Here is a 72,089-nt window from a genome sequence, read left to right as displayed (position 1 = left end):
TTTCGAAGGAAAAGTTAAAGATAGAGAAAAATATATAGTGCATGCTTATTTCTAGGCCTTTTTGTTTATCGTACTTATTTCTAGACCTTTTCTGAACTCGCTAGATTCACTGCGCAAGGTTGTTCACTGCGTACTCGAATCAGCTCTTGTTCTAATTAGAATCGTCTGCTACCCGTATCCTCGGTTACCCGTATCCTTGCCGTTACGAACTTACGGGCAATATCATTTATTCATTTCGAAGCAGGGCTGCCAGTTGGGCGGTTTTCCGAAACAATACTTAGTTCCAAAACTAGTGAGATTCTTTTCGTGCTTGCCTTATTCTAATGCAGTAACAGAGTGGCTGTTTACTAGTTTAAAATCTATTAAATTTAAAAACGGAACTGATAAAGGAATTATATCATTTGTGGCCTCCTTAAACTTAAATATGGAATGAAAATCGTCATCATTTAGTCCACATTTGGGAAAAATCATAATTTCTGCGGCGCACGCGATTTTAACATAAGTGCCGTCGGTTAGAATTTAGCGGGAAAAATTGCGGGAAAAACGGTTTTCGAAAACGGGAAAAATTAATTTATCCGCTCCAAAAAAAGGGAAAAATAAAGTCACCCGTGTGGAAACACTGCCTCGGAGAGGTAAAAATCGGAAACAATTATCAAAATTTCTTATGATTACCAATCTTACGTCCGGTCGGGATCCAATGAGATTTGGATACCGACTAGGACCAGCATTATTAGTACAGAATCTAGGTGGTATAAATACTTTGATAAAGAGAATTTTAGTGGCATGAATTGTATTTATATACCATAAACAGCAGATACTACACTTAACTTAGCCGTGAGAGTGACTCACAATGAAGCACCTTCGACAATTAATCATAAGCAAAAAGACGAGAACGACGCCAAACTCTGTCGAAAAATTTATTACATACATAACAAATCATGCCAAGAAACGATAAGGTACTATAATGAAAAGCTAATTTTTAGGCCAAAAACCTAGGAAACCTACGATATCTGGAAAACGTAGTCTACTTTGGCCTAAAATAAAGAAACGATAAAAAAACAGCACATGCATCACGTGCTCCAAGTGCTCAAAACGCGGTAAACGAAAATAATTGAGGTAAATATAACATAAAAATTAACAAAAACAATGAATTATATCCCCACCCAAATCCCTTGTTTTCACCCCTGATTCCGCTTAGATGGTAGATTAAATAAAAAAACCAATGTAATTGGCCAGAACCGAGTGACGTCACTGCAACTTTGAGAAGGATAACTATTAGAGAACCGACTAGAGTGTAGTGGAGCAGACTTAAAATACGACGACGCGTAAACCAAAACCACCCAAACGAGGCTACCTTTTATAGCATTTTTTACTAACCTTGGGCGAAATATCAATTGGATCCAAATTTGATACAATTTTATTTGATCAAATTAATTTGATCAAATTAATTTGGATCCAAATTATATCCAATGCTATTTGATCAAAACAATTTAGATCAAACTTGGATACAATTCTTAGTTAAAAGATTTTTGGATCTAAATTTGATAGAATTTTATTTGATCAAACCTATTTGGATAAAACTTGGATCCAATTCTAAGTAAAAGATTTTTTGTATCCAAATTTGATACAATTTTATTTGATCAAATTAATTTGGAACAAACTTGGATTCAATTCTTAGTTAAAAGATTTTTTGGATCCAAATTTGATACAATTTTATTTTATCAAATTAATTTGGAACCTATTTGGATCCTACTTGGATCCAATTCTTAGTTAAGGTTTTTTTGGATATGAAATTGATACAATTTTATTTGAACAAATTAATTTGATCAAATTAATTTGGATCCAAATTTTATCCAATGCTATTTGATCAAAACAATTTAGATCAAACTTGGATCCAATTCTTAGTTAAAAGATTTTTTGGATCCAAATTTGATGCAGTTTTATTTGATAAAATTAATTTGGATCAAACTTGGATTCAATTTTTATTTAAAATATTTTTTGGATCTAAATTTGATAGAATTTTATTTGATCAAATTATTTTGGATCCAAATTTGGATCCTATGCTATTGGATCAAACCAATTTTGATCAAACTTGGATCCAGTTCTTAGTTAAAAGATATTTTTGGATCCAAATTTGATAAAGATTATTTGATCAAGAAATAGTTGATCCTTAGTTGATCCCTTCAGGACATAGATTGATACAAATTGGATCCAATGTCCAAAATTGGATCAAGTCATTTTCGTAAGGGCTAGCAATAGCCAAGATACCATAACGGAGCATCGCCAATTCCTCATCTAGCGATAGCCAAGATACCATAACGGAGCATCGCCAACACCTCATCTAGCAATAGCCAAAATACCATAACGGAGCATCGCCAACACCTCATCTAGCAATAGCCAAGATACCATAACGGAGAATCGCCAACACCTCATCTAGCAATAGCCAAGATACCATAACGGAGCATCGCCAACACCTCAACTAGGAATAGCCAAGATACCATAACGGAGCATCGCCAACACCTCATCTAGCAATATCCAAGATACCATAACGGTGAATCGCCAACATCTCAACTAGGAATAGCCAAGATACCATAACGGAGAATCGCCAACACCTCATCTAGCAATAGCCAAGATACCATAACGGAGCATCGCCAACACCTCAACTAGGAATAGCCAAGATACCATAACGGAGCATCGCCAACACCTCAACTAGGAATAGCCAAGATACCATAACGGAGAATCGCCAACATCTCAACTAGGAATAGCCAAGATACCATAACAGAGAATCGCCAACACCTCAACTAGGAATAGCCAAGATACCATAATGGAGCATCGCCAACACCTCATCTAGCAATAGCCAAGATACCATAACGGAGCATCGCCAACACCTCATCTAGCAATAGCCAAGATACCATAACGGAGAATCGCCAACATATCAACTAGGAATAGCCAAGATACCATAACGGAGCATCGCCAACACCTCATCTAGCAATAGCCAAGATACCATAACGGAGAATCGCCAACATCTCAACTAGGAATAGCCAAGATACCATAACGGAGAATCGCCAACATCTCAACTAGGAATAGCCAAGATACCATAACGTTTCAATAGGTAATATGAAAGTATACATCAAAATAATCGACCTCCTCGATGCCAACAATTATGCTCTGGGGATGTTTCTAGACCATGTGTTTGTTGCTGTTAGATGCCAGCTAGTATGATCCCCACCTAAGCACCTCCCCAAAACAGAAACACTCCTTTTTTACTAGTATCAATCATAATAAAGATTTTTTAATATTCGATACTTAAGCTACGGTCACACTTAACTTCGAAATCCAGTTTAAGTCCGTTTGAATGCCAGTTTCGTCTAATAAAATTGAAATAAACTAGTCATGATAAACAATCAGCCATAGTGTTAACTGATTTCCATTCGCTAAAAAGTTTAATTTGACTGCTAATTTATTTCGCGAGTCTTGTATTAAACTCTCGGTAATCCTATTTAAGTCCTTGGTTTGAACATGGACTAAATGAATGTAAAGAATTTCAAAATATAGATTTTATCTGTCCCACCTAGCAGCGCCCATGTAAACAGAGATTTTAAGAAGATGGTTATTTTACAGACCAAGGGAACGCGAGCTTAAGATTTATTCAGTTGTCAATTAATCTATGGCAATGAAACCTCTAGCAGCTTGCTCACCTTTTCCGTGTTTACTTATAACATAATATTGTAATTATACTATTCTTCACATGCAAACGTTTTACTGAGAGCTATTCAAAAGACAGACTGCATTACGGGCTTCAACGCTGCTTTAGGTTCGCTTGCTAACGCGTCACATTTGGAGTAGAAATTGTCAGAATTCGGTTTTCACGTGAAAATACCCGCTCATGTTAGAGTCAGTTAGTTCAACCTACTAAACACCAATACTTTACTACCAATTTAGATGGATTAGTAGGAGGTTTGACATTGTGCTTTCAATTTGCTTTTAATTTCGGCTTCGTGTCATGTAAGTAAAAATAGCTCCATATTTGTTGCGTTAGTGATGCTCAGTTATTGATATGGTACTTACGAGTTAGTTTAACACTCGTAGCTCTTGTTATAAAATATCTAAGCAAAGACCAGAGACCTCGCCAGAGACGATATTTTTGGACAAATTAAAAGAAAATTTGCGAGATGATCTACACTGTTGTCTAGAAAACTATCAATTCAATCGCAAAATTATCGGATATTTCAGAAATTGAGAAACTTGAAAAATTTATTCGATGACACTGGGAACTCTATCAAGACGAAAAGAACAAAGAGCAAAATGGAATGTTCGGTATGTTTTTTTAAAATTCCACAGAAGTTCCAGTTTTTACCGGGTCATATACACACTTTAAAAGATTTTGGAGAAGAAGCCCAGAATATAATAGCTGCTAAAGAGAAAAACCTTTCATTTACTCGAACACTGACCGAGGCAACTGGTATAAAGCGCAAACTTAAATCTTCATCGAAATCTTACGATAAATCTACTAAGGCACATACACGAAAAATATACAAATACCTGTTGGAATTGTTGATGATGACGCTGATTTCATAGGCGAACCCTCGCACGAACCAATTGTCTTAACATAAATGACTGTAACAAAAATCGCTGTAAATGGTCGAAATTGAATATTCGTTTTTTTTCCGTAAGGCTTAATCAAATTTCTTTATTTCGGTTACGAAGAACCAATTGGGACTTTTCTTCGTTGGAGCTCATTGTCAGAAGTGGTTTCATGTCAAGTGCGTTAATGTGGAGCGTCATGAATATCAGCGTATATGTTCCACTAACGAAGAATTTGTCTGTCCGACATGTGCCTTACCCGCGTTCAGTGATTCGTTTTTCACTGTTACTGACTCTCCGCTTTCGTCTTCGGTGCGTGAGGATGGTTCCCCGTCGCTTATTAAACCGAAACGATCTCGAAATGTTAAATTCTTGCTTTCCAACGTTCAAAGTTTACTCAACAAGATCAAGGACTTGACAGTTTTTAACGAAGAACATTTCGAAAATTTTTGGATTCACTGAGACATGGCTTGACTCCTCTGTACTTGACTCGGAAATCTTCCCTCAAGATTATATTACCTTTCGAAATGACCGCCCTACGCGTGGTGGTGGTGTTCTGATCGACATTCATGACTCTCCGCACCCTCTTCCGGTTGAAATTCCCGAAGAGCTTATAACGACTGATGATGGCATTTCTATAGAGGCGTTTTTCTCGACGTTTAAGTGTAGTACTCGAACTGCCGTCCCCGGCTGCGTTTATTGCCCACTTCTCTCTTCCGTCGCTTACATGGTCGTGCTATGTGACCTTCTGGGCTACCTGCACGAGACAATCCCTCCACAAGATGTGTTCTTCATAATGGGAGATTTCAATTTACATATTAACTGGTCGAATCTGAATCCTCGCACTGCCCAAGACCAACTTTTTAACGATACTGTGTTGGGCCTCGGTCTACAACAAACAGTGACTTAGCCGACACGAGGAGACAATTTACTTGACCTGGTTTTTATAAATGACCACCGTTTTCTTAATGAAGTTTGCACCAGAGATAACCTACCTGGCTGTGATCACTTTGCAGTTTCTGGCATCCTCAATTGCCCACTGCCATTTGTTCAGAGGATAAATCGAACTATTCTCAAGTACAAGGATCTAACTCCGGGAAACCTAGTAGCGACCGCACACTACGCTCCTTGGGACATTGCGTTTTCTTCAAGTACTATTGAAGAAACTTGGGAGCTTTGGCTCGATATCTTTTGGGCGTGCGGTAAAGACAATATTCCTTCTGTTGCCATTCGAGGGAAGAAGCGTGCGCCCTGCATTACGGGCGAGCTCGTTCACGACAGCCACGTTAAGAATTCGCTGTTCACGAAAGCTAAGAAAACCCGGAAAAATTCTGACTGGAAACGTTATAAGGACTTTAACAACGTCCTACGAAGAAAGAATAGAGAAGCTTATGATCGGTGTGTGCCACATTTACACGATGCCATAGTTACATATCCCAAGCGGTTTTGGAGTTTCATTCGGTCGAAGTCCCATCTTCCACCTTCGTCGTCTTTCAAAGTCCAGGACAGACAACTATCGTGTCCTTTGGCCATAGCGACGGCTTTTGGCGATTTCTTCTACAGAAGCTTTACCAAACCTGACCCTGATTTAACTCTTCCTAGTCTTGGACCAAAGGCAAATACATCCCAACGTCCCTCCCATTTGTCTAAGCGTTTTTGGAACGAACAACAAATTTACTAGTACGGAAGTACTTAAACGTTGGAAATGCATATCAGACACTTGCTCCTCCAATGGAATTAGTGTTATTGGCTATTCGAGTGATGGTGATCCGAGGCTGTTAAAAGCCATGATATGTCAAAAACCTATTAGGACAAATTCAAAAGCTTCGGAAATCGGATTCTAGTCTAATTGCCGTACCATGGTTCGCTAGTCCACTTTCTTTTCAAGACGCAGTTCATGTCGGTACGAAGTTAAGATGTCGTCTATTAAATCCTTCTATAGTTTTACCGAAGGGAGACTTCATTTGTAATATGGCCCACTTGACGTTCCTGAAAGAATAGTTACCAAAAGCGGTTCATGGCTTAAAAGAATCCGACCTCAACAACAAACTTTTCCGCTCTTAAATCAAACTCGTCTTTGACCGTTGAAAACTTACTGAAACAAAATGTACCCGATAGCGATGCCACCTTAGTTTATCTAAAAGTTATGAGGAATACAACGGGCCCTTTTTTGTCAAAAACAATGACAATTTTGGAAAGAATCAAGTCTTTGTGGTTTTCAGGGTTTTTTTTTACGTTTTTGGAGGTTATGGATAAACCGAAGTGGGACCTACACTGTATCTGATAATTTCCTATAAAAAAATTGTTACCAGTACATAGAAATAAATGTCCATGGGCTAATCGCGCTTTGTGTGCTACAGCGTAGTCACCATCACGAGCAAATTTGTTATCCCGATTTGTTAGGATCTCAGGCTTGCGAAAAGATTTTTCGAGCTGCTAGAAGCATGACCCCAATATTCCAACGTTCACCAACTTTTCTTGAGAAGAATACATAGGCTAGATATACAATTACAGCTTGCCGAAGAAGCTTTTTTACATTCGAGTCAGAAAAAGGAAGGAAGGCTTTTTCAAACTGAAAATGCCCGAGCACTACCAGTTACTGAGTAGAAAGAAATTGTCGAAGTCCTTGAAAACGCGAAAATCGAAGCTAAAAATACGTAGTAAAATTAGGAATGGCGTCCGTTACAAGCGCATCAGATAATTATCTTTTAGGAGAAACCTTTCCATGTTCTACCAGTCCTATCGATTATCAAGCGCTTACTAGAGAGGAAAGTTATACCGAAGATGAAAATACGGAAATTTTGGAAGACGCCTACACTGTTAAATATAAAGGTTTTAATTTAGACCTCTAAAGTGGTTAAAACTTTTTCCAATATTTAAGACCGTTGATCAAGGTTTAATCATAAAACATATTTAAACCTTCTGCTCCCCAAATTCAGTCCTTTCGTGGAGTGTTTAAGTACTTATTTTACACTCTTTTATCCATTTTTCTTCATAAACAGTATGAAGTTAATATTCAATATTTTAACCATTAACATAGCCAGATTAGGCTGGTTTTCGCTCGGGGGAATAGCCGAATGAGCGTCCCTGAACGAAGGGAGTTGATCACGTAAAGTATCATTTAATACTTTCAGTTTTTGATATACACATAGCAAAAATTCTTTAGTGCCGATACTTGGGTTATCATAGTTTGACGCCTTAATAAATATCGCCTATATTTAAAATCTGTTATCAAATTTTTAAAGACTTAATCTTAGTTAAATATTCCTGGTGATTGGAATTTCTTCGCATTAAGTTATTTTAAAGAAAATATTAAAAAACGAAATAACGTAGTATTCAAATACTAGTCTCGAAATTGGTCCATATAATCTTTTTCTTCGTTTAGAGGAATTAAATGGGTATTCAAAAGGACTAAATGTTAGAACATAACTTTTTTATACCTTTACCACCAGGACTTGAAACGGTTTATTCTAAGGGCTCGTTCCCTTTCAATACCCCAAAAGGTATTGTATTAACATGAAAGAGTAAAATGGGTCTAAAATAATTGATTAGACCCTTTTTAGTTACCAAATGGTTTGAAATAAATGAAAAGTCCAATTTTGGTCGTTTTATAAACCTTTATTTTTTACAGTGTAAATTACAGTATTCTAATGTGATTGTGATAAACATTGAAGTACAAAAGTGTTACTAGTTTTTGATGAATAAAAGTTTGAAAAAAGATTGATGTATTTTTAAATTTGAATAATAATTGTAAAGAATCTGAGAGAGATTCACGCACGGAAATTCATTGCAGAAATAATGTTTCTAATTGTAAATACAGGATTCAACGACAGGATTCAGTTAAGTGACTTTAGGCAGAAGATTCACAGAAGGCTCTTTCGTAAATTCTTAGCTTTAATACAGATGATCAAAATGGTCTTCGGAAATGATTTCTAAATAAGTAAATTACGAACAAAGTAAAGTTATAATACTTTTGAAACTAGAGAACGTTTCATCTCGGCTTTCATAAACCCAGAAAAGCTTTAGATATAAAGCCCAAAATAGCTCTAATATTCAAAAAGCTTCGTGGACTTAAATTCAATAACAAACTTTATAAATCTTTAAATCACTCTTGAAATCGCGAAATCATTCCCGAAATCGCGAAATCACTTTCAAGAACTCTAGCGATTTCAAGAATTCCGAAATCAGTTCAAAATCGCGAAATCAATTCGAAATCACGAAATCTCTCCGAGATTTCGAAATCCCCTACATAATTTTTGGTAAGTGTCTGACCCCTCGGGTAGCCAAATGGACGATCTTTAGCAAATGGCGATCATGACCTTGAAAATGGCTATCTTGACCTTCAAAGTGCTTATCTCCAAACATTATTAGTATTAAAAAATTAATAAACTATATGATCTTTACCTAGAGAATGGTGATCTTTATGACCTTAAACTTGGTCACATAAGCAAATATTATTTAGCAGTTAATACCTTTTACATTGATAGGAAGAACAATACGAATTTGGGCGAAATCTGCTTGGAACTCATGAAAGTTCAATGTTTAAGGGCATGATGCAAAGAGTATAATATTTGCGCCCTGGCCAAAACCCAAAATTATGCCCTTGGGGTCAATCCATGTCAAATCACCCAAGGTCCCCACGCTACCCCCTCCGATTTTAGTAAAACTCTCACCAAATTTAATTCCCGCCTGTTTAGTATGAAATCCAAAATTTCAGCTCTGTATTCAATACTGGTTTTGAAATTTACCCTTTCAAACCTTTCAAAAATCCCATTTTTAACGAATTATATTTCAGGAACGGCTTTGCTTTCCAGAATGATTTTATTTTGATAAAACAGTTGCCAGAGTCCACAAATAAGGTGTCATAATTGAAAATAAATGAGTAATATATTTTATAAAAATTTCAAAGATGCTTGATAAATCACGGTTTTTGTTCGACAGATTTATTTAAACAATTTCCCAATTCCGAACAGTAGATATTATATTGTTAATTATGACTTGTAGTAGATAAAAAGGGTCGGGAAACACGAAAATAGAACTAAAATTAAAAAATGACGTCACGGTGTGAAGATACGAAACTTTAATTATTGGCTTTTTTTTTGAAAATTGCAAAATCGAAGCCGTCTTTGGTGGCGATTTCGGGTTGGTGAGAAACTAAAATTGCAAAAAAATGTAATACCACTGGAAAGATAAGGGTTTCATATAAAACATATCAAAAATTCATTTTGTGTTTACAACTCCTTGATACTTTAAATAACTTCTAAAATAGCGGTAAAAATCTCTATATTTATGTGATACGTGTCAGCCCTAGAACCGCTTTGGAAACAAGCTACTCAATTCGCAACTAAAATCAGACACCCTCGTTACTGATTTGCTTTTGGTTATTGTGGCGTTAACGTAAATTACAGTTACTTTTAATCAGTATGTTCATAAGTTACATAATAAGCATAAGTATGACACTGAATGATATCGGTTAATGACAGTCTCTCACAAAGTGGTTGCGTATATAAGCAGCGTAACCTGAGGACTTGTAAAACGAAATTCGACACTGCCTAATAAAAAATAATAATATCAGCTAGGCTAATACCCAAGGCACCACCTTAGGCCTAAGTCATCAAGCGACCTTTGAAGCCATTAATTCAGGTTACAATGCGTAGGAGGCTGGTGGCAAGCCCTGCAAGCCACGCGATCGAGTCAACAGCTCCCTACACTAACTATTACCTATCCTTTTGTGGCATTATATATCAGCCAAAAAATATTCGAATATAAGTTCCGTCATAAACAAAATGAATGCATATAATGCTATTGAAAAGTTCAGTCCTTACCCTGTAATGATATATATGGTCATAGACAAATCAGATTTATCAATAAATAATTAATAGTTAGGAGAACAGGTTGTTTTGTACTTGTGTATTTGATGTTACTTATGTTATTTATATATATTAAGTATAATTTAGGTTAAAGTTGATTTAGAATAGTGCCATTCTATTCTACAACACATTCAGATCATTAAGTACACATTGCCAGCAGTAGATGGTTGTTAATTCGCCTTTCGTTTCAAGTCGCTGGAAGGTGTTTCCACCCAAAAGAGCCTTCTGATAGTTTTTTTTTTAATTTGATAGAGCCGGTACTCGCTTTAACATTGCTAAAGCACTCTTATTCAATCTGAACTATCCTACTAGCACCCGCTAACGGTTCTGCGATTAGCAGCAGTAGAATCTGATTAAATTTCAACTATAGCGCGTAGCCCATTTTTATTTTGTGTATTCTGTTCCTTTAATTTAATTTCTTGTACATTTTGGTCATTTATTTATACCCTTGAAAGTAATATTATTTTGTCATCTTCTGTCAATGAATAATAATATTGAATAAATCTTGTCGTTTTACTTAGTAGTATCAGATGGCAGTCTTCTTCCAAGTTAGTTCAGGGTCTTTAACAACGCCGGCGGTTATATCATTGCCACCTGTATTATGAAAAGGCCCCTGTTATTAGAGATGGCCAGGAATCTTAGCCAATTCTTTGAAAAACGTGACTTTACTGGAGAGCGTGGTGCCATCTATTTATGGCAAAGTAAGCTCAAATTCGAAATAGCCAAAAGATACCGTCGTCAGAAAGTCATTGTAGAGTATTATAGTTATACAACTTATCTCTATTTTGTGAACTTTAATCTAAATTATATATCCCATCTAACAATTTTGTTTATAATTGCTATAATTTATGTTATTGACCAATTTACAAGCAATCCAATCATCGAGAGGGGTACTTATCAGTACCGCCTTTTTAATTTCGACGCTAGCGACATCTATTGAGAAAAGAGCTACTTCACGTCAAGCCGCCACTTGCTTTAAATATAATCTACTTGTGCTAATCGCAGAATCGTTTGCATATGCTAGTAGGGTAGTTCAGATTGAATAAGAGTGCATAACATAAACTTAAGCCATGTTAGTAGGATAGTTAAGATTGAAAAAGAGTGCGTAACATAAACGTAAGCCATGCTAATTAAGCGAGTTTGGACTCTATCTAATTAAAAAAGAAATAGAAAGTACTTCTAGATGGCAGCACCTTCCAGCGACCTGAAACGAAAAGCGAATTAACAGCCATCAATTGCTGGCAATGTGTACTAAAGGAACGGAATACACAAATTTAAAAATTGGCCAGAAATGTGTTGTAGAATAGAAGGGCACTATTCTAAATCAACTTTAACCTAAATTATACTATTATATAAAAATACCATAAGTAACATCATATAAACAAGTACGAAACCACCTGTTCTCCTACTCTTAATTATTTAAGGATAAATCTGATTTTTCTATGACCATATACATCATTACCGGGTAAGGACTGAATTTTTCAATAGCATTATATGCATTAATTTTGTTTATGACGGAACTTACATTCGAATTTGAGATCTAAATATGTTTTGGCTGATATATAATGCCACAAAAGGATAGGCAGTGTCGAATTTCGTTTTACAAATCCTCAGGTTACGCTGATTATATACGCAACCACTTTGTGAGAGACTGTCATTAACCGATATCATTCTATGTCATACTTATGCTTATTATGTAACTTATGAACATACTGATTAAAAGTAACTGTAATTTACGTTAACGCCACAATAACCAAAAGCAAATCAGTAACGAGGGTGCCTGATTTTAGTTGCGAATTGAGTAGCTTGTTTCCAAAGCGGTTCTAGGGCTGACACTTATCACATAAAAATAGAGATTTTTACCGCTATTTTAGAAGTTATTTAAAGTATCAAGGAGTTGTAAACACAAAATGAATTTTTGATATGTTTTATATGAAACCCTTATCTTACCAGTGGTATTACAGTTTTTTGCAATTTTAGTTTCTCACCAACCCGAAATCGCCACCAAAGACGGCTTCGATTTTGCAATTTTAAAAAAAAGCCAATAATTAAAGTTTCGTATTTTCACACCGTGACGTCATTTTTTAATTTTAGTTCTATTTTCGTGTTTCCCGACCCTTTTTTACCTACTACAAGTCATAATTAACAATATAATATCTACTGTTCGGAATTGGGAAATTGTTTAAATAAATCTGTCGAACAAAAACCGTGATTTATCAAGCATCTTTGAAAATTTTTATAAAATAAATTACTCATTTATTTTCAATTATGACACCTTATTTGTGGACTCTGGCAACTGTTTTATCAAAATAAAAAAAATCATTCTGGAAAGCGAAGCCGTTCCTGAAATATAATTCGTCAAAAATGGGATTTTTGAAAGGTTTGAAATTTCGACCGCGTCCAGGGGAAAAATTTCAAAACCAGTATCTCCAGGGCTATATTGAATACAGAGCAAAAATTTTGGATTTCGTACTAAACAGGCGGGAATTAAATTTGGTGAGAGTTTCACTAAAATCGGAGGGGGTAGCGTGGGGACCTTGGGTGATTTGACATGGATTGACCCCCTTATGTATTTTTTAAATACTTAGAATTAATAATAATTTGTTAAGGGAATACTCAGAACACCACCACCCATGTCTTCTAAGGACCTCCAATGCCTTAATTCGGGTTAAAGGTTACAACGCGAAGGAAGGTGGCGGTAAACCCTTCATGACACGCTAGCTTACAGCTCCCTACACTTACTATTAAAGGTTACCTTAAAAAAGTTCTATGGAACCCGAAGAACTAATCGTGAGTCCCCATTAGCACCAGTAGGTAGAGAAATTGCAAATTCAACGACAAAGGAATTGTTCAAAGTCAGCACCCAGTGCTTAAAGCTGGGAGGTAATAATAATAATAATTATCATATAGGCTAACACCCAAGGCACCACCCTAGGCGCAAGTCATCTAGCGACTTTAATTACCGTTAATTCAGGTAGCTGCCCTTACGAAAATGACTTGATCCAATTTTGGACATTGGATCCAATTTGTATCAAGCTATATCCTTAAGGGATCAAATAAGGATCAACTATTTCTTGATCAAATAATCTTTATCAAATTTGGATCCAAAACATCTTTTAACTAAGAACTGGATCCAAGTTTGATCAAATTGGTTGGATCCAATAGCATTGAATCCAAATTTGGATCCAAATTAATTTGATCAAATAAAATTGTATCAAATTTAGATCCAAAAAATCTTTTAAATAAAAATTGAATCCAAGTTTGATCGAAATTTATTTTATCAAATAAAACTGCATCAAATTTGGATCAAAAAAATCTTTTAACTAGGAACTGGATCCAAGTTTGATCTAAATTGTTTTGATCAAATAGCATTAGATAAAATTTGGATCAAAATTAATTTGATCAAATTAATTTGTTCAAAAAAAAATTGTATAAATTTTAGATCCAAACAAATCTTAACTAAACATTGGATCCAAGTAGGATCCAAATTAATTTGATCAAATAAGATTGTATCAAATTTGGATCAAAAAATCTTTTAACTAAGAATTGGATCCAAGTAGGATCTAAATTAATTTGATCAAATAAAATTGTATCAAATTTGGATCCAAAAAATCTTTTAACTAAGAATTGGATCCAAGTAGGATCTAAATTAATTTGATCAAATAAAATTGTATCAAATTTGGATTCAAAAAAATCTTTTAACTAAGTATTGAATCCAAGTTTTATCCAAATAGGTTTGATCAAATAACCCTTACGAAATTGACTTGATCCAATTTTGGACATTGGATCTAATTTGTATCATGCTATATCCTGAAGGGATCAAATAAGGATCAACTATTTCTTGATCAAATAATCTTTATCAAATTTGGATCCAAAAAAATCTTTTAACTAAGAACTGGATCCAAGTTTGATTAAAATTGGTTTGATCCCATAGCATTGGATCCAAATTTGGATCCAAATTAATTTGATCAGATAAAATTGTATCAAATTTGGATCGAAAAAATCTTTTAACTAAGAATTGGATCCAAGTTTCATTCAAATTAATTTGATCAAATGAAATTGTATCATATTTGGATCCAATTGATATTTCGCCGGGATACTTTCTTGGAATCGTGTATGGAATTTTGTACGGTGTCGTCATCTACCGCCAGCGGTTAGAAACACTGAGAATAACTTAAGACGTTGGCTTAAATATATTATTTCTAAAATAGATGACGGCACCGTATAATGATAAATGACAGCCGCCGTAAGTGTTTCTAGAAAGTGGTCCCAACCGAGACACCATAGCGGATATCAATTGATTTTTCAAGAATCTAGAGTATATATTGCTAACTCAATCGTATAAACATAATTATAGAAGGCGATAGGAGATTAGATGACTACTTTTTATGTCTGGCGAGACCGCCAGAACAATATCGATCTCAGTAAATATATTTTTATTTCAATGGCTAAATTTATTGAACAACTGGCAACATTTTGATAAAACTCTACAGCATAGAAATTATAATTTAACTAGAACGATTTTTGCAATGGACCACGCGCCGATTTGAAACTGGCGGATTAGTCAGTAACACCCAAGGTTAGTACAAATTTCTATAAAAGGTAGCCTCGTTTGGGTGGTTTTGGTTTACGCGTCGTCTTATTTTAAGTATGTTCCCTGCCTTCTACACTCTAGTCGGTTCTCTGATAGTTAGCCTTCTCAAAGTTGCAGTGACGTCACTCGGTTCTGGCCAATTACATTTCTTTGTTTTATTTAATCTACCATCTAAGCGGAACCAGGAGTAAAAACAAGGGATTTGGGTGGGGATATAATTCGTTGTTTAAAATTGTTAATTTTTATGTTATATTTACCTCAATTATTTTCGTTTACCGCGTTTTGAGCACTTGGAGCACGTGATGCATGTGCCGTTTTTTGATTAGTTTCTTTATATTAGGCCAAAGTAGACGACTTTCGGCAGATATCGTAGGTTTCCTAGGTTTTTGGTCTAAAAATTAGCTTTTCGTTATAGTACTTTATCGTTTCTTGGCATGATTTTTTATGTATGTAAAGAATTTATCCGCAAAGTTTGACGTTGTTCTCGTCCATTATTTCACTGTGAGTTACTCTCACGGTTAAGTGAAAAGTGTAGTATCAGCTGTCAAGGTTATTTAAATATAATCCATGCCACCAAAATTACCTCTTTTTCAAAGTATTGCTTACCGCCCAGATTCCGTAAACTCTGTGAATGCCAACTGGACCCAAATCTCATTGGATCCCAACTGGATCCAATTCTCATTGAATTAAGAGCTGATCCAAATTTAATTGGATCAAGACCGGATCCAGATATCATTATATCCAGTCAGGTTCCAAATCTCATTGGATCCAGTCAGGTTCCAAATCTCATTGGATCCCAATTTGATCCAATCTCATTGGATCCCAATTTGATCCAATCTCATTGGATCCCAATTTGATCCAATCTCATGGGATCCCACTTTGATCCAATCTCATTGTATCACAATATGTATAAAATTGTGATATATATTGGATCCCAACTTAGGAAATTGGATCAAATTGTGATATAAATTGGATCCTAAATTTTATCGAGAGGTCTTAAAGTAAAAACACAATTGGATGCAACTGTAATTGGATCCCCGTTTGATCTGTCCAATTTTTGATAACATTTGGATCCACTAAATTAAATCAAATTTGGATCAAATTCTGATCCTCCATTTTCGTAAGGGTGGGTTTAGTTGCGTAGGTGAATGTGCTCACCGCTCTTCCACTCCACTATTTATTATATTAATAATAAATATACTAGGTCGTCGCAAAAACCGAAAACGGCATTTTCAATAAAAAAACGAAAATATCTTTACACAGCTATTTTTTTCTTATTTCAAGTTCTGTGTTTTTTTTGGCAGATAATCCACTCTTATTATTCATTTTTAAAAGGCGCGCAATATTAAAACCCGGGTCAAATATTAAACCATCCAATGATTTAACTCGCGACACGGCAGCATACATCATTCCGAAGCTCCCCTTTTCCCCCAACTCCTTTGGGTTCCGACGGACAGCAATCTGTTCCCTAGAGTCACTTTCCTAAGCTCCCCTTTTCCCCCAACTCCTTTGGGTTCCGACGGACAGCAATCTGTTCCCTAGAGTCACTTTTATAAGCTCCCCTTTTCCCCAAACTCCTTTGGGTTCCGACGGACAGCAATCTGTTCCCTAGAGTCACTTTCCTAAGCTCCCCTTTTCCCCCAACTCCTTTGGGTTCCGACGGACAGCAATCTGTTCCCTAGAGTCACTTTCCTAAGCTCCCCTTTTCCCCCAACTCCTTTGGGTTCCGACGGACAGCAATCTGTTCCCTAGAGTCACTTTTATAAGCTCCCCTTTTCCCCAAACTCCTTTGGGTTCCGACGGACAGCAATCTGTTCCCTAGAGTCACTTTCCTAAGCTCCCCTTTTCCCCCAACTCCTTTGGGTTCCGACGGACAGCAATCTGTTCCCTAGAGTCACTTTCCTAAGCTCCCCTTTTCCCCCAACTCCTTTGGGTTCCGACGGACAGCAATCTGTTCCCTAGAGTCACTTTCCTAAGCTCCCCCTTTCCCCAAACTCCTTTGGGTTCCGACGGACAGCAATCTGTTCCCTAGAGTCACTTTCCGAAGCTCCCCTTTTCCCCCAACTCCTTTGGGTTCCGACGGACAGCAATCTGTTCCCTAGTGTGACTTTCCTAAGCTCCCCTTTTCCCCAAACTCCTTTGGCTTCCGACGGACAGCAATCTTTTCTCTAGAGTCGCTTTTCGAAGCTCCCCTTTTCCTTTCCCCCAACGCGTGACGGACAGCCAACTTTCCTGGCAAGTTTCCACAGTGAGAGCAAGGACAGTAGATACATTGACGAGAAAGTGTAGGCGGCCTCTGTTGGAATATATCACCTAAAACCACCTAAACGCAAGGAGAGTTAGTTGTAAACAAAAAAAATGGCGGTCACCTAATTTTAGCGGTTCTTGACGAGGCTTACGTGTTCAAAACAAATGGGCATTTTTTTATTTACGCTCGTAGTTTTATTTTTAAATTAACATCAAAATGGTAAAAACTAACTACAATAATACGGTCCACGTCTTAACAATGGCCGCGGTTTGTTTACATCTAACTCCCCGTGAATATGAAGTTTAAAATCGAATTTTTTCCCCTGCTTTCTCGTCCCTGTATCTACTGTCCTTGGTGAGAGCTACGCTCGATAAAGAAAATTATAGTGATTGTCTGAAAAAGGTTTTTTCCCCAAAAATTATCTCACTTAAAACTTAATAATTTTCAAGGGATTCGTGTTAAGATTCACTTTGTAAAAAATTTAATATAAATTTGAAAAGTTAAATAAATTCAATTAAATTTGTAAAGTATAGTAAATTCCATTTAATTTGTAATTAAAGGAAAGTAAATTTGTACAGTAAAGTAAAGTAAATTTGTCACGTGGATGGTACACTTTATTTGACAGTCTAGATAATTGGAAGAAACCACGCCCAAAGTTCCTCACGAGTTCGATTCTGGAAGGAATGCAATAATTTAAGTATATTAATTATCCACCCAAAAACCATCGGTTAAAAATTGCAAGGTCCTTTTAAACAAAAACGTCACGTCCTATATTACTTTAGGCCATAAAAGTAGTGAAATCAAATAACGGGCAAGATCTGTAATTATATTCCCATAAACGTCATAAACTGGACTTATTTATCGACAAGTGATGTGCTCTGAAGTATTATGCTAAGTGTTTTACTGAGTTAAAATCCTTTGTACAACCATAAAACATTTCAAAGAGAATGGCTAATATTAGAAGAGACAAGTTTTCTAAGCTTAGCTGTAACGATTCTAATGATACAATATCAGTTAAATAATTTACCAAGTTAATTAAAGAAAAAGGTCAATATAAGAAAAAACGTTTTCTTAAGAATGTATAAAGAGTGAACAAATCATAAAATTTACAACGTAGCGGACGAAAGGCAAGCATAAATATCAAGAATTAGTTTCTGAAAACGATGTAGAGGGCAGCATTACCTAATCACGGGACCATTTCAACCTCCCGACTTTAAAGTTTTCTTTCGTTCTCGAAAAGCGTGGCCCGGCTTGTTTATTTTATTTATAGGGGCATATATTGTTTAGATCGAAATATATTATCTACTCTGTTTAGATTTACTCTTTTACCTTAAAAGCATAGTAAATGAGTTTCAATAATCAGAGTCAACATAACTTGGCAGTGAAATAAACGTTCGCACGGGTTTAATTCTTGTCTCGCTCAAAGTAGGACCTTGGCCAACCGAGTCAAAATAAAAACACTCGATAAAATTACTGAAACTGTCCGTACTAGTGGTACTCGAACATTTCTGAACATTATCTATAGGTGGCGGTGCGACTATTGAAACTGGCCAATTACTGAAAGCAGACAATTTGTTGACTGCAGTGACGTAATTAATGCAGTCAACAACTTGTCTTCTTTATTTAATTATGGTTTTAAGGTAAAAGAGTAAATTTAAACAAAGTAGATAATGTATTTCGATCTAAACAATATATTTGATACACTGCGATTCTAATATTAGCCATTCTCTTTGAAATGTTTTATGGTTGTACAAAGGATTTTAACTCAGTAAAACACTTAGGACGCGCAAGGTCTAGCATATTACTTCAGAGCACATCACTTGTCGATAAATAAGTCCTGTTTATGACGTTTATGGGAATATAATTACAGATCTTGCCCGTTATTTGATTTCACTACTTTTATGGCCTAAAGTAATATAGGACGTGACGTTTTTGTTTAAAAGGACCTTGCAATTTTAACCGAATGGTTTTTGGGTGGATTTTACGCCTTTTTGTTTATAACAATAGTAGTAAAGTTATTATAATACCTTCAAATGTAACAAAGCGGAAATAATATTTATAAAAAAAATTGGAAAGTGAACTTTCACCTATTTGGAATATTGAGAACTGCCTAGCTCTTTCGCCAACATTGTGTACGTTTAGATATTGTTTACGTTAATTTTTTGAAAACGTGACGTCATTTTGCTCTTTAATTCATTTTTTAATGTTAATAAATAAGCTTGTACGATTGTTATTAAACTTTACACGTTTTGAACTGTGTTTATTACTCATTGGCATCGTTTACCGCCCTCTGGTGGCTCACTGCCCACCCTGACACTGGCGAAACACTTCGAACTCACTGCACCTCTTTCACTTAGAAACAACCTATAAATCAGTAGCTTTCGAATGTTTAATCTATTTCCCTAGGACAAGATCTGTAATTATATTCCCATAAACGTCATAAACTGGACTTATTTATCGACAAGCCCTATGGTGGACAACCCCCACCCTGACACTCGCAAGACTATTGTTAACGAACTCAGCGCCCCTTTTTACCTACAATCCACCTATAAATATGTTGCATACATAGTTTCCAAGTATATCCGTCATAGCGGGTATTTTAACCTTTAAGACTATTTTTTCGCCACTTTTTCACCTAGAATCAACCATCAAACCTTTTGCATTATTTTTTAAATCGCTGGTCGCTCCGGTTTAGTACTTCTTATGTGTTTATTACTCCATGGTTTCGTTACCGACTCGCTGAACTGTACATTTGTCACCATAGCTCAAGAACTATACTAGATATGAACTTCTCCTTTGGCAGGACACAATGGGAGCTTAATTTGAAAACGTATACCAAATTTCATTTAAATCGGTTCAGTAGTTTTTGCTGTAAAGCGGTCTGCGAGGAGAAGATGGAAGAAGAAGAAGAAGAAAAATTAAGCCTTACTTTGCCCCATCACTACGAAACGTCGCCTCAACCCTGTTCGATGGAATTCGTATATGTTTGTCGCGTGCCTGTAACCTTTCAAACGATACATCACTTGTTTTGATACGACCTATAGTTTTTGAGATACGAGGGGGTAAAATCGGCTTCATTCTGACTCGAGATAATATAGCAAGTGCCCGGGTAGGTGCTCTACTCTATCGGACCTTGCATAGGGACTACCGTCCCTTTTGATGTATGATCCGTGTATGTTATCATTGAAATTTTTTCTATGGAAATTTTATACAGAGGCAGCGTTGCCAGACGTACGATAATTTTCGTACTCGCCGGTAATTTCGAGTAAATTTTTGGGCGTACTATATATTTCAGTTTCCACGCATGCAAATATTATAATTAAACCGGTTCAAACTGCAGCTTTTTAATATTGTTTTTCGGTTTTCCAATTAGAGCACTGCGTAACAGATAAATTAACTGACAAATTTCGATTAATCGTAAATATTTTGGTTAACTGTTTATTTATGGATAAGATCCATGGATAAACAACGATTTAACATATAATAATTATATTTTATAAATAAATAATTTATATTTTCGGATAATTGTAGGTTATGGATAAAAATAAAAGTGGTTAATTTTTATCCAAACGCCGAGCTCTATTTCTAATAGGCTAAACTTGATTTAAAAGTTAATAAAATTTGATTTATTCTTAACATACCTACGATAACGTTTAATATAAATATTCCCACAAAATTTACCGTCTATTTTAAGGCGTACGATAATTTCTTTTTTCGGAAATTGATAAAGTTTTGGCCATGATACAATAGATTTAATTTCAGGAACGCTGTAAAGACGCATACTGTTGTGGGCATCGCTAGGATTTATTGGGTCCAGTTGTTTCTTTAGTCTAAGCAGTGTTTTGCGTCGTCGTGTACTCTGTTTCATTAAAAAAAACTGTCAACTAAAGGGCTGGTAAAAGTTACGCTATAGGCCAGTGACTAATGTTAAAGATAGGAAATTATATAAACAAGTTGGTAAAAACGTATGATTTTCGGAGTTAGTTAGGCCCTTTTTGAGACTGTTGGGGGCCCCTTACTTAAAATTATGTAGGCCCCCTCTTAAAGCAAGTGTCGGCTCAACGTGAAGTAGCTCTTTTTTCAACAGATATCGCTATCGTTGAAATCAAAACAAGATGCTCACGCTACATTTTGACCCAAAAGTCGTTGATTGGCTCGTTTGTAAATTCTTATAGATGAATTCCCATCTCTTATAACAAAGGCCTTATCATAATACAGGTGGCAAAGATTGAGCCGAATGTTGCTTTAACCCAAGGAGCCACTGTGGCAGGCGGCCAGGCTGTCTATTTTTGGCGACTCCGTTGCTGCAAGAACGCATAGAGGTACTAAGAACTATGAACATGGCGCCATGAAGTTATACTTTGCCCATGGCTTAAGTCTAACTTGGGTCTTGGTGTAATGGATTTCTACATAGAGGGAGAACCATCGACTGCTTAGACTGCTTCTGGAAGTATAACAACAAGGAAGCATGGGCGAATGTTACGGTTCATAGTTCTTAGTACGCTATGCTTTCTTGGTTGCTGATATTTTCCGAACTCGTTCGCGCTTACTTATTTATTTGGAGTTTGCAGCTCGACCATCAGTATCAAAATTAATTTCGTGAACTCTCTTATTTATATGGTAGTAAATATTGAGTACACAGCGTTAATCGGTAATTTAAAATACAAATGTATATACACATCGATCACTATTCACTTAATCATTGCAAGAAACTTCAATTCTCTTTGATGACATTCTTATCCACGGACAATACTTGAACTTGGTAAAACACTTTTTTACACTTGTACAGGCTGTGAGTGTTGTCGAAGACCAATTTATCTAAAATAGAATGATACAAACATACCAATAAATTAACGATTCATTATGGCTTATAAATTGCTATCCAAAGTTTGAAATAAGGATTTTATAGTACGTTATAACCTAATAAAAAGCAGTTTATCTAATTACAAGGTTATTTTAACATAACTCTCTTTATTAACATAATTAAGTATAAGTATTTTGCGATTAAACGTTAGATTTCCACAGTGATGAAACAATATCGCCGTGGCTATTTCTTGAACTGAACTATTTATAAGCGTCTTCTATTTTAAATGGAATCTGATTGGAATTTTTCCCCATTCTAACTGTCAAGAAGAAAATCACATAGACATCAATAAATTGGTTGTGAAACTAGGTGCAGAACCGGAACAAATGTGGTAATTCCCAACTGTGATTATGTCTTTGGTGTATTTTTCATTTGTTTTCAGTGGCGTAGCTAGAGGGCAGCCCACCCCGGGTTACACCCGCTTGGGCGTGATTGGGGGGTGACACCCTACCTCGAAAAAAATAAAAATTTACACAAACTAGACACTAGTAAGTAGCACACCATGATATCCGCCCCGGGTGTCACCCATGCTAGCTACGCAACTGTTTGGTTTATTTTGCCAGAATTGGCTTATTTTTAGAAATTTGATTAAAATAACTCACGATTTAAATTATTGATTTAAATAACCTATTACAGTTCAATGCATAAGAAAATTCGCATAAGTAGGTTATCCAGCAAATACGAATCAAACTTAAAATAAATTTGGCTTTACATTAGTAATTAAATATATTGAAGATTAATTTAAATTTTACATTACCCCTAGACTCGAATTATGAACAAATTGTTAAGAAAAAAAGCTTAAACGTAAAAAAAATTCAAATAAATCAATAAAAATCTGATTTAAAATAAATAAATCGATTTCTTCGATTTAAAAATTATAAAAAAATTAACAACCCTGCAATTTTTAATAATAAGTATGGTCGTTCTTACATGTTCCAGATTGTTGACACTCCATTTGTCCTTTTTCAGGTACTAGTTGGCAACTGTACTTCTTAACTGGAAGAATGAGGACTTTGTCTCGTTTGATGCCAAAAGCGATGTCGTGCTTTTCGGTCCAGAACGAGTACTTCAACGTGGACTTGGCTTCGAGAACTTCGACGTCCACGGCCAGCGTGGATCTGCCCCCGACGCTCGCTGAAAGGTAAGTGTTGTCTTTGAAATGATCTCGTTGCTGGCTCATGAAGTACGACTTAGGAACGACGCCACCCAGGCAAATCTGAAATGCAAAACAACCCTCGTGGTCAGTACAAGATGGATTAGTTTGTACAAATCTACACAACACAGAAAGCAAGGCAACTTGGTCAAGCGAATCTATTGATGACTCTCAAGGATTTATAAAAACCAAGTTCTTGCAATTTCATTATTTTTAGGAATATGTCGCGTTTGATAGTTTTTCATGCTTTTTCAAGAAATTAACATAACTAGGTTATAGAAAATATGCCTTACTTAATGACGAACAACCTGTGACTAGCCAATAAACAAATCTTCAGACCACCGAACATAACTAACTTTTCAGACCAAGGAACATAGTTAAATCATCAGACCAACAAACATAAGTAACTCTTCAGATTAACGACCTAACCTATCTCTCAGACCAACGAAAAAACCTAACTTTTCAAATCAACGAATAAAACTATACTCTTCAAATCAATGAACAAAAGTTACTCTGCAAACCAACGAACAAACATAAGTCTTCAGGCCAACAAACAAAAACTAAGTCTTCAGACCAACGAGACATTTTTGTTAGTTTTCTACGTTTTATTAAATGTTTAAAACGTTATGGCAAATATTTAAAATTCAAACGATTTTACTTGTGTTGAACAAAAGGGATTTCCGTCAACTTCATCAACCAGTCCCCCTCCCCAATGAACAGGAAATTGGTTGGGCTCCAGATCATTCAACAACAACTCCTTCCATAAGTCTGTAGGTAAATAATTCTAGTAAGTTGGAAGTTCACCGTCCCATTTTTGAGTGTGTGATGAGGGATTCCTTAAAATCCCATATTCTTCCCATTTTACTTTTAATTTGTTTTCCGCTGAACAAGTTTGAAAAAAAAACAAGGGTACCTTATCATTCATCGGTTGTGCCATCTCTCCCTTGCAGTCTGAAACTTTATCTTATTTATTTCTGCAGAAATGGGCTTGAAAAAAGCCATCTCGACCTTCAAAATGGAAATTTTGGGCTAGACACTTCAGCACTCTATTCTAGTTATTACGACAACAGCCGTGTGCGGCGCTGTGAGATACGATAGTGTCGTGAGCAGAGGCAAAGCCAAAGGGGACCAGAGAAATCCATGACCCAAATTTGCTTGTGAAAATTGTGTAAATAATTGTGTATAAGTATATGTATATCTTTATTTTAAATTGCTACGTAGTATTGGTTTTTTACTGTATTATCGGGTTAAACATTTTTTTGTACATTTTAAGTACCTTTTAGAAAGTATAAGTTTTTTGTAATATTGTAATATCCTGTATGGGCATGCCAATTTGTTAATCCGTACGGACAGTGTTTAAGAAAGTAAAAGCCCAAAGATGGGAACGTGATGCAACGGAATTCCCGGGCCACAATAATCGGAATATCCCAACGAGGAGTGCCCTGCTGAGCAAAGAATCTCGAACCTTTTCTTCAATTCTTGAGACTCCAAAAACAGTAAAGGTTTCCTGAGTCAAGAAAGACTTTCGCCGTGCGGGTTGGCAATGCGCACTGCACAAGGTTTAAAATAAATGTTTAGTGCTAGCTCTAAGTGTTAATTTTATTGTTTCAATCTATGAATAATCGCTATTTGTTTCTGTTACCTTCGCCGGCCTAGATTAACCACGTGGTAGCAGATAGGACCAATCATATTCTGGAAAAATATGCGGGAAACTGGTTAAATTCAAACGCCGGTGTGTCCCTTTCAGTTCGCGCGCCTAATATAAGAATTACTATTCTCCCAAAGCTACTCCGTTTTTTTTTTCTTAAATGGGATCCTCGAAATAAATAATTCATATTGGGTCAAGGAGTAAACAGAACCCCTAATTTAAATGAGAAACGTGTATAGAAAATATCTAATACATATTATATGTATAATATCTAATTTTTATGCTTTGTTTTTCATTCCTATCACTCCCAGTGACCCTCACAAAAAACATAAAGGATGCTAAGGGACAAAGGACACCTGCAAAACTATCATAGTTTGCGAGTCTGCTTGATACGACTCGTTCTAGATGGCGCCACCACCTACTGATAAAGATGATGGTGTTTATTTCGTTTTCAGAACTTGTTCCGCGAACTCCCGATTACCGTAGTGAAGCGTGTAACTCTAGTAGTACTATTCCCAACTGAATGTTTACCTTTTTTGTAGATGAAAACTCTGGTTTTGGTGTCGTCCCTGAGAAACGGTTTTAGCATCGAGTATAAAACTGTAAATACTCTGGCAGCTGAAAAACGGATGAAGAAATGTAATTCAAGTTCGAACAACGTGATTAATCCTATTAATTATCGTAATTAATTGAAATTAATACTAAATTTAAATTAAGAACAAGAAAACAAGCATTTGGTAAAACGTGTAACCAGTAGAGAGCTTGTGGGAAATAGATGTTTACCAATTACTGAGTAAACCACGTAATTACGATAGAAATGGGCGGTTCCCTTATTCGTATTTCTTGGGCTTATACTAAAGGCATCACCTTAGGCTTAAGTCAACCAGCGACTTTTAATGCCATTAATTCCGGTGTCCAGGGTACAATTATTATTAATTTTATTATTGTTTATTGTGCAAGAAAAAAAAATTACATCATCACAAGGTTTAAATTGAGCACAACACATCTAAGGGGAGGTAACAAGTAATTAGAAAAAATTATCTTTCGGCAGAACATTAACATTGGGATAAATATTTTCGGTTTTTTAATTTTAAATTATAAATTATATTATTGAAAAACATTTTGATTAGATTTTATAAATATTTTCAATTTATTCTTAAATAACTATGTAAATTTTTAAGATTTTTGAATATACACAAAACGAGTGAGATAGTGAATATTCTGGGAATCTATGTCTCTGGGCGAATTAGTTGGAATCACATCGATTATATCATTTTGTGGCAGAGTAGTATCACGGCTTTTTAAGACCTACTCGAGTTTTACAATTTTGTAAATTAATGATTGGTATCAAGATAGTTTTAGTAGCACAACCCCCACAGACAATTCCATAGATTAATATCGATTAAACGCTTGCATAATAAACTGAGCGAAGAGTTGTGAAATTCAGTGTTTTCCGTAACTGGTATAATTAAATTATAAGTTTAAAAATTCTGTTTCATGGTGAATATATATTTAAAATCAATAATAATAAATATTCGATTTATTGGTTAATCCTTAATCAAAAATTATCCGAATAAAAACTTATTTTTGCGCATTAAATCGTTTTATAACCGTGAATAATATTCACATATAAGCAAATAACCGGGGGGTCGGACATTTGGCCAAATCCCGTACAAAATTTGGAAAAAAATCAACAAATCGAAGATCCAAGAATTTCCCTCCCATAGAATTTGTATGACAAATCCACAATAAAAAATCCTGGCTTTTTGGAAAATCCTAAATCCCCGTACACAAAAGAAGCTAACGTCCGACCCCTCGCAAATAATCGAAATTTTGACGGTTAATTTATCTGTTCCGCCGACCTCTATAAAAGACTAGCCGAGAAGCCCCCTTTACAGGCGGGCCCTCAGCTAGTTGTGTGTTTCGAGGCACTCCACCCCAGTACGCCACCCAACCCCTTTTACCCATGCGTGAATTTCCGTGGCACTCTTTTCCCCTTAGTCGAACCACCCCAGTAAGGCCCTTCCTCCCCTTTTTCCCCATGTGATAATAACCGTGGTACCCACCTTCCCCTTTTTCCCATGTGATAATTACCGTGGTACCCACCTTTCCCTTTTTCCCATGTGATAATAACCGTGGTACCCACCTCCCCCTTTTCCCCATGTTATAATTACCGTGGTACCCACCTCCCAATTTTTCCCATGTGATAATAACCGTGGTACCCACCTCCCCCTTTTTCCCATGTTATAATTACCGTAGTACCCACCTCCCCCTTTTTCCAATGTGATAATTACCGTGGTACCCACCTTTCCCTTTTTCCCATGTGATAATAACCGTGGTACCCACCTCCCCCTTTTCCCCATGTTATAATTACCGTGGTACCCACCTCCCAATTTTTCCCATGTGATAATAACCGTGGTACCGACCTCCCCCTTTTTCCCATGTGATAATTACCGTGGTACCCACCTTTCCCTTTTTACCATGTGATAATAACCGTGGTACCCACCTCCCCCTTTTTCCCATGTTATAATTACCGTGGTACCCACCTCCCAATTTTTCCCATGTGATAATAACCGTGGTACCCACCTCCCCCTTTTTCCCATGTGATAATTACCGGGGTACCCCAGTAAGGCCCTTCCTCCCCCTTTTTCCCATGTGATAATTACCGTGGTACCCAACTCCCCCTTTTTACAATGTGATAATTACCGTGGTACCCACCTTCCCCTTTTTCCCATGTGATAATTACCGTGGTACCCACCTTTCCCTTTTTCCCATGTGATAATAACCGTGGTACCCACCTTCCCCTTTTTCCCATGTGATAATTACCGTGGTACCCACCTTTCCCTTTTTCCCATGTGATAATTACCGTGGTACCCACCTCCCAATTTTTCCCATGTGATAATAACCGTGGTACCCACCTCCCCCTTTTTCCCATGTTATAATTACCGTGGTACCCACCTCCCCCTTTTTTCCATGTGATAATTACCGTGGTACCCACCTTTCCCTTTTTCCCATGTGATAATAACCGTGGTACCCACCTCCCCCTTTTTCCCATGTTATAATTACCGTGGTACCCACCTCCCAATTGTTCCCATGTGATAATAACCGTGGTACCCACCTCCCCCTTTTCCCCATGTGATAATAACCGTGGTACCCATCTCCCCCTTTTTCCCATGTTATAATTACCGTGGTACCCACCTCCCAATTGTTCCCATGTGATAATAACCGTGGTACCCACCTCCCCCTTTTCCCCATGTGATAATTACCGTGGTACCCACCTCCCCCTTTTTCCCATGTGATAATTACCGTGGTACCCACCTTTCCCTTTTTCCCATGTGATAATAACCGTGGTACCCACCTCCCCCTTTTTCCCATGTTATAATTACCGTGGTACCCACCTCCCAATTTTTCCCATGTGATAATAACCGTGGTACCCACCTCCCCCTTTTTCCCATGTTATAATTACCGTGGTACCCACCTCCCAATTTTTCCCATGTGATAATTACCGTGGTAACCACCTTTCCCTTTTCCCCATGTGATAATAACCGTGGTACCCACCTCCCCCCTTTTCCCATGTTATAATTACCGTGGTACCCACCTCCCAATTTTTCCCATGTGATAATAACCGTGGTACCCACCTCCCCCTTTTCACCATGTTATAATTACCGTGGTACCCACCTCCCAATTTTCCCCATGTGATAATTACCGTGGTACCCTCTCCCCCTTTTCTCCATGCGAGAATTTCTGTAGTACTGTTTTCCTCGCAAAAATAACTCAAACTCGCAGTCTTACCAAATCCCTCCTGTACCCCGTTAAACCCCCGGTATCCAATGACTGATGCATAAAAGGCCACGGGACTAACGTACGCCGAGAGAGCCACGGGCTGCGTTCAACAACTATCAACGGAGAAAAACTAAAAATTGCTGTAACGAACAAAATATCGTCTGCTAATCCTCCTTTAACTTTGTCGAATGACGTCACGACATCTCGCTCAGCCGATGTTTCCGCTGAGTCTCTGAGGATCAACGTGACGTCGAAACCGGAAGTCAAAAAACCTGTCCAGCAAAAATCGCTCACCGTTGAACGCAACCAAATCGGAACGACCCCGAAACCCCCGGCTCCCACCTCCCCGTTTCCGAAACTACCCCATTCGACCCCCCCCCCTCCAAAATTCGCGGCGGAAACAGAGAGAAAATTTCAGGTGTATTGCGGGTTGGGACAAACACGGCCCTACTCTCAGGGGCGACAGATTTTGCGAAAATAGATAGTCGAACCACCTCAGTAACGAAGCCAAAGGCAGTCTCGGTTTCCCTCTGCGCCGCGGGTCGCTTTTTCCTCGCCGCCCCGCCTTTGGCTTCGTGACAGACTAAGCAAACATTCCTGAAAGCTCGGACGTACGACGACGACGACGACCAACGTACCAAGCGCTCCTTATAATATAATAGATAGATAGATAGATACTGCTACTTCATGGATTAAAAATATGAGAAGTTTATTTAAAACTTAATATTTACAGGGAGCTTTCGGACCTTGTCCCTCCGTCTGCCGTACCGTAATAGCGACAGCTGACGAAGGACTACGGCCCGAAAGCTGCCTGGTATAATTTAAACATAGAAAATCTTTAAAATGTTACCATATTCTACAATGCGTAGGAGGGTGGTGGTCAGCCCTTCAAGCCACGCAAACCAACCACTTCCTACACTTACTATTACCGTTAATCTCAACAATGGATAGAATAGAATAAAGGTAACGATTGCTATTGAAATGGTATGGGAAAAGGTCGGCAATAGATAATGACCAAATTGACCATAAACTGCTTTCGTCGGCTGCCCTGTTGTACTTACTATTGACTACGAATAACCTTCCAACGATACCTGGATAATGATCTTCAATTACTTTAAAGATTGAAAGTATTAGTTCCATCACTGTTAAAAAAAGTAATTATATTTAAAAATGTGATTAATATCAATATACATTTATTTTTACTTCACAGATATCTTAAAATCGAAAATCTTGAAGCTTGAAATCATAAATTCTAGAAATCCTAAATCTTAATTTCAAAAAATTTCAAATGGAAGATCAAAAATCAAATTTTGGGAAAAAAAATTGAAATATCCTATTTGGGAAATTTGAAATCTCCCATTTGAAAAATTCGAATTTAAAATCATAATTTTAACTTTAAAAAATAACATTTATTAAAATTTTAAAAAGAGGAATTTTAAAAGTTTAAAAGCTCTACTATTATACGAACAGTTGCGTCTAAAAGAACCATAGCGATTTCTTACCTGACTTCCAAACAACGACTCCGTAGTGAAAATGTTCCATGTCCACAATAGCCATGTAAGATTTTATAAGTTTGCCGTGCTGTAGACAAGAAACATAATTTAGAAGAAATTGATATAATTATCGATAGATATTATATATCCAAGAGAAAAAAGTTATGGTTCAGTTGGGCATAAGCAATAGAGAGCTACGTGGAAACGGGTTTTTATCATTTAATACGGTAACCGTAGAAATACCGCGAGAATGAACGGGATCAAGTTGAAATATAATTTTTGGTTACGGAATGGATGCCAGGGCCGTCTTAAGGCATGGGCTAAATGGGCTACAGCCCATGGCCCCCAGTCAGTTTCGGGGACAAGGAAAGGCCAGCCATACAACCTCTACTCTAGGGATTAGGGTTTAGTTAGTTAAATATTATTTATGCTCATTTAATATTATGTATCTTTTAGTTACGTCCAAAGTAATTTGACTCATCGCTACATCGCGTATCATACGGTACCAACAGTTTCTAAAGCCTAACGTCAGTAAAAATCTAATTTTCAGTGGGCCTATGTTATACTTTTGAAATAAAAAGTTTTGGTTTGATTATTAAATAGTTGAATTTAGATAACGGACATACAATGGCTGACCGTTTTGGATCGCAAAGGTCTTAAGAAATAATTTAGCCCAGGGCCCCAAAAGGTCTTAATGAAGGCCTGATGAATGCTAAAGGTAATTGTGTTTTTTGTGAATGGATGGAAAAGGTGATTTTGAGTATGGAAGTCAGTGAAAAAAAAAAGATTTGAGTATGGGAATCAATATAACAGATAACCTTGAGTATGAGAATCAAAATAAAAGGTATTTTTGAGTATGGGAATCAAAATAACAGATAACCTTGAGTATGAGAATCAAAATAAAAGGTATTTTTGAGTATGGGAATCAATATAAAAGGTAATTTTGAGTATGGGAATCAGTATAAAAGGTAGTTTTTGAGTATGGGAATCAATATAAAAGGTAATTTTGAGTATGGGAATCAGTATAAAAGGTAATTTTGAGTATGGGAATCAGTATAAAAGGTAATTTTGAGTATGGGAATCAGTATAAAAGGTAATTTTGAGTATGGGAATCAGTATAAAAGGTAATTTTGAGTTAAGGAATAAAATTTCAATCTGATTGGTTTATTTTGAAAAGTGAATGGGCGGGAATGCGAAATTATGGCAAATTGAAAAGAAATATTTGAATGGAAGTGGAATGGGAATGTTTGGAAAACCAATATTTTAACGGAAGAAGAATGGGAATGGTTGGAAAACAAACATTGGAACGGAAGTGGAATGGGAATGGCTACAAAACAAATATTTAAATGGCAGTGGAATGGGAAGGGATGGGAATTAATGTAAAACAAATGTTATAACGTAAACCGTATGGGATCATGGGAATAGCTGGAAAACAAACATTTGAACGGAAGTGGAATAGGAATGGTTGGAAAACCAATATTTGAACGGAAGTGGAGTGGGAATGGCCTGAAAACAAATATTTTAACCAAAATGGGATAAGAATGGAAATGGTTCCAATGGGAATGGTTAGATTATCCTTCGAATGTATGTCTCTATTCAAAAACACCAATTTCTAATGGTTTTCTTATAGCTTTCGAAGTACTTAGTTACGCTAACTTTCTCGGTATGCATCGCCAGGAGTCGCTCTCCGTATTCCAAGTTGTAAGTGGCGAATCTGAGGATGTCGTTGCAGGTTTGCGCCGAAAGAAGTCCGATTGGGTCCGCTCTGCCCAAAGGGAGAATGTAAAAGGGACGCCCAGTTTTGTCCTCGCCAATCTTTCCTAGTGGCACGTACTTGTCCAAAACCTGCAACAGATCGATACACGTGTAAGAAGAGAGAAAATCCTTTCGCGGGGGGTAACGCCATTGAAGGTTTGATTTTTATATAGGCCAAGCGAGCGAAGTCTTTCTAGGTGGCGCCACCAGATTCAAACGCAGAAGTATTAAATTTATCTAATTTATATTATTTTTGCCGTGCTTTATATCGAATTTTAATCAACTGAACATTTGAAAAAGCTCTCCGAAAATAGTTTTAGAAGTTGTTTTTTAAAGATAGTAAAAAATTGGGCATTTCCAGCCAAACCATTTAAATTGGTGCCATTTTAATTTAAAATTTACATTAATTAAAATAAATAATGTTTTCTCCAAAAATAATCAAGACTTTACTAACACATTTTTTTTTAATTCTACGTTTTAGAGTTTTTCACGAAAATCTCTTCTCAGATCGAGCAAATCAAGATACCCAGTATGTAAAGCAAGGAAAAATCTGTTGTTATTTCAATAAATCGTATCTCTGAATAACTAACCTCGGTTGGCTCGTACTCTTTATGAATTTGCTCGACTCTCCACTCTTTGTACCATTTCAAATGCTGAAATGTTATTGATGCAATTTATGATATGATGGCTGATATTAGGCGTAAAAATTAACTGAGTTTGTTACCGTTCTCAGCATGATTTCTGCAGCGTTGAGATCCCATTTTTTAGCTGTATTTAAATAAAAATATAATTAATTTGGGCAAACTGAATGTTGTTTGGTTATAATATAAAGCAATTGAAGAATCAACACAGTTTTCATGAAATTGAGATATTTGTATCGTTTAAATCAGCGTGAAAATTCACCTTTCAATTACACATTTTTTATTCTTGAAATATTCTTTCATAAAAAAATTAAGCAAAATTAAGCTCCTAAAATATTCAAAACAAAATAAACCCTGGTTATACGTCATCACTGGCGAATTTCCATTCTAGGACATTGGAAGCGTTTCAATAACAACAAATTTATTGTTCCGCCATCTATAATATTATCAAGTCTGCCTATTTAAACTGTTTTTTTTGAATTTGGGAAACAAAACATATTTGCATATATGTGAACTCTTCAGCGCCCAAAAATTGTAAGTAAAATGAAAAAGCCAGCTATATATTAGGAAAACCACCTTTATCTGCATTTCGGAAAACTACTCATATAAGCATTTCGGAAAAGGACCTAAAAGTACATTTGGGAAATCAAATATACCTACAAGAACATTTGGGAAATCAAATATACCTACAAGAACATTTGGGAAATAAAATAAATCTTCAAGTACACATGAGAAATAATTTATACCTACAAGTACATTTGGAAATCAAATATACCTACAAGAACATTTGGGAAATCAAATATACCTACAAGATCATTTGGGAAATGAAATATACCTACAAGAACATTTGTGAAATCAAATATACCTACATTTGGGAAATAAACTTTACCTTTATTTGGGAAATAAACTATACCTTTATTTAGGGTAACAATCTATATACGAGTTTGGGAAAACCACTTATATCTACATTTGGGAAATCAATCTTTATCTGCATTCATGAAAACAGCCTAAAGTTGCATTTGGAAAAACGGCCTATATCAGCATTTAGTTAATTTCTAACTAACCAAAATTCCAAAAATTTACAATGAAATGCGGTTTTACCGTATTAATTAAATTCTATAAAAAGAACTTAAGAAAAACATGTAAGTGGTTTTTTTAATTAACTATTTATGGTTGGTTCCAGGAGAAAATCGACTATATATTTTATAAAATGAATAAGCTTGACATCGAAATATTGATTTGATAAAGAAAGACAATGATGATCTCAAAAACGGGGTTAATGCATTTATATCATTTTTCCTCGGAACAACCTAAGATTAAAGGTGGAATTTTTTATATCAATCCCTAGAGAACAGACTAATACGTGATCCAAATGTAGCTGTTGAAATGAATTGCCAAGAATGGATACGGTATTGCTCACCTACGAGCCACTTCTGAAGGAAGTAATCGTCGTGTTGTTGTTCCAGTTCATCGTCCACTCGACTTCGGAGCTACGAAGAAAGATAACGCGTTAAAAGGAGTGTACACTTAGTTGGTGCTTCAAAGAAATGTATGTTAATGTTGATGAAACACGAATACTTTGAGAAATAATAATTAAAATGCGATATTTTGTTTTGAACTTTGGAGGGCGCGGTTTCTGTAATTTACAGCAGAGGTGCCCAAATTTATAGGGTTGTCTTTTGTAAATGGCTATCTCAACCTTGAAAATGGTTATCTTGACCTTCAAAATGTTTATCTCGATCTTCAAAATGTTTGTCTCGATAACTTGGCTTCAAAGTTTGGTCTACTACCCCCTGGAAGTAGGCTGCTGTAAGCACTCACGCACGAAGCAGAAAAAAAAATATTTCAGGGGCGTGATAGTTTCGAATGGGTAGGTAATAAGACCTGAAATAGTTTTTTTCCTGCTTCGTGGGTGAGTGCTTACAGCAGTCAACTTCCAGGGGGTAGTAGGTCAATTTTTGAAGCCCTCTAGCGCTCTTTAAACTCGTCGCAGAGAAACGCGACAAAACCTCCATACTTCTCACCTCATACCCTACAACCACCGGACATTTCTGTACTGACCATTGAATCACCCTGTATATGAACTTGGTCTCGGGCTCGAGCTCGCAACAATTAGATTCAACATGTGATCTCGGTCTCAGTCTCACTATAGTCACTTACAAAAAGAAAATGGTGGCCTCGAGCTCGGTCTCACTATATTGTACTTCTGCTCAACATGATATAATTAAACCCTTTCGGTAGCAAATAGCCCTATTAGTGTTTTCGAGCTCCATTCCGGTCTCACTGGCACACCTGGAAGACAGTCGGAGGCGGTTAGGCAGCCCTGAGCCCTGGAATCCAGACGGCGATAGGCCGCGCTATCTTCTAACGCTTTTTTTTTGCCAAAATAAATTTTGAACGCGGGCTTAGGGCTAAACAATATCACGAATTGGAAGGGAATCGAGCTCATCCTCAGATACGAAAACAGTATTTAAATCGGTTTCGGGATCGGGCTCACCTCAGATATGAAAACCACCAAAATCAGTCTCGAGCTCGGTTTCAAGGTTGAGCTCTTAGTACGATAATTTTTAATACGGGCTCGAGTGAGAGTAAAACTCTAAAAAGTACTATTGATTTTGCCTGTTGTTTTCCAAAACACCAATTGTTACTCATCCCACTTCAAAAAATACTTATCTAATTTATTTCTATAGAAATAAGTTTATTATCTCCAAGTCAGAATATCGAATTTCGGAAAGATTGCCTGAGCCTAGCTATACTTTTTGACTAGTAGACATATGACCTATAAATACTATCAATTTAAAAGATAAAATAACCTAACTAATACGTAGAGAACATCAGGCTTTTTTAAGGCATTTCTTAAGCCTAACTATATGGCGTTACGCTTAGCTAATCACGTGAAAAATCCAAATATTCCAGACGTATTACACGACCTAATTGTAGTTGTTAATATAGAATTGAAGCAAACCCTTCTAGAAGTTTAAACGAGAAATGCAGACTGCCATTTCAGTTCATTGGTAAACCTAGACGTTCCCGTTTGTAACGTCAGCCGCTTGAAGATCACTGTTAAAAAAACTGACCCGAAGTAATCCAATTTTGCACGCTTTTCACCAAACTGCATGGTTCAAGATTTCACCATCCTGACCAAAGTTACGTAGGTCCTGATCGCACGCTATTAAACAAAATAATAATATATTCTTCACAGTTTGCACGCTTCTGACCAAAGCTACACAGATTATAACATGGCGTGCCAAGTTTCCACGTTTCTAACTAAACTATACAAATCGTAAACTGACCAACGATTAACTAAACATAAACTGATCATAAAATGATAGTGTAAGGTTGCGATATAGGCATTTCAATCATAGAAAAAAATTATATTTTATATGATCAAATATAACAGAAAGCGTCGTTTGTACCTCGAAAATAAAAGTTTACATTTTATAGACATATTAACTGACCTCTGGAAAATGCGTAGGGGAACTCTCCGACAAGTTCCCATTACACGATTTCTAGGGGCGAGTTAACCGTCCTGTCTTATCCAAAGATATCTTATAAAAATAATTTGATAATTACAATAACTATGACCAATGCAAGTTTTAGGCGCAGTAGCATCACCACTACTGCAAAGTGGTTGATGTTCTTCAAACACTATTAACGAACTCATAGCCAAAAAATCCTTTGAATAATATCAAATTGAAATGAAGATCAAACGTTGCTCGAAAACTGCTCACATGGAGCGAGTTCATTCGTTTGGTTATATGGCCATATAATTGCTATCGCCATAGTTTCGAAATATCTACGATTTCTATAAAGCTCGTACGAATCTCAAAAAGCTTAGCATACTTTATTTTGCAACCTGGTAGTTTTCGGTAAAAAACTATGCTACTCTCTGCTTTATCTTAGATTACCCGATAGATTTTTTTCATATTTTTAATCAAAGTTAATCAATTTCTTTTCAATCCTGACCGCTTATCATTTGAATCTTAAAATTGGTTGTGTAAAATGTTCCAAGTTGGTTGCTTCGAGGTTCAAGTTGAACATTTATATTGAAAACCAGCCCACGTTAAAAATTGAGCAGAAAAGGTCAAAAATCTGGGCTTTCTCAGAGTCATCACGATATTTTCGCAAATGTTTTTGATCGATTTTTCCAAACCGTTTTATAATTTGTAACGTCTTATAACTTTTCCCGGCAAGATTTATGAAAACAGTTAAGACTTCGTTAAGTAAACCAAAGTAGATCAAAAATAATAACCAAAGCCCGATTTTTTACACTGTTAAAAAAATTCGTTCAGAAGACGTTCAACTTAGAACAATCTGTTCAAAAATGAACGATAGCGTTCTAAAGGTATGTAACAAAGAACGGTGTGTTCAAGATATTTTATTTCGTTCAAATAAGAACGAATGCTCTTTCGCCCTCTGGAGGAAGGCTTGTAAACTACACAATAGAATAGATTCGTTTCAATAGCTAGGAGATCGTTCCCCTTAGAACAGGTTTTACACACAATCCTTTATGGATTTCTTTGTATTGGTTTCATGTACATGTACTAACATATAAGAGTGACACTATAACGTATGACCAAAAGTAACAAATAAGTGTGACACAATTTTGCGGAAAACGTCGTAAGGCAAAAAGGAACAAATAAGTGTGACACTATTTTGCGGAAAACTTCATATGGTCAAAAGTAACAAACAAGTATAACATTCATAAAGTAATAAATGAGTGGTTTAGAGTGAGCTTTGTAATAGGTTGTTTTTTCGTACATTAATTATTATGTAGTTTTAAGTTAGTGTACTGGTTGATTAAACTATTAGTCGTAGTAATTTATTTACAGGGTGAGTTAGAACATGTTGTTATGAAGTTGTTTTGTAGTTGTGTGTACAGTGTATTTGAAAATTTACCGAAGATTCAATTTCATTGTTGGAGCGTAGCTCCTTCACTAGCGACTCAAATGGCGTTAGGTCTGTAACGCGGTTTCTTAGAAACTACCCCACCTATTGAAAAGAAACTTCACACAAATAACGATATAAATAACCTCCGTGTCCTAACGAAGTGGAAAACGAAAAAGGGTTGTGAAAGGTCCGAATATATAGGACACGCACCGTTTTTTTAAGTATATATTTTTTTGATTGGCAAGTTAGACGAAATTCGTTCGGAAATGTAATTGCCCAACTTCCAGAATTAAAATTTACAGAAAATATTTTGAAATATACTGCAATTTGGTTTGACGTTTTCAGCATAGAAATAAATTCTAAAATCGTTTGTTACCAGTTCTCGGCCTTTCGGCTAAGAATAGAATGTAATATCGCTATGAAAAGGTTTTATTTAGTTAACGCATATCACTTTCGGGGTAGATATTTTAAGTTTATTAAGATGGTTATAGTTGAGGTTGGAACTAAATACAAATTATCTAGTTTTAGGCCTGGTTTTCCTTTTCGGTGGGCAATGGGTTGGGTTAGGTTACTTTCATTAATTTAGCATGATGAACCGCCGGTAGGGGGACATGAGCTATGATTTTGAAAGCAATAACTTTATGTACTCTTTGTATTGGATAACGATAAAACATTCCAAGTCGAACGAGAAAATGATCCACGGCGAACGACAAAGCGTTCCACCGCAAACGACAAAACGTTATAATTTGAACAAAGAAGGTTTGTTCAATATAGAACATCTAAGTTCAATATTAAACCATCAACCATCGTTCTTTATCGAACGAGTATTTTTGGTTCATATTAGAACAAAATGGCGTTCTGTTACAGGGACAACCTTCTGAACGGCGATTTGTTCAAATTAGAACAATTTTTTTTAACAGTGTATATTAAAAGTTAAACGTTTTCGTTGTTGTTCGCGCTTAATACCACTATAATAACTTGGCACCATTTCGTCATAAGACGTCATCCATGCTTTTCCTATAGATAAAAATTGCATTAAGTAACAAATAAGAATTAACTTTCCAATTTTGGATTAATGCTTATTTTTCCTGAGAACTCTGGCACCTCGTAGTCAAGTGTTAACGTCGCCTTATCCCCCGCCACCAGGAACGACGTTGATTTTTTTTAGGGTGAAAAGTTTATCGAGGTCTCTATTTCTACTGTCTAAAGCAAAATTCGTACGCGTGCGCCTTTCTCGAGGGCGTTCTTTTTATGTTTGTTGAAGATGATTCGTTCGAAGAAGATTTCTCTAAACAACTCATTGCGTAAACTTGGAGAAAAAAACTCCTATAATACTACAGTACAGAATTGGCTGAGTGGACAATGGGGTATTTTAAATGAAGACACTGGCCCCACAATCACTACTCCCACAATTACTACTCCCACAATTATACTACCCCCAAATCACTACCCTACCATAACTACCCCCGCAATTACTACCCCTATAAAAACATGCCCCGCAATTACTACCCCAACAATAACTACCCCCTACAATAGCCACCTCCACAATTAATTACTACCCCTACAATAACTACCCCCATTTTTCCAAACACTTTGTTCTAACTTAAAGTAAAAGGTAAAAGCAATTGAATGGGAAAGGCTTAGTTTTCAAGTATAAATTAATTGAATGAACAACCCATAAATTATCTGGTAGTTGGTACATCAACTAATAAAACTGGTAGATATCAATGTAGACGAAAATTGGATACGATTTCGAAGATTCTAATAATGACTGAAGTCAAGACTCGAAAATTGTTGTAAGACTTCCCTTACCTCTTTGATTTTGGCTTTTTGTTTGGTAGTGAATTCTTCGACGTACTCGGCCCGAATTTTCTTGACCGTGTCCGAAATTTGGTATTCCCACACGGCTTTGTCGTAAATCATTATTCCGTTGTTATTTTTGTTCCGGATTGTGTTGGGCAACTTTGAGTCTTTGCCTGTCGGAATAATAATGCGTCGTAACTCTATCTGTTGGATATTTGCAATGTATGCGTCTTATCAGCTCGTATCTGTTGAAAGTGAACGTCCTTTTGAAGTGGAACGCCCTCTTCGGCATTCCGCTTATCCGGCTTCCTTCTGATTAAGAAGTGGGGAAATAATGACACAATCTGCGTTGCTTGAAAATTAAACCAGTGATACGCCAGCTGCTCCAAAGGAGGTCGTTGAGGGTTACCCTTTCAACTTACGTAATCTAGATATTAAATTTGCTTAGGGCCCTTATTAGATACCAAACTCGGTGCATAGGCGTTAAGGGAAAGTACAGTTTTCGTACTTAACACATGTTCACACGGCGAACGTTTTAGAAATCATCCATTCAAAACATATACAGGGTGAGCGAAAATGGAGATCACAGTAAGCAGAAATCGAGAGGGAAACTACTTGCTGAAAAAGTGTACACCATGCAGATTAACATTTTCATGGGATTAAATCGGATTAATGAAAATAATACGGATTACCAAAAAAATTGGAATTATTCATTTTGAAGTAATGCTATTAGAATTTTAAAGATTATTACAGTATTATGGTATATTCAATGGGATTAAACCGGATTAAAGAAAATAATACGGATTACCCAAAAAAACTTTGGAATTATACATTTTTAAATAATAGTCCAAGAATTTTATAGATTATTATAGTATTATGATGTATTCAATGGGATTACATAGCTAAAGACGGGATTAAAAAATATTATTATGAATTAACGGATATTAAATTTTCAAAGCGAGAATTTCTTATATTACACGTATTACACAATTTAAACAGGGATAATTTAGTATTATATTTTTAAAAGGTCTTCACTGATAATAAATATTTTCAGTGGTATTACACTTATTGAAAGGTATAAGCCCGTGTTTTCATTTACTCTATTCCAATAAACGTTAGTTTCCCCTATCGTTGTTGGTATTTTTTACCTTTTCCGGGGTGTTTAATTTGAATTTACTCGTTGAGTTTTAAACACAATTCAAATATTACTTTCTTGGAAAGTGTATTTGATGAGGATCATGTTGTTGCAAACATATTTTGGTGAGAACGACAATTTCTTGAGATATTAATTTTCAAATAAATCGATTTTACCAAGGTTTTGAGTATATTTCCCTATGTGGCAATCAGTTAGGTACATGTAGTTTGGTTACTATCACTTGTGGCGTTATTCCTTGACAACGCTTACTTTTATCACCCTGCTGGCAATAGGTGAGGTTATTACCCTTGTACCATGGACTAATTAACTACTAGTAAATGCTGGTACCGTTATTTCCCGGTAGGATTTTCACTCCGGTGAAGATAATGAATTTAATAGTTAATTTCATAGTTCATATTTCCCCCTAGAGGATTTATTTTTTAGTAAATGTTTCTCTTAGTGGATTTTTTCGCGGTTAATTTTCCTTCTACCTCATGGTTTTATTTCTCAGTTAATCCCCTAGTGGGTTTCTTTCTTGGTTTACGGTTTTCCCTTGTGGGTTTATTTTCCCCTGGTGGACTTATTTATAGGTTAATTTTTCCCCTGGTGAATTTATTTCTAAGTTAAAATTGTCCCCATAGTAGGTTTATTTCTCGATTAATTCCGCTAAAACCTTTTTGCACCAAAATGATAGACCTACTTACCGAGCAAAATTAAAATAATAATAAAATGAATTAAAAAGTCTACAGATTTAAACTATTCCACTGAATGGATAGATAATTAAGGGTACAGTAGTAGAAAATCGACGCCATATGGGTGCGCGCCCCCGGTCCAACTTAATTAGTTCTTAAAATTTCTACTCCAAAGCTACCTTAGAACTGGGTTAAGACTTAAATTAACAAGGAATAAAATAATTTGTTATTTGAATAAATTTTACTATTCAAAATATAGGAACCTTAGCACCAGCATAACAAGTACACTCTGTTTAAAAAGTCTTCGACAGGTGAAATCTTTGCCCTCTTTTTAATTTTGCTAGAAAACTATAAGAGATAGATCGATGAAACCAATTGCAACTATTATTTATTTTCCAATATCTTTCGTTATTTATCGGTTTCATCCGCCAAAAATTAATAGTTTGGCCGGCTACCGTAAAACCTCATTTTTGACAACATTTTAAATATTGGTTCTACGGCACTGACTCACGTATTTTTGAATTTACAAGGGTCGGTTCATATTTAGAAAGTGGAAAAATTATCACTCTACAACAAACGGTTGAGAAGTTATCGCGTTTACAAACTTTCGTCTAAATTCGGACAAACCTAATCTGAATCAAGCGCGTATTAATCATAACAACCCAACATTGACAGCGATTCAACCACATTCAAAATTAATTTATCTAACGAATGGCTTAAAATTGTGGTAACAATTATTATAAAAAAATATAACGCAAATAGCTTTTAAACAGCTATAGCGTATATAAAAAAATATATTCTTAAAGGAACCTTTCCTGCGAATGGCTCTGTCGAAATAGCTTTAAATGAGATCCGTTCAATAGAAAAATCGTCGATATTGTTGGAATCTGATCGAGTGAGTGTTTCTGCTTATATTCGTTTTAAAACGATTTTGCTCTTTACTGCAAATACAAAAACCGCTGCCGACGATTCGGGAGCGATCTCTGAGAGCTAAACATTAAGAAATAACGACAAGCCTAGAAATCGCGATCGTTTTCTGGCGCTTTGATGGCTGTTTTCAGAAACCAAAACGATCTACGACGCGGTTAGAATCGTATCATCAGTCACTGAGATGGCATAAGGCGTATCCTAAGAATCAAGGGTTTTTAACCGCAGCACTTTTGGGGTGGAACGAAATTCTTCGAAAGATAGTCCTTCCGAGATTTCCAACGACCGAGTTATAATTTCCATCTCAGTGAAAGAGAAGGACCTCAAGCAGTGCCGTCTCTCCCATTGGGCCCGGGCCCCGATTTCGAAAGGGGCCCCCTCAGGCTCAAAACAAAAACATTCAAAATTAAAATTTCATTTTTGCAATAATGGCTAAGCGAAGGAAAAGTTTATCTTGGCCCCACTTTTTTACTTCACTCAGACATTTTATTACAATCGACGGGCATATTTTGTCGCGAAGAGTAAGGATTTTAATGTTCTTAACCCAAGAATAATTGACAGTAATTAAAGGAGCTGGCAACCTCGTTCGTGCCATGAGGTTATTCAAAGTAGTCGTAACTGCGATCAATTAAAACTTAAACTATAGTGGAGGGCTATAAAGATATTCAAAAAGGTCGTAACAAGGAAATTTTAAGTTTACTATACGAGTTGAATGTGTATTTCAGTAACATTTTTGTAAATACGTTTTGTAGTGACTGATAAAAAGCAATTGATTGCACAGAAATAACTCTAATTTAGAAAAATTATATTTATTTTTTTGGAACAACAATATCAATTTAAAAACAAACCCGTTATTTTTAAATATGGCAACGCATTGAAATTAGTATGGAATCATGTCTCCCCTTCTCCTGACGCATTCCCTCAATCTTCGACGGAACGAATTCGTCAAAGATCGTAAATAATTAGGCGGCACACGGTTGAATGCGTCGATCACCATGTTCTTGAGGTCCTCATCGTCTCGCGGAATTCTCTTCTCCATTAAAGAGGTGATCAAACTCCACAAGTTCTCGATTGGATTCAAATCGGGAGACAAGGGCGGCCAAGGCAAAACGTGACAGCCTTGTTCGTCCAAAACCGCCATGACGATTCGGGCCGTGTGTGCAGGGCAGTTGTCTTGCTTGAAATAGACGCTACACGATAAATCAATATTAGTATTAATAAGACTACGGTTGTTAATAGGATTTCCATCTTACTTCCCAATTTCATCGTGGTCGTATATAGCGGCCAACGAAGACAACATCGAATCCCGTAAAATTTCCATGTATGAACGCGAATTTAGAGGGCAAAAATTTCACCTGTCGAAGACTTTTTAAACATAGTGTACACTCTGTTTAAAAAGTCTTCGACAGGTGAAAATTTTGCCCTGTTTTTAATTCTGCTAGAAAACTATGATAGATAGATCGATGAAACCAATTGCAACTATTATTTATTTTCCAATATCTTTCGTTATTTATCGGTTTCGTCCACCAAAAATAATAGTTTTGGCAGCTACCGTCAAAACTCATTTTTGACAACTTTTTAAATATTGGTTCTACGCCACTGACTCGCGCGTTTTTGAATTCACAATGGTCGATTCATATTTCGAAAGTGGAAAAATTTTCCCTCTACAACCAACGGTTGAGAAGTTATCGCGTTTACAAACTTTCGTCGAAATTGGGAAACACCTAAAATGCATCAAGCGATTATTAATAACGCAACTTCGACAGCGATTCAATAACATTGAAAATATATTTAATTAAAGGCCGGTTTAAAAAAAAAACAAATCCCAAGAACAACTTGGCAAGTGGTTTTAGGAATATTCTTTTTTATACGCTAAAGCTTTTAAACCAGCCTTTAATTAAACATGTTGTTGGATCGCTGTCGAAGTTGCGTTATTAATAATCGCTTGGTGCATTTTAGGTCTTTCCCAATTTCGACGAAAGTTTGTAAACGCGATAACTTCTCAACCGTTGGTTGTAGAGGGACATTTTTTCCACTTTCTATATTTGAATCGACCATTGTGAATTCAACAAGTTGGCAAGCCAAAATATACCTCTCCTCGGAAGAATTGTCCCTAGTGGTATTAATTTATCGAGATAACCCTTAAAGATATATCTCCGCAATTTAGAGTTATTTGTTAAAAATATTAACCCATTTCTATCCCGCCCGGTATAAAATTTTAATTATAATTAAAATAATTGAGACGAAACGACCAATTTTAATTTATTCAGAATATCATAAGTTAAGTAGTTACAACAGTAAGTTAGACGTACTATAAAAATGCACAATTGAATTAAACCCTTTTACAGAACAAGTTTATCAGTTAAATATAATACGAAGCAAATTTTAATGAAAGAAATATCTACAGAGGCTTTTTGGAATTACTCGCTTACGAAATACTTGCCGCATCTTTAACGCTCATTTTATTTCAACACTCGCCCTTGATGAAGATACCGTAGATATCTGGTAGTGGACGACTCGTTCACTTCCTGTTGACGTTGTGACGCATACCACATGAAAAAGACCAATGCCGTCCAATTTCCAATATCATATAATGACTCGCACACCCAAGAAATCATTGACAGCGTTAGAAATCGTAGATATCCAAATATCCACCCCAAATGTATTTACAAGAAGCAAAAACCTTACCATCAACAAAGCACAGAGAGCCACTTGACTAACCGCCAGCTCTTAAAGCAATTAACGTTAAATTATCTCCTTTGAATTAACAGAACTATATATAGGTCGTTAAGAAAGTGGACCACCCACAGGGTCTACCCTTTAACCCTCTAATCTCGGCTGACTGCGCTAAAACAAGATTTAACCTTTAAAAAATACCAGATTAGGCCTTCATAAATTCATTAATAAAAAAAGACTTTATTACCTATTATGCTTACGATGCCTGTCTTAATTTCAGTGAATCTAAGCAGCTATCGGTGGTTCTGTGGTAGAGCGCTCGACTGCCAAGCCGAATGGTCTGGGTTCGAAACCTGGGTGGCGCATTTGTTTTTAATCAATAGAGAAACGCTAAATTAGAATTTCTTCGATGCAATAATTTCAATTTCAATTCTATTTCAATTAAACCAAAATTTCCTACTCTATTAAATACGCTTCCGATAAAGCTGAAGGTCTAATTTTCAATAAGGCGTAACAAGTGTCGGTGGTTCTGTGGTAGAACGTCCGCCTGTCAATCAGGAGGTCTCGGGTTCAAATCCCGCCCGATGCGATCGCAAATTGATACTAAGACGAATACCGTGTACAACTGGTGGAAACCCTGCCATTGGACGTTGAGAGGTAGCATTACACTCAGCACTCGGTCCGTCCCAAAGTCATTAAGAAGAAGTTGGAGAGAAAACGGCCATATAAACACAACAGACTCAACATGCACAACCATCAGAACACAAACACAACAAATTCAACACTCACAACCTACGCATAAACATTACAAAAACGTAATACACCAAACCGTCACGACGGTGAGCGAAAAAACACCATCCAAACCAAACCGCAAATGCATCCGTTAACGCTCACCGTCACACGGTGGTTTTGCCAACCCTTTGAGAAACTGCGTACGCAGTGATTACACTTTGCACCGAAAATGCGAACGCGTTCGCAGTCCTGACAGACAGACAGACCCACCAACAGACCCACCCACAGACCTACCCACAGACCCACCCACAGACCCACAGACAGACCCGGTCGTTGTATAACCCCTCCTAGGGGACTTTGTCCCCTCGGAGAGGTAAAAACACGCGAGTCAGTGCCGTAGAACCAATATTTAAAAAGTGGTCAAAAAATGAGGTTTTACGGTAGCCGGCCAAACTATTAATTTTTGGCGGATGAAACCGATAAAAAAGTCGACTTGGCCTTCCTGTAAAACTGTAAAAAAAAATTTTGATCGATGGAATAAAATTATTATTATTATTATTAAAAAGTTGTCAAAAATGAGTTTTGACGGTAGCTGCCAAAACTATTATTTTTGGTGGACGAAACCGATAAATAACGAAAGATATTGGAAAATAAATAATAGTTGCAATTGGTTTCATCGATCTAACTATTATAGTTTTCTAGCAGAATTAAAAATAGGGCAAAAATTTCACCTGTCGAAGACTTTTTAAACAGAGTGTACACAGGTAAATATATAAACATTGTTTCACGCCGTAAGATTTTTTATGTACTTTAACTCTTTTTAATACTATAATTATCTTGTTAATTTTATATCTAACAGATATTATTTATATCACAAATTGCTTATGTGCTTTAAAGAAAATAGTTACTAAATTTTGTTACTAAAAATTTTTAAATTTAGTTTTTGAGATTAACTTCAAACTCTTTCGTATATTTTTTATTTTGATAAGACTAGACGCCTCACTTTAGTTTTTGGACCTTTTTTACAACTGCCTGATTTAAAACTAAGCCGTTTAGTATCTGGGTGCGGTATCGTTCCCCTGTAGTGTTTTATATGACAAAATCCATGAGAATGAACTTCATTAGATTTCAGTTCTCCTTTCTTGTCAAAGTCATACCAGTTGCACAATACGCCGATTCCTCGGCTTCCTTGCTTTGGTGGTTTTACTGGCTAGAGTACTCTCTACTTTTTCCCTTTCCAGTCAGATACGAAAAGCCCAGCGTTAAACCGACAAGATATCCTTTCCCTCCTGTCTTCTTAAATATTGTCCACTCGCCGATTTTGATAAAATCATTTTTAACTACGGTTTTGGACGTTACTGCTTTTTTTTGAATTTCACCAGTGTCTTTGGTTTCGAAGTGTCTTGAAAAACTCTCCGAGTGCGGTCGTTACTTAAATAGTTATCTGAAGTGGTCAATAACCAACAAAGTGAAGATTTTCCGACCATAATCGTTCGACCGCATTTTGTTGTAAGTTTGACAAATATACTTTTTCTACTACGTCCTTCATTACAGAGAGCCTTGTTAAGTCTTCGGAAAAATTTCTAGATTGTTCGAATGAATGGTCGTCTTCGTGTTCCAAACTAGAAATATCGCCACTATCAGTAGAGCTTTCCTCGGACATTTTAAAGTCCAATTCAGTTTCAGACTCACAACTCAAATCATTGGTTAAGAGATCAATCGGAGATAATGGGGGCAGCTGCCAGTCAAATAGCTGTTCCGAGGCTCGCTCCGAGTTTGAATACAGCCCTAGCTGCAACGCGTCGTTGAAAGCGCATTCTCTGGCTCGAGCAACTGCATCGTTAATTTCGTAATTTGTCGGAAGTTTAAAAACTGTCTCAATTCGCTGACACTGACAATGCCGTGGAAATCTCAACTTTAAATTTGTGTTTTCGCCTTCACATTGACTTACTATGTCGCTTTGAAGTTGAATTCGTTTAAGTCTGTTCATTATATCCAACATGATAAAATTTATGACAGTTGAATACGTAGTCGTCAATGAATGGTCCGCTCTGAAAAAGCTCTCGCACGTTTCACTGCTGCCCAGGGCAGAAACAACCTTTCTTGCTTTGTTTCTCTCAGATTATCAATGACGGTTATTAGCGAATGTGCGTTTATTTCAACACATATGTAAGTATTGTAAATAATGAAGTTGTCTTTGACATTGTAGTCGGGGTGATGTAGAACCCAAGTACGCCACAGACGAAGAAAAAATACTACGTACCAAATATTATACACTATGTCAATAGCTAACATATCTTTACTTAGAAATGATTCCAAAGATTTTCTTAGTAATACCAGGTACTGAATACAGTTCTTTCACTTTCTGAAACATCTTTAAGAATCTCGAGAACTCTGTTGTCACAAATCTTCTCCACCGCTTTAAAATTCATTTTAAATCTGATTGGGGTAGACCATGATCATCTTTGGGTAGACCATGATCATCTTTGGAATATCGTTCTAAGATAATATTTAAGTGAGAGATTGAAACCAACTTTTGTCCAATACGCAAAATATTAAGAGCATTTTAACAACTTGGTACGAAATTTCGTTCCAATGTGAACAGTATCCTGCACGCATACCAACGAAGGATTTGAATCTGATTGAAAACATGGTCGGTTGGAATGCGCAAGAAGCCGTCGACAATTAAGATTCAGAACTACTCTCACACTCTTCAAAAGTTTACTGTCTCCATCGGATGACACGCCTAAAATTTCGATTCCAAGTTCAGCGGCTTTTTGTTTAATGACCTTCCAGCGAGACATAACATGATGCGCTTTCAACGGTTATCTGTACCATAAATATAAAGACAAAATGAGGGAGCGCCAGCTACGAGCGGTTGTGCCATAATGACGTACGCCAGCCCCGCTGGACACTGGTTTGATATATGGTCTTCAATGCCTTTAGCTGAATTGTTAAGTTAGACTAATCTACTTTTTCGCGTATTTTATCATCCTTCTCACAGTCCATAGGTGGTCTCTTCTAACTTAACTTATCGTATATACTATTCTCCACCACACTCCCCCCTTTTCGGCTTTCCGTTGCTATACAACGCGTTTTGAAATTTTTAATGTTTAGGCTTAGTTTCTCTTTTCGATATAACAGTCGCCAGCCAGATTTCCCGCACGGTACTGATGAGTTCCAAATAGAACGAAACCGGTCTACCGTTGGAATTTCTGGCTATTTTATTTAGTTTTTATGTAGTTTATTACTAGAAGATCTATTTGATCCGAGATTCGCTCGAAGACCTATCGGTACGAGTAAGTAAGTTTTTTAATTTCTTCAAATTTGTTTAGGATTAGATATAATTATGGACTAATCTACTTTTTCGCGTATTTTATCATCCTTTAGCTGAATTGGCCTGATATACTAAAGGAACGGGAAATCCAGTTTTTGCATTGATGGGCAAAACTAGACCAATTATATGGTTGCTTTTTGGGTCATATTGAATTTTCCCTGTAATTCCTGTAGCGTCTTCACTTATCCACACTATCAGAGGAAGGTTTTTCTCAATCAGAATATGCCTTGAGTTCGGACATTCGAAGCTGTCCCTCAACCATTGTCTTTCATGCATTTTAAGACAGTAGTAACAGATGGTAAAGGTAAATTAGATTGGAGAGTCTCGTATAACATACGTCCTCCTATTACAAACACGTAGGTTGAAAACAGCTTTAATGGGTCGTCAAATCGATGACCAGATTTTTTGAGCCGTTTTCATTAATCCAGAAAGAAAAGCTCCCACCAAATCGTGCTCGGAAGCCTTGTTTTCTGTGGACTTACGGTTTAAAGTCGAAAAGAGGGTTTCACTTAATTCACGATTTTCATTAATAAGATGTAATACTGTGTTGTTTGAAATCGAATACATTAAATTTTCTCCTTCTTCGTTCAAGTCTACTGTATTTCGTTTGGTTCCACTTGGACGTCGGAGTCATTTTAGATCTTTTATTTAAAATGGTGTAGTCGACCCCAACTCCACACTATTGTTGGCTTCCCCCGACACTTTTATCTTCTCGCGCGAAATCTTGGCTTTTCGGCCTTTAGGATCATCAATATCACCATCATCTAAGCCTTGGTCGGAAATATCATCTATATTGTAGGTTATTTTCTTTCCAGCCGCGTTTCCAACTAATGCTGTTCTGTTCTACGGGTCGTTTACTTTTACATGGTACAAAATTGACCCTTGATTTAGAGCCGCGTTTATGAAGAATTTAACCTTGTCTTTCTTAGAATTACTGGTTAAAGCAACGCATTTAATGACAAATCCGAGAAAGTTATATGAGTTTTCAAATGTTTAGAAAAGTTAGATATGATCCATCGAAAATTGCCATTTTTACAGATAAGCGTGGGGAGTTTTAAGTGAGTATCGCAAAAATGGGCAAGTTACTTGTGCAGTAAATTAAATTTATCCCTCAGTGTCCAACGGAGAAAAACCTTGAACAATGACATGGAATTGAGCGATTTTTTACCTATTTCCGAATCCTTTTCAAACCGACTATTAATCCACTGTGTAATAAATTTTTTAATTGCGTCATGTTGTTCTTGCTCATCATCTTTAATATTTCGTTGTTGCGTTTCTTCATTTCCTTTAGATAAGCTCATTGCAGTCGTTACTTTACTTGTTGACGGCGTACTCCAATTAACTTTAATATTTCTCCAAATATTTATCTTCGTCTTTAACATCGAAAACGTGGAACTGAACACGGTAAAATAGTTTGGGGGTTTACTTGATATGAATTCTTTGACGCTCTCGAGTAATCTCTTATAGCCTGGTAAAATTTTGAAGTTTTCTTTTTTATTAGCATAAATAAATTTCAAAGTCCAAATTAATAATTCATCTTCGTGTATCTTGTTTTACCATGCTTAACTATCTTTTAGACTTGTTAGGCATTTCCAACAAAACTAGTGTCCAAGGCTTAATCTCGAGCTTAATACGGCAGGTACAACCTCCAGACGGTTGAAAATGTGGATACTACCCTTTATAAAACTTTGTGCAAAGTGTCCTGCTTGTGTACAGAAATATGGTATTCGATATGCTTAGGCATACCGCGGCTTACTATTTGGCCAGATTTTAAAACCTTACTTATTTGTCCGTCAACCTTTAAAAAAAACATTGTGTTCAGTCAAAATAACGATATCTCAGTGATTGTGTTAATATCGTATTTATATTATTGCTATATTTGAATTACTTTTAGCAAGAGTCACAATAGCTACACACACAAAAATGTACCTTTGAAAATACGAAAATGCAAGTTGGCCAGCCAAAATATACCTCTCCTCAGAAGACTTTGTCCATGGAGAAATAACAGGAGGGCCGACTCAGCCCCTGGGGTATGTACGTTTATTTTGAAAGAAGAAGCTAGCATTACCTGTCTGTCGTACTGTACTAAATAGCGGGGCCAATTTAAAATTATCCTGTTATTCCTCCATGGTTTGTCTATGATATTCTATATTTTCAACTTGGAGATGAGGAAGTCAATCGCTCAGCTGTAAAAGATCCACCTGCTAAAAATTCCATCCTGGTTCGATTCCTGGTCACGACGGTGTTATAAATTAAAATAATTAATAAATTTTAATTCAATTTATATATTTTTTAACATTATAGCATAAATTGACGTTAATAACTTTAAAGAAGCGCAGGGGCGTAGGAACGTTGGAGGGGGCAAAGGGAAACAAAAAGGGGTCCTGAGAATTTTTTTTTAATTTTTAATGGAGTGTAGCTTCTCCGAATGTATGTGTACTTTTTACTACTATGTAAATTGGCGGGAAAAGACTGAAATTTAAACACAGTTGAGGTTCTATAAGCTTTTTATGCTTTTAAAATGAGAATTTGAGGCTTGTGAAGATTTCTACTGACCAAAACGTTGGAGGGGGCAATAACATTAGTTGCCCCTCCCAGCAAAATTCTAGTAAGGGGCATCGCCCCCCTTCCCCCCCCCCCGGTTCCTACGCTCCTGAAGAAGCGTAAGGAACACGAACTGTCTCCAAGGCTGTTTGTCTAAATATCGTTTTAGAGTATTTTCAACCCTCTGACGTAAAGGTTATAACAATTTTTATCCCCTGACCGTTCTATTAGATCTGGGTAGGCCTACCAGTTGCCAATTGTTACTATTATTTTACTACTACTGCGAATCTACTATAACCGACTGCCCGGAGTACGCTACTATTTGAATTTGTGGGTAGAGATTAAATAAGGAAATATATTTTGCCATACCAAAAGACCAATTTTAATTATTTCTAAACAAATAACTTTAAACACTTACGCGACATAAAAATGGTTAAAACATGCACACTCTTAAATGAAAATCAATTAAAAACTACTAATAAACCTCCTAAGCTAAACCCCATTCAGATGCCATTTTCACCTAACCTAATTGTGTGCCATCTGCCATGATATTAAATCTTCGGTTTAAACTTATTACTTATCACAAGTCTTTTCACTATGATACGAAGTCCATCGAGGGGATGGCCAAACCCATTAGGGTGAAGGGACTACGTTGTGGTCGTGAGTCAGGCGACGCTCGAAGAGTTGAGTTTTTCGTCCAGCGAGAAACGTCGAAGATTCGTTGAGCGAAGCCATCTGGATGTTGATGACTATGTGACGGTTTTTCTTGTCAACTAAAACGACTAAGTTACTACCCGAATAAAGATTTTCCGACCGATGAAATGACTTAGAGCATAATCCTAATTTTACGTTATATACCAATTTTTACGTTACAAGGTCAATAGCGAAAAAGCATCCGCTTGTTATAAGTCTAAAGCTTGTTTTCCACTAGCGCGCGCAACGACGCGTTTCTCAGCTTTGAAACGTTCAAACGTTTTTACGCGCGTAAAGAAAATAACATTATGACGCGCGCTAGTGGAAAACAAGCTTTACAGAATAAATTGACTTTTATAAACTTATTAACGAAAATTTATTATAGACTAAATTGACGTTAATAAGTTTATAAAAACGTAACAGAAGACGGACTTTCGTTTGAGTTGTTTCTCTAAATATCATTGCAATATAACTTGTGTCGGTAGTTCAAATCTCGGTTGCCGTATTTGTTTTTATTTAATAGACAAGTGGCAATATATGAAATACACTACGAAATAATTTAAATCGAACACGAAATCCTGTTATATTTAAATAACAAATAAAAGGTAAAACTCCATTAACAATACGGGTCTGCTTATGGTTAATTTATAATTATCTCTTACGCTTAGTATGTGTCGGTGGTTCTGTGGTAAAACACTCGCCTGCCATGTAAGAGGGCCCGAGTTCATAACCTAACCGACCCTTTTGCAAATTGATTTTAAGACATACAGCGTGCACCTTCTGTGGAAACCCTGCCATTTGGATGCTACGGCGTTTAATGTAACAATTAGAGCTCGATCCGTCCCAAAAGTCCATAAGTAGTGGCAAACGGGGAGTAGAAACATAAAAATCCCAACATACGCCATAACGCACTAACACACCAACTCTACACACCTACATACGTCACCACACAATACAAACTCACAAATTGCACGTAAACACATAGAAGAAAGAACGGTTTTGGCAAACAACTTTTCCACAATTTCAAAAACTTGCGAACGCGGTTTTTGACCTACGCCCCGATACTGCGAACGGGTTTCCGCAGCCAGACAAACCCATACAGACACGGTGATTGCAAAACCCCTCCTAATGTTTTCATGGAGGTAGGAAATACGGATTTGAGGAAATCGGTATTTCTATATCCGTGCTACACTGAATGAAAACGCTCATATTTGAGAAAACGCGTATTTTCTGAAATACGGGAAACGCACCCGTATTTCCTTGGTAAATCTGGATTTTCTTCGAATGAAAACGCACGAACACAGGTTTATTTAGTTGGAAATGTAGTAACTAATAAGTAGTGCTCGGACTTTGTTTTTTTTATTCACTTTTAGCCTTAATTTAAATAGTAATATTTCAAGATGAAATAGCTGAAGAAAAGAAAGTGGATACACCTAAAACTTAATAAAAACAATTATTTATAAATTTTGTGTTCGTTGATATATTAATTTTCCTAAGCTAATAAATTGGGAAATTAATAAAGCTAAAGCGGTTTTTAGCAATAAACTGGGATCCATTTGCTTGGAGTTTACACTAATCACGCGCTACTGCAAAATGAAAGGACCGGCCAGCTGCCCTTATCCGAAGGAAGTCGAGAGAGTAGTAAGAACATTCCAAGTGTAGAGGTTTCTGGGGGGGTGAAACCCGGTTGAAAGTCGAGAGTGGACTTCCATGAAAACGACCAAATACGAGTTTCTTAAAAAGCTCCCCGCTGAGAACAAAATCGGGATTTCCTCAAATCCGCATTTCCTACCTAAATGAAAACATATAGTCTACTAACATAGTTCCCTCGGAGAGATGAAAATTGTCCTTTTTACACACAATCCTAAGGATTTGTGTGTATTAGTCTCACGTACAGTGTAGCCGATGCCGATGCCGCCGTGTCGCGCATATCTCTTCAACGGTTAGGGCTAGAAAAGTCAATGATATCTCGTTCGAATGTACATACATCGCCACTGATAGCCTTTCATAAAGTTTTCAAATCGGAGCCCTAGAAGTTGGGCATTTTCCCAATTTACTATTTTCGGTGGTTTCGCTTTGTGTGGTAGATATTTTATTTCAAATTAAGTCCGATAACGTTAAAACAAATATTATTGGATAGCTTAGGATTCAGCGGACCTACAACTTCGGTTATATCAGTAAATATTAAATTTAAGTATAGTTTTCAGGGTAATTTACGGGACCCCAATTTTCGTGGTTTTATATTTTCGCCTAAAAATCTACATACAGTTCCTTAATTTAAGTCTGATTTTCATGAAAGTTATATTTTTGAATAGCTGTGGTTTCCATACAACCTAGAGTTGCAAATTCGTTCCTTAATTTTAATTCTAAGTAAGGTTTCTTGGGCAGCGTATACGGACCACCGCCATTTCCAACAATGTAAATCCGCGTGTTTATAGAGGTCTACTCGCCCGTTTCCCTCTAGCGTTTTTCAAGGCCGTTCAAAGTGCGCCGCGCTTTCAATGTATGACCAGAAGTAACAATTAAGTGTGACACTGATCGACCTAGTCTTCGGCGTATGACCAGAAGTAATAAGTGTGACACTCAACGTAACAAAGAAGTGTGATCATAAGTAACAAATAAGTATGAAACTAATCAAACTAGTCTTTGTCGTATAACCAGAAGAAATAAGTGTGACACTCAACGGCTGACTAGTAGTAAAAAATAAGTGTTCATCAGAAGTAAAAAATAAGAGTGACACTGATCGAAGGAAAACTCGGAACAACTCCTTCCGCGTTGAGTTTGCAAGTTCTCTCCCCACTGGTTTAAGGGGTTTTCCCCAGAGCTCTTCGGTTTCCCCTTCCATAAAAACTTGTTGAGGTTAACGGTAATAGTTAGTGTAGGGAGCTGTTGGCTCGATCGCGTGGCATGCTGGGCTTGCCACCACCCTCCTACGCAGTGTAACCCGGCCACCTGAATTAAAGGCTTCAAAAGTCGCTTGATGACTTAGGCCTAAGGTGGTGCCTAGCTGATTATTATTATTATAATTATTATCTTCGATGCTTTCAAAGTATGACTAGAAGTGTTAATATGTATATATGTGTGACCGTGGATATATTTTGGTTGTGATACCGGCGTTGCAGGTTGCTGTGAATAGCTCAAACAAACTTAACTCATTAGATGGATTGTGTTTATTCTGACCGTCGTACATCTTGTTTTGTTGTAGGTTCGTGCAAATAATATATACTTAAAAACAACATTAATTGTCATGGTTTGCACAATAAAGCGGTGCCCACATTTTGCCTAAAAATAATGTTTAGAAATAGAAAACCCAAGTTATCGTAGGTTCGTGCAAATAATATATACTTAAAAACAACATTAATTGTCACGGTTTGCCAAAAAAAGGGGTGCCCACATTTTGCCTAAAAATAATGTCTATTAATAGAAAACCCAAGTTATCAAGGAACGATACCGAAATTAATTTAAACCACAAAATGTTTTCTTTACATTAGGCCGATATGAACCAAGCATAAATAGATCCCAAATGTCATATTCACTGATGATTTTGATCCGTGATAATTACGTGATAGGAAAAACCAGCCGTTCGTTCGACTTTGAACGGCGCGTCGTCTATCAGATGAACAAAATTGTAAATCGATAAGATATAAAATTATGCAAACTAGTTAGTCAAACTTGTGGTTGCGACCGACTTGCATGTGTAAAATTTAAAGGTTACTGATTAGAAGTTTAAAGCTTAATAGTAGTAGATTAGTATCTTGGCCGAAAGAATATAGTTGTTTGTTCTGAAGTTCTTGATGTTGCACTTTACATTAATGAAGTTAGGTGTGATGTTGGAGTTCTTACAGACTAACAACCGAAGTTGTGAAAGATCTTTTATCAGTTTGGAGCGAAGACGCCAGAATTTGTTTGCCGGGTTTCCCACGTGCGGATTCATAATAGTAGATTAGTAATGGCACTTATACAGAGAATAAGATAAGACTTAACGAAATTCTACTTTAAAAAAAAAAAAGTTTTTATTTACTAAAATAAGACGACTAGTTTCGCCGACCCATTCGGGGGCTTCATCAGGTCTAAATTCGGCGAGTTTACACTTGTGGTTAATATACCTTCCAATAGGTTTAAAAAAAGTCAAATTATACAACAGATAAGAGATATGGATCTAAATCATCGCTTAATAGTCACCTATGTTCCGAAGTGGTAAATGACGAGTGGCAAATATTGGTAAATACCGACATGACCAATTATATCTTTTCTGGCAAAGAGTGTCAAATATTTTTTTTATTTTAAAATAATGTAATAAATTTAATTTCAGATTTGTTCTATTTTAGTCAAATAATACATATAGATTCATGAAGCTTTGAGGTAAAATGAACAATTGGCCAGTGATAACACTGATAAACCAGATAGACGTAAACTCCATTTCGAAGAAAAGTCCTTTTAGTGGATATTATTTATTTTGACTTATTTATATCATTTTAATGCGATTATTTATTATTATCCATTTTTGGCCACTATTTGCCACTGTCCTGGACTTTACTCCAAAAAAGAGACATTTTGGTATTTTATCCAGATTTAATTTGAAACGTTTTACCGCACCCATTCACTTTCGCCTTTGCTTGCTCGAGGCTCTCGTAATTATAAGTTTTGAAGCATCTCAAACGTTAAAAAATAAAATACGTATAAGAAATTTTTCTAAAAACCATATGTTGAAATTTACTAACGCCCTTAATGAACAAAATTGGGATTATCTACTCGACTACGGGGATAATGTAGATGGCGCTTTCAATCGCTTTCACTCCAATTTTCTTAACCTTTATAATCACTCATTTCCTTACTACCAGGGTTCTCACAAGTGGATAGATGATAAAAATGTACATGCCAATAAAACCCAAAACAAATTCAAAATTATATCGAACCGATGGTTTACCCCCATTTCGCCCAAAATAGTTCTCCCAATTCCAGTTTATCCCAATCCCATTTCTCCCAATTCCCATTTCTCCCAATCCCATTTCTCCCAACCCTATTTGTCCCAAACCCCATTTGTCCCAAAATAGTTATCCCAAATCCCATTTGTCCCAAAATTACACTTGGTATATATTACATGAAATAAGTCTAAGTAATTCTTTATATTCCTACAATTAGGATATTGTAGTATCCTCTAGTCCATAATAGTTACGCGCGCATTTCAAACCATAGATATTGAAAATTAAATCTTAAGCAACGAGCACGGGTCTCGAGCAGGGGCACGAGTAAAAAGGGTTGGGGGATAAAACGACATTCGGGATAGGGAGTTCAAACTGTATAGAACCAAATAAATTCAGTCTTATCATTTTCTCCGAGTCTTCTTTAATTACATCATTTTAACAATAACATAATAGCAACCTTTCACCGAGAACACTACATTGGCGACGGAGATACTTCGAAACCCATTGCGAGACAACTACCAAGCATCTTTTACTCCCAAGTCAAATATTCGTAAGCCTAACAACAAGGGAAAAATTCAAGAGAAAAAAATCGCTTTTTCATTTACCCCGTGCTTTGACACGCGCACGTTTTCAAAACTTTATTTTAACGAACTTTCTCACAACGATGATGACGCTTCAACCGCCGACTCTCCCACCATTTTCCATCCAAGAAAATCGAGACGATATTTCATCTAGATGGGAAAAGTGGCTACGACGTTTCAATACATTTCTTGTCGCTTACGATATCAACGATCCTGCAAGGAAAAAGTCGCTCCTTCTTCTACATGCTGGGGAAGAGGTTCAGGACGTCTACGAAACCTTACCAAACCCACCACCACCTGCACCGCAAGCAAACGCCCCAGTTCCTGACGAATACGACAACGCTATTCAGGCCCTCAATGATCATTTTTTACCCCGCCGTCATACGACTTACGAAATTTTCAAATTCAGGGATACTCGCCAACGTGAGTTCGAATGTATTGATGACTATCAAACTCGTTTGCGCTCATTGTCTAGGACATGCGGCTTTACTGAACCCGATACCGAAATTCTTCGACACATTATTCAAACTTGCACGTCTCGTCACCTTCGCCGCATAGCACTTCGAGATCCAAACATGACTTTGAATGACCTTCTAGCCACGGCTAGATCATACGAACGGGCTGACGAGCAAGCATCCAAAATTGAAACCCAGGCCTATAAATCTGCTACCTCTGATATATCCGTGGACGCCGTTCAAAACTCAACTCGTAACATGCCTCAGACAAGCCCAGGTGACGGAAAACCAACAACTCTGTCACCGTATCAATGCCACAATGTACCAATGTCAACACATCAAAACGCACCGCCTCATCAATACGGCCCGTCTCGTCAGATTCAAAGGCCACAACCCACATATTCACAACACGGTAGTCGTTTTCAGTATTGTTTCAATTGCGGAGACCAATTTCCGCATCCACGAGGTCGCTTAGAATGCCCGGCGAGAAATACGCAATGTACATGGTGTGGAAGGTACGGACACTTTGAAAAATTCTGTAGATCAAAACAAAATGAAATGGTGACTCAACATTCAAGAAACTCTACTGCTGCCTTTATTCAACCAGAAGATGAAGTTGTCTCACTGGCGACGCAATTGTGTACCCTTACACCCTATTCGGACCATGGCTATCAATGCTGCCCTCTTCTGCCCCCATTGAAATCTTCAGTTAGCAACCAATTGATCCAAGTCTTCAACATTGGTGGAACAAACATTAAAGCACTAATCGATACAGGGGCGTGTGTTAACGTAATTAATTACTTAACTTATCAGAGTCTTCAACACGCACCCGTTCTTACACCATCGGAAATTCGGGTATATCCATTTGCATCTATGGAACCACTTCCCCTCATCGGGAAATTTTCCTCTGAAGTAATTTATGGGACTCAGTCGTCCCGGGCCATGTTTCACGTTTTACACCCTGACAAGTCGGCCTACAACATTGTGGGTGCTTCGACCCTTCAGGCTCTAAATATATTCCCAACTCTTTCGAATTTATCATCACGTACCACAGACAGCAATTGGAAATCTACAGTAAATAAATACAAACAACTTTTCTCAGGAATCGGTAAATTGGAGACGTTCAAAGCCCATCTCCACATTGACTCGTCCATACCACCTGTTGCCATCAATCACCAACGTATACCATTTCACCTCAGGGAACTAGTCAAACGAGAGATAGAAGAACTGGAGCGTTTAGATATCATCGAACGAGCTGTTGGTCCAACCACTTGGCTGTCACCAATAGTCATTGTTCCAAAGAAACTAGCCTTAAGCGCACTACCACACAGTAATTGCGGTTCACGGATCATGCGTTACTATTCAAAATAAGGAGGGAAAACAGCTAAAAAGGAACTGTTCTTTGTTGAAACCTGTGAAGAAACAACACATTGAACTGCCACGTGATATCTACGACAGTCCTTACCACGAAAACCTACCCCTACCAGCACCACCAACACAAACACAACCAAATAATATCTTAACACCACTTGGAAGAACAAGGGGCCGTAACAGCGCACCAGTAAACCATCAAAATTCCCAGAATCGTCAACCCAATCTTCGTCCACGTGAAAGCATTAGACCACCGGAACGATTCCAGCCTTGAAATGGGAATATGAATATGAATATAGATTGGCAAAATTATTTTTCTTAATAATATTTTCTTTATTGTTTTTGTTTTATTCGACAAAGGGAGAAATGTAGTATCCTCTAGTCCATAATAGTTACGCGCGCATTTCAAACCATAGATATTGAAAATTAAATCTTAAGCAACGAGCACGGGTCTCGAGCAGGGGCACGAGTAAAAAGGGTTGGGGGATAAAACGACATTCGGGATAGGGAGTTCAAACTGTATAGAACCAAATAAATTCAGTCTTATCATTTTCTCCGAGTCTTCTTTAATAGACGCTAAAAGAAATTATTCGCTCCAAAATAAAAACCGTCAAAAGGAAGGGTTTTTAAATTAAAAACGCGTGAATCTCGATGATATCGCCCATTTTTTCGTCGCACGTGTAATTATTTATTCTGATAATAAAATAGAATCACGTGGGCTTAGCAATATTTATCTGCATTTGTCTTAGCCAATAAGATTATCCCTTCCGAGCAAGCACGCGCCAATTTACGCAATGAACCGATGAAGATTTTCAAATCAATTTCTTTTAAGATCTATTACATCATTTTAACAATAACATAATAGCAACCTTTCACCGAGAACACTACAGATATGCCTACTAACCTAATCTAACCTAACCTAACCTAACCTAACCTAACCGCGCAATTACCATATATTTGGAAAATAATGATTGGGAGAAAGGGGAATCCATATTTTTGGGAATTACAATTGGTATATATTACATGAAATAAGTTCAAGTAATTATTTATATTACTACAATTAGGATATGCCTACTAACCTAACCTAACCTAACATAAACTAACCTTACCTAACCGCGCAAGTACCATATATTTGGAAAATAATGATTGGGAGAAAGGGGAATCCATATTTTTGGGAATATTGATCGTTGGGAGAAATGGGAATAAATTTTTTTGGGAAACTTGATCGTTGGGAAAAATGGGAATACATATTTTTGGGTTAAATGAACTCCGGTTCGGAGAAATGGAATTGGGACAAATGGGACACCATGTTTTTGGGAGAACTGATAACTTTGGGAGAAGGTAAAATTGGGTTAAATGGGAACATACCGAACCGATGACCAAGTGAAATAAATATTAAAAACAATAAAAATACACGTATTAGATGTAATAACCTTACAAGAAACGATCGAATAAACCACTATAAACATGAACTATCTTTAGTGCGCAACAAAGCCAAGTTGGAAAATAATCTAATAGGAAAGAATCGACCTAAAAAGAATTAAAACCCCATCGTACCGTTAAGAATTTAATTATTTTTTTACACCCAGTAAACAAAATATCGTACAGTCCGAAATTAATAAAAATCTACATAATATAAAAACACTATCAAACTCAATGGTATTGTTTTTACGCCTTGTTTTTGAACTGTCCGACCCTCACGTCGTTCGGCGCTCCGTAAGGAACCATGGTGGACGTCAGATACTGAGTCTCTCATTTGGGCCAAGCGTACAGCGTTCCGGGCATTTCGTGCTTCCCCCACTATAGCACTTCGCCATGAGTTTGCTACTCGCCGTAATGCTCTTACCAAGCATATTCGTAGGTCAAAATTCAAATACGAAGCTCGACTCATTAATGAGATTCCCAGCAATCCAAAGGCCTTATATTCTCACGTCTCTCATTCCCTTAAACCAAAAAAGCCTCTGTTTCTAGTCGAGACTCTCGAAGGCGATACACTCCGTGAGCCTGAGGCAATAGTTGAGGCGCTTAATGACTTCTTCAAATCCGTTTTTACACCTGAACCCCACTTGGAGGCCATCTACCTCGGAGACTTTGCTTCAGGGATTGATCTAAATGAGTCTCTAAACAGCGTAGATTTTTCTCTATCTGACCTTGGTGTCACTTATAGCTCTGTTCGCCGTTACCTTTACCGTTTACCTATTCACAAGTCTCCCTGCCCTGACAACCTTCATCCACGTCTATTACGCGAAGGCGCATGCATCATAGCTTATCCCCTCATGGAAATATGTCGCCATTCGCTCCAATCTGGTAGGCTACCCGCCATTTGGAAACAGTCCAATGTTACCGCTCTCCGTAAATCCCCCACTTCTTCCTCAGTTGACACATTTCGGGGTATAAGTTTGCCGTGTATTCCCTTTAAACAGTTAGAGACGCACGTTAGAGATTCTCTTGTTTCTTTTTTATCTTCTCGTGTTTTTTTTCTTCGGACCAGCATGGGTTTCTTCGGCGACGTTCGTGCTTTACGAATCTTTTAGCCACTTTAGATCTCGTCACTAAATCCTTAGAGCTTGGTGAATCTGTAGACCTGATATATCTCGATCTGCGTAAAGCCTTCGACACCGTTCCTCATTCCCTCCTTATCCGTAAATTAGAATTACTCAATGTCCCCCCTTTGCTAGTTAACTGGATTGCTAATTTTCTTACCGAGAGGGTTCAACGCGTGACATTAGGGGATGTCGTTTCCTCCTGGTGCCCCGTTAATAGTGGTGCCCCGTTAATAGTGGTGTTCCTCAGGGTTCGGTGTTAGGACCTACATTGTTTGTCATATATATCAATGATCTCCCGTTAGCTATTCGGGAATCTTTTATTAGACTGTTTGCTGATGACTCCAAACTTGGGCGCGAAATCAAAGTATCCCACGATTGTCTATTGTTGCAAAGTGACTTAAACGCTTTGGACTCCTGGGCCGCAACAAATGGGATGAGTTTTAACCCTGATAAATCCACGGTACTCCATTGTGGTCCTAACAATCCCCTTTTCCAGTACCGGTTGGGTGGTCGGGTCATCAAGGCCAGCGAAATTGTTCGTGACCTTGGCGTCATGTTGGATGGAAAAATGTTAGGCACCACTCACAGTCGGGTGGCTGTATGTTTTAAAACGTTCGTTTTCCTATTTCTCTATCAAGTCCTTTAAGGTATTATATCAATCTTATGTCCGTCCGCATCTCGATTATTGCTCGAGTATTTGGTTCCCTCACCTGGTAAAGGATATTGAGAGGCTTGAGAGAGTGCAACGTAAGGCCACCAAGATGGTCTCTGGCCTTCGTTCTCTGTCTTACCCTGAACGTCTTGAGCGCCTTGGTCTTTTGTCCCTTTCGAATAGGCGTCTGAGAAATGATTTGGTTGAGGCCTTCAAACTAATTTATGAGTTGTATGACTTCCCGGCCACCTCCTTCTTTACCATTCGCTGGACGGGTAGGAAAGCTCCTACGATATGTAAGGAGCGTAATGCTTGTACCTAACGCCGTGTCTTCTTCACACAGCGAGTGGTAAACTCATGGAATGCCCTCACTTCCCCAATTAAGATTAAATCCTCTAGTTCTGCCTTTAAGTGTCGGCTTGCCAAGTTTTACGGGTGGTAAATATCTTTCTTGTATATAATTGTATAAAACGAAAAAAAAATTATTTATATTTTACTTTTCCTAACTGTACCTTTTGCCATATCCATCGCCATTCCTTTGTCATTGCTGTTATTCATATTTTTGTGTAACTTTCATGGTATTTTATATTATCTCCATTCTCTACTAAAGCAGGGCGCAATAAGTGTAAACTTTCTTTTCCTGTTTAATAAACTTTATTATTATTACTAGACACAGATGAATATGAATTATTTTTCATCATCAAAAACCCCAGGCTATGATGTTGTAACACCGACAGCCTTAACAATAACAAGTCCCTACTTAATAGCCCCACTTAAATATCTGATAAAGCTATCTTTTCAAACGGAAGTGTATCGTAGCAGATTAAAAAAAGCTATAATTGTTCTTATTCATAAAAAAATGGATGAAAACGATCCTAGTGTATGAATAATATAATTATAGTTATATCTGCTACCGCCAGGTGTCGCCACATCCTGTAAAATATAATATGAAAGACTTTGAGGACGGCCTGGCAGTCGGTTTAAGGGCAGCCATGAAAGCCAGTTATGTTAGAAACCGTCTCATCATTCTTTAATCATTTAAGTATTAAATTAAGCACTTATAACGATCATAACAGTAAATTAAAGTACAAAGAACAATCTAAAACGATACACCTAGTAACTTTAGACCTCTATCCATATTATCATGAATCTATTTAACCCATGAATACTCAACTGGAATACCCTAGGTCACCTCTGGCGACGCCTGGGATGGAGCCAATTTATAGTGACGTAGTCGAAGTAGAACTCAGCTGAGTCAGCTGTTATTTATAAGCAGTCGAAGCGTTAGTTCCCAAAATGGCGCGTTATGGTTATGTTTCCTATCTATTTAATATTATTATTAGAATAGTTTTTATTAGAATAAAATTATAACAGAGTATTTATTATTTAATAATAATATGGCAAACATTGACTCGGGTTTTCTTCCAAAGTTTCACCGAGGCTTAGCTTTTCAGAGCAGGCCCGTACACAGCCGCCAAAACTCGGGGGCGCTCAAATTCTTTTTGGGGGTGCCAATGCCTTGAGTAATTTTTATCTCCCCACCTATGAAATTAGTAAATTGGGGATGCTCAAGTACTCATTTGGGGGCGCTGAGCATCCCCTGGCGCCCCCCCATGTACGGGCCTGTTTCAGAGATAGTTTGTATGTTCAAATTGTTAAAAACCTCACCGGCACTCGATAGCAACGCTTTCAAAATATAGGAGTTACATTCCTTTTCGTTTTATATTTTTATTCTAGGAAGATTTCGAGGGGCAGGTCACTTCCTTGATTAATGACGCACCCCTCAAAAGATTAAATCCGATTTAAAAGTGATTATTATGATTAAATTCAATTTAATCACGATTAAGTTGATTAAATCACGTTTAATCTAAATTAGAATGTTTAAATCTAATTTAATCATGATTAAATGATTAAATCTGATTAAAATGATTAAATCTGATTAAAATGATTAAATCCTGATTAAAAAATTATATCGTGATTAGTATGATTAAATCGTACTTTAGTTTTGATTTTAATGATAAATTCTCGATTCAACCGATTATATTGATTAAATCGTGATTAAAATGATTAAATCTAATTAAAATGATTAACTCTAATTAAAAAAATTAGATCATGATTAGAATGATTAAATCTCGTTTAAATCGTGATTAGATTTTCTAATCTTGATTAGATTTTTTAAGCTTGATTACCCTGATTTAATCATTTTACTATGATTAAGACGCACCCAAAATGGAAGTGACCTGCCCCTCGGAAGATTTATAACTGTAAACCTTTTTTTTTAACAAAATAACGTGAACGGTCCGTGAGAATTCATTTCGCGGCTATTCTGCTCTCGTAAACTATCTTGCGCTGAAATGACATCATTTCCGAATTCGTTCTTATTGGCTTAAAAAAGTTAATAACTCGTATGGCGCGAAAATAGGCTCCGCTCCACGTTCTCTCACAAGGAGAGTACCCGAGTTGTTTATTGCCGATTTTGTTCAAAGTCGGGCGTAATGTAGACCTATATGAGATATGAAATTTCCCAAAAGGAGACGTTGCACTACCCATTCGTTTTGCTATAGCAACCGAAAATGTTTTTGATCACTTAACACAATAAAATCTCCATTTAAAAAAGCATGGGATTTTCTCGGTTTCACAGGGTCCTAGCTAAAAAAATTTTGATCACGAAATGTGTAATTGGGACCACATTTAGGTAAATTTCATAAAGTTTGGGTAAATTGAAACATTTTTAGGGTAAATTTGTAACAAATTTTGGGTAAAATAAGGGAAAAATCTTATTTTGGTTGTAAGTGGTCAAAAACATTTTCGGTTGCCATGGCAAATCGAATGGGTAGTACAACGTCTCCTTTTGGGAAATTTCATATCTCATATAGGTCCACATTACGGCCGACTTTGAACTAAATCGGCAATAAACACCTCGGGTACTCTCCTTGTCAGAGTATACTGTGGCTAGTGATTTTCATGGGTTAAATAGATTCATGATATTATCTATATTTGTTAAATATTTGGAAAATGTTATTTTAAGCTAGGAGCAACAAACACTGCACCCCACACAAGGAGAAGCAACCCGTCAAAAGTCGTGGATTTTCTTGCGTACAATTTTCATTGGTTAGAAGGGGAAAATTCGGAAATTGTCTACCCCCGTCCGTAAAACGTTCAGCGTAAAGGTTCGTCCAATGAAATTTGTACACAACACTGCCTTAGCGTGTTTAAAGGCTAGCTGCGTTCTCCTTGTGTTTGTTACTCCTAGCTTTAAGCGACTTACGGAATTCTGCGATAAATTTAATAGCTAATATGAAAGTATACAACGAAATAATCAACTTCGTCGATGCCAACAATTATGCTCTGGGGACGTTTCTAGACCTTAGAAAAGCATTCGACACCGTAAATCATGAACGTCTGCTAAGTAAATTAAAAATTATGGGGATCAGAGGCCCGGTACACAACTGATTAAAATCCTATCTTAGTGCATATCAGTGCGAGGGGTGATTAAGACACTCTGCGAACTTGGTGTACACTGCCGTACCTTTGACATTGCTAAATGGAACTCGCGAACTCTTGAAAATATGTAACTTTAACAGTGCTAAATGCACGAACTCGGTGTACAGATTATCTGAGACTGTCTTACCCCTCGTATCAGTGTGCCCAAAGGGTCCCTGATATCGCCCCTTTTCTTTAACCTATTTATAAACCAACGTTTCAAATGACATTACGGAATACGCGGATGACACGCTAAATTTAGTTGGAGGTCCGGTCCTTAAACAAATATAGCCCTGAATACAATAGATAAAGGGTTAAAGGAGAATTTCTCGGAAATAAATAAACAAAAACAGTATTTATGTTATTCTCGAACAAAACCAAATCGCGTATACATGTATATAGCCAAAACGTAATGATTGGCAACACCGTTCTCGAAGAAGTAGCTATTACAAATACGTGGACAGCCCCTATCTAGATTGGAATGAGCAAATGGATACAGGGTGTTACGGATAAGAGTACCGAAACTTTCTATATGCATTCTATGGGTCTCTATGAGTAAAAAATGTCTAATAAACATGGATCCTAAAGTGCTTCGTTTCAGATATGGGCTCCCAAAAAACTACACCTAAAAACCGGATACAGCCTTAAATCTGGCAAACAATATTCTTCCTTGAACCAAATTGTTTTCATTAAACTATCAATTGTTTTTTCCGTGAGGCGAGAAACTTTAATAACAAGTGGCAAAAGTTCATTAATGTAAAATGAGTTTGAAGACAAGACAAAGCCATTTTAATTTTATTGACACGGTTCCAAATAAAATAAAAACATTTGGTCGTTACGAACGATTTTAATTATCAAAATTAAAGATACAAATGTCATAAGATTTCTAAAAGAATGCTTTTAAGTTTGTCTAATTCGATCTGTGGTTAATATGGCCCGTCCGAGAACGCTTATTGGGTTAGAAGTTCAAAGATTCAATCGTTAGTCTATTTGGTAAAACGAGTCGAAATGTTATTTGTATCTCTCTCCGGGTTACATGCCAATCATAAAAAAACCATGTTTAAACTTTGTATTTTGAACTTTTTTTCAAACAAATCAGTTTAAAATATCTGGTTATTTGGGAAACGTATTTACTTTGTAACCACAATTGCGATATTGATGGCACATTTTTCTAACGCTGAATACGCGGATATGCACTTGATGTACGGACGAGCCGAAGGAAGAGCAGATGTGGCCCGGAGGTTGTAGCAAGAACACTACCCACTAAGAAGGGTACCGAATAGGCGAACTTTTAAAGCTGTAGACCGGCGCCTACGAGAGAGCGCAGAACATTCCACTTGACGTGGAAGAACAGGTAACTACCGCGGTTGATAACTTCATTTTAGTTATGATTTTTTTAAATTTTTCTGTTAAAATGTTAGGTACTTACAATTTTCGATGATGATCCGGGAACAAGTACGCGCAAAGTTGGAAGACAGTTAGGTGTCAACCATGTTTTGGTCTGGATAATTCTACGTGGTCATCGTTTTCACCCTTTCCATCTTCAAAAAGTCCAAGACTTGACCGACGCCGACTATCGTAGACGTACCAACTTCTGTCAGTGGTTTGGGGACAGAATACTGAATGACCCACAATTCGCGAGTATTATCCTAACAGCCGATGAGGCCAATGGTTCCCGGAACGGCATAGTCAATTTGCACAATAATCATCAATGGAGCCAAAATAACCCACATGAAACTATAGTCGCGACTCACCAAGAACGCTTTAGCCTCAACGTTTGGTGTGGCATTGTCCGAGACTATCTAGTTGGACCATATTTTCTTCCGCCTAGGAGAGTCATACCAAAATTAAACCGATTACTCTTACTCATCAGATCTAAAACTATTTTTGTCTAATTTATATATTCAAGTCCCTAGCTGTTGGACCAGTCAACAACATATTTTAGAAGTTCCATTCGCACGAACAAATTTAAAACTAAAATGAATTTTCTGTAATGGCGCGAAACTAAACAATAATATTAACCAGTCGGCCCCAGTTACCGTGGACTCGTTTAAATAATTTGCTAAATCGTGCGTATTAAATAAAGCTGTATAAATTTATCTTCCTTCCTTGTCTGTATAACCATGGACTAATTAACACAGGGACACCCCGTTCCCGAATATTTGCTTCGGGCGATTGTTAAATGTGCGCTCTGGCGGTATAGTTTAGAACTAACGGAAAAGTAGGGTCAAACGGGTGGGGTGGCGGAGTGGTTAGCACTTTCGCCTCGCAGCAAGAGGAGCCGGGTTCAATCCCAACTTGTGGCACTGGGTGAAAACTCGGAATAACTCCTTCTGCGTTGAGTTTGCAAGTTCTCTCCCCACTGATTTAAGGGGTTTTACCCCGAGATCTTCGGTTGGCTCGCGTGGCATGAAGGGCTTGCTATCACCCTCCAACATATTGTAACCCGGCCACCTGAATTAAAGGTTTTAAAAGTCGCTCGATGACTTAGGCCTAAGGTGGTGCCTTAGGTATTAGCCTAGCTGATTATTATTAAAAAAAGGGGGAATGAACATGTGGCTACCATGTTGTGGCACGTCAAGTTTTGTTTTTCGGATTTAAATTAGCAAGAATTGTCCTTCTTAATTTGAAGTAAATAGAAAAAGAATTTTTCTTCATTAACTTACGAAACGATATTCATTTCTCAACTTAAAAAAAAGGATAAAAATAATTGGATGTCGATTTTGTTTCTGGTAAGTGTTTACCAAGGCTTAATAAACAGCCTTTGTATCGCTATCAATTTCAGAAATTTGGTTTAGGGAATAAAAGTCCACTTATATGCTGTTTACTGCTGTATCTTGAATCAATTTACATGATTTACTTAAACAGAGTTTTTTCATTTTTCCCAATAAAAATATAATCTAATGCTAAAAACTATCATAAAACGTATTGTCGCTGCGTAAAAAGACCGTTGTAAAAACGCAGACAGAATCGTCTGCTATATTTTTCCAAATTCAGAAGTGATATTGAAAACTACTAGATGGCGATAGCTGTGTCCTTCTTGTGACGTTTTGACCCGAGTAAAATTCTGTCGGGGAGGATAAAAAGAGGAAGACCATTTAACAAGGGTCTTTCGAAGCTCCCTATAGGTATAACATGGGAATGGAGTGTCCCTGTGTTAATTAGTCCATGGTATAACAACTCTTTTTGTGAATTTTTCTTTTGATTATATGTAACCAATTACAAGACAACTCTTTTTATAACTCGAAAAAGTTTAACATGAAATTTTAATGTAAATACACATAAAAGTCGTTAAAGAGACGAAAAGAATCGTAAATTTACGAAAAATGGATCGTGTCTAGTTTAAGAACGAGACTTTGTCAAAAACGCGTTCCAGCGACATTTTTAAGAGACAAAAAGTTTACTTTTTTCGACGAGAGCTTAGTACCAATCAAACATTTACCTGAAACTGCGTTTATTGAGCTACAAATAGGAATGGCCAAGACCCGAATTGAAGGGCACGGTCTAGAGGTGTGCAAATACCATTTTTTGGGGATCGAATTGAATATCAAATATTTTTTTCAAGGCACGTCAACTACCAAATTGAAAATTTATAACGTCAAATAATTTGGTCGAATATTTTAAGAGCATAATTTTAAGCCAGTTAAATAATTCGACTTTTTTGGTTTTGAAATCAATAAGTAGTTTGCATATTTGTCGAAAACACAAAAAAGTAATTGAAATCACTGTTCATTTTACTTGCAATAGTATAATACTAAACCAAATGTATAATTTATATTTTATTTTATTTAATAAATTTAAACTATAATACTAAACTTTTTCAAAGAAAACATTTACACACAAAAAATAAAATACACATTTTTAAAGTTTAACAAGTCCAAGTCAGCTAGCGACTTTTATTCTTAAGTAACTACTAACTACAATTAAAATCAAAAGATGTGCTATTTTTTCATGCATTTGCAAACACTTTATTAAAATCTCGAGTTTTTAAATATATGTAAAACACGAAGGAGCAGATCTTTTATTACACATTAAGGCCAATGTGAAGAATAGCCCGCCCTATTATTTTTCGTTTTTTATTCGATTTATTGGTAGCATTTTTTACGCTGAATTTAATGGTGTATTAATTATTATCCGCAAACATGTAAATAAAAAGTTATCGGGAATGTGATTTTTCAAGTTTCACTGGTATTATCCTGAGATTTTACTGGCTGTTCTACCCCGAGATAGAGTAGGACACATGAAAACAAACTTTCATTTTGGTCTATACTAATTGAATATTAATTATTTCGGCCAATGTGAAGCATTGAACACCAATTAACTATTTTAGTTTTCCGCGTATTTGGACAATACTAGATGCGTTATGGCTAGGTAATGTCCTCTAGGTCGCGTTATAGACGGCCCATCGTGACAGCAAGAATGGGGTTGGGGTGGCGCCGTCAGGCACCAATATTCTGTTTTCGATTGCACAAGTTGAAATTCAGTCGATAAGAACTTTTCTTACCCTCGCAAATGCTTTGAAATTGTAGATTTTTCACACGTGTTAACAAAGTCCTTTGGGCTTTTTTTTAACAATAGGTACTTTTGTTTTTTTTTGGTTTTGTTTATTGTTTTCGGGTTTACGATACTTGATGCGTCAGTCTTGGTGCTGTCCTCTAGGTTGCGTTATAGTTGGCCCATAGCTTTTTTTAGTATGGGGTTGGGGAGGCGCTGTGCGCCCCCAGCGCTCGAGCGAAGTGAGTGCGCGGCGCCGTTAGGCGCCAATACTTAGAGTACATTCGACGTTGTATAAGTCAACATCACACAGAAGTCAGGTATAATTAAAAAAAAACCTAAAATGCGTTGAAATACGAGAAAAATTCCCAACCCTTAAAAGTTAGTACTGTTCTGCAGTTCACCTTTTTCCTTTTTCGTCATCAGTCCTACGTTCTCCAAAACTTATTAAAATCTAGAAATTTAAAGAATCGTCCTCCTCATCAGTCCTACGACATCAAATAAACAAACAAATTAATTTTACATTGATCATATCTTTTTAAACAATAAATTGCGGTTAAAACTTTTTGCATTGTTAAAAAATCCCGTTCTTTGAGGTACATATCATTAACATATTCCCTCCCAAATCCCTTATTTGTAAGAGTTAAGTATAGTCTACACTACCACTACAAATTTCATTTTCAGTATTACTCCTTAGTACACACCAAAATTAAATTTTTATTTCACGTGTCCTGCTCTATTTCGGGAAAAAAGTATAGAACTCACATTAAACTATTGTCGAAAATACATTGAAATTGACGGTTTTCAAAACGCGTTAACTTAACTAATTCTCATTTGCGGACAAAAATACCTTCGTACTCCTTACACACTGGGCTTTCATCTAAGAAAATAAAAAACCAAAAAAAGGAGGGGGGCTGTTCTTCACTTTTGCCAAAATTAAATAATTTAGTGAACTCAAATATTCAAAACCGAAAAATCCAAAAAGTTACTACCTGCAACCGTTCTCAAAGTTATTAGTGTTGTTTTGAACTTGGTTTACGTTTTAGTTTTACTTTGCTATTCTAGAAAATTCCATAACAAAGAACGCGCGAATAATCTAGCCAGTAGGCGCTAGAATAAACCGCTTCTGCCTTTGGCTAAAAAGTTTTAATACACACGGTATGAATAATGGACGTGCAAGTTACTCTTTATGTGGACCTTGCCGCTGTGGCCTAAAGAGAGGTGCCAGAAATAAGCACTAATTCGGATATTTCACAGCGTTCTCCTCCGATGGCCTCGAAACTAAACAATTTAGAAAAAGACCCGCGGTTATTCGACCAGTTTTGCAAACTATTTGAAAATACCAAATACTTTTTTCCTATCTTTTCGAATATTCGATTATTTGATCAAGAAAAACGAATATTCGCGAACTTTCCCAAGTGCTATTCGATTTGGTATTCGATCGAATTATTTGGTCTAACCAAATATTTTGCACACCATTAAGGGCACCCCATTGACATTTAATAATGAAACGACAAGAA

General features: G+C 36.8%; 1 protein-coding gene across 2 annotated transcripts; it reads right to left on the bottom strand.

Moving 5' to 3' along the window:
- Positions 1–21,887: 21,887 nt before the first annotated feature.
- Positions 21,888–39,524, bottom strand: LOC149957647 (SEC14-like protein 2). 2 transcript variants are annotated; one of them, XM_090165666.1, is made up of 11 exons: positions 39,336–39,524; positions 34,054–34,123; positions 32,717–32,760; positions 32,583–32,645; positions 31,894–32,082; positions 30,247–30,325; positions 29,806–29,886; positions 25,493–25,579; positions 23,972–24,081; positions 23,091–23,376; positions 21,888–22,114 (listed from the first exon to the last, which is right to left on the bottom strand). In XM_090165666.1, the coding sequence occupies exons 1-11, from the start codon at positions 39,444–39,446 to the stop codon at positions 22,011–22,013; spliced, it is 1,224 nt and encodes a 407-aa protein (XP_090021792.1). In that variant the 5' UTR covers positions 39,447–39,524; the 3' UTR covers positions 21,888–22,010. The 2 variants fall into 2 exon arrangements, with proteins under 2 accessions (XP_090021792.1, XP_090021793.1); XM_090165667.1 differs by having other exon boundaries at positions 29,836–29,886.
- Positions 39,525–72,089: the final 32,565 nt, after the last annotated feature.

The sequence above is a fragment of the Leiobunum rupestre genome, chromosome 2 (assembly GCF_980474605.1).
Source record: "Leiobunum rupestre chromosome 2, qqLeiRupe1.1.hap1, whole genome shotgun sequence".
Lineage (NCBI taxonomy): Eukaryota > Metazoa > Arthropoda > Arachnida > Opiliones > Sclerosomatidae > Leiobunum > Leiobunum rupestre.
This window is presented reverse-complemented; position numbering and strand designations above follow the sequence as displayed.

Bases quoted from the DNA above. Each gene is read 5' to 3' on its own strand.
- LOC149957647 (XM_090165666.1), bottom strand. From the start codon at position 39,446: ATGATTTACGACAAAGCCGTGTGGGAATACCAAATTTCGGACACGGTC. The intron at 32,083-32,582 runs GTTAGTTATTCA...GATCTGTTGCAG, and splicing joins AAGAGTACGAGCCAACCGAG to GTTTTGGACAAGTACGTGCC. The intron at 29,887-30,246 runs GTAAGAAATCGC...TTTTTTTAACAG, and splicing joins AGTCGTTGTTTGGAAGTCAG to TGATGGAACTAATACTTTCA.